Genomic DNA, 72,089 nt, shown 5'->3' on the forward strand with positions numbered 1-72,089 from the left:
TTTCTGTTTAACAGATTTTTCAACACGTTTCTAACGTTAAAACAGTATTTTTAATAACTAATTCCTAATAACCGATTTCTTTTATTTTTGCCATGATGACAGTACATAATATTTTACTAGATATTTTTCAGGATACTAGAATTCAGCTTAAAGTGACATTTAAAGGCTTAACTAGGTTAATTAGGCAAGTTAGGGTAATGAGTGTAAAAAATGCTTAAGAGGGCTAATAATATTCACCTTAAAATGCTTTAATAAAAAATTTTAAACTGCTTTTATTCTAGCTGAAATAAAACAAATAAGACTTTCTCCAGAAGAAAAAATAATTTAGGAATTACTGTGAAAATTTCCTTGCTCTGCTAAACATCATTTGGGAAATATTTGAAAAAGAAAAAAAAATCACATGAGGGCTAATAATTCTGACTTCAACTGTACAAATACAAACATTCAAATACAATAAATATTTTAAGTTGTGCATAAACAGATATATAACAGCTTTGGGGTGATTATTCGACCTGTTTTCTCTGTTTATCCACAGGTTTATTGAGTTCGGGGAGTTGAGAGGTCATCTCTATGGCATTAGTGTGGATGCAGTTAAAGATGTCTTGGCAAGTGGGAAGATCTGTGTGATTGACATTGAGCCATATGTAAGTTTCTCTTGGGAATTTATTCATCTTTAATAGTGTTTGTTTTTGTGGGTGTGTTGCCAACTTTTAGGGTTAGGAAAGTGAACTCTTCCTTTAAAATTTGCCGCATGTTGAAGAGAAAGTGTGTGTGTTTTTTAGTATAACTGATATGCTATTATAATTTGCATGAATATTTGTAGCTTTTATTGTAAATATTCTGTTTTCATTTAAGCTGTTTTGTTTTGTGCTGTTGATATTTTTATTACTCTTTAGGTTTCATTATTATAAATTCATTATTTATTTGAACGCAATTTCGTAACTTTTTGATTTAGTAGCTAATTCATTAGCAGCACATTTTAGTATGATTTTTCTCATCCTCCAATGAAGAGTAAATTAGGGGTGGTGTTCATAGCCAAACCTCCTTTCAAAAATTATATGTTTTGATATGAATGAAGTCATATTTTTTGGTCCAATTTGCTGAAAATACAAATATCACATGTAGTTTCATTTCCCCATGAGATTGGCCTGCTTTAAGAGCTTAAAGGGGACCTATTATGAAAACACAGTTTAAACACAGTTGTGTGGCAACAGTCAGTGAATATAACCAGCTTTTAATGGTAAAATATATTTATATTATTTTTTATAATCACACTTTATAAAAACAGTCTCCAGAAACTCTTTGATTGACATTCTCCCTTTGTACATGTCATCAGAGGGGAAAGCCCCGCCCATTAGGGACGATCTCTCGCTCATTAGTATAGGATGTTAGTCTCAATTTTGAATCTGCCACTATGCTGACACACAGGTATTTGTAGCTTCGCCCTCTTTTGAAAAGAGCACAATCTTATTTGTATTTAAAGCGACAGTCACCAAAATGGCACAGTTAGGATTAAAGCCTAAAAGGTGGCAGTTTCAAACAGTTATAAAACATTATTTGTGTGGTATTTTGAGCTGAAACGTCACATACATACACTAGTGACATCAGAGGCTTATTTTACATCTTGTAAAACGGGCATAATAGATTGCCTTTAAACTAAATAAAAAAGCATGTAAAATTGTCTTCATACTCATTTAATTTAAAGAATAATAGTGAATATGTTTTAATCCTCACACAAGCTTTCACAAGGTCTTAAAAAGTCTTAAATTCGCTGTTCTAGGTCTTAAATATTTTTGCACATTATTTTACTGATTTCCATGTAACGCTGCATGTAACGCTCATTAAAATTGTTGCTTGGTTTTCGTGGTGTTGTAGTTTTTCGCTTTGGATGCGCGTGACATGATTTCGGCTGGCGGAGCACACAAAATATTTTGAGACTCGAGTGAACATTTCGCGCAGCATCGCATTTGATTTGAGTGAATATGAAACATTTTGATGAGATTTTGTTTTAAACGGGTATGACTGTACAGACGTCTTGATATAGGGAGAACCAAATGACATATATATCACTGTTTTGAATTTAAAACAGTTTAGTAGTTACAAACTAAAATTAAGTAACAAATAGTGTCTTTGATGGACAAGAATATCCAGCCTGATCTCACGAGAAAATGTAAGTATTTTTACGTTTTGTCAGTTTAGTGGCTAATTCTTACGAATTCGTACAAGTTCAGTCATACAAAATTGTACGATTTTAAAAAGGAGGCATGGCACCTAACCCCACCCCTAAACCCAACCGTCATTGGGGGATGAGCAAATCGTACTAAATTGTACGAATTAGATCGTACGAATTCATACGAATTAGCCACTAAATCAAAAAGTTACGAATTGCCGTAAGATTGTGTTGGAATATCAGTTTACAATATACTGATGCCAAATTTCTAGGCTTTATTAGTGATAATGGTCAGGAATGTTGGACCATTATTGCATTTTTAGCTTATAAGTACAGGGCACAAAGTAGTCAGACAGTAATGTGTGAATTGTTGAGTGGGCAAAATTATAATAAAAAAACATCAGTATTTTTAGTAAGTGTGCTTTTTTTGTTGTTTTTATTCTTACTATAATAAAAAATATATTTGTACAGCAACCCATGTTCTGTTGCCATTAATATTTAACATTAATAGGTAAAACTGTCCGAGATATGAACAAAAGCAAGTGATGCATCAAAGTTTGATTTAAAAAATCTTAAATGGTTATAAAATACTTTATAATCATTATAATAAATTATAAAAATAAAAAAAATAATTCGTTTAAAAATCTTGAATGATATTAATGATATGACTCTCTGTTTACCTGTCTGACTTTATGGTGGGTTTCTTTTGACCGCCTCATTTCGTTATAAAGAATATCTCAATGGTGAACGCGTCAAGCATAAAAGCCTTGTCCGTTTCGTGAGGTGCGTGCACAGTCAGCAGAGGTGCGCAATGCGGCACCAGATGAAAGTATAAATCAGCCTTAAGATGTTTTTTTTCTGTAGTTCAATGGTGCACCTAACCTGCCTTTAGTACTGTTCCATTTGAATGCATTTATTTTACCACTAATTTTGTGATTTTGCATTTTCTCTTTTTGTGTATGCGTGTTTTTGATATTGTGATATAGGTCTTAAATTTAATACTTAATGGTCTTAAAAAGTTCTTAAAAAGTCTTAAATTTGACATCAACTTCATCATCAACTTTGAACATTTGATGTATTTTACCAATTTTAGCAGTTTGCTGTTCTTGTTTGTCTTTTCTTTTTCAGTAGCAGTGATGAAAATGCCTGTGTTGGCATCTTTTTGGCAAATTAATTAATGCAAAAACATTTTATTTCAATCGCGTGTGCAAGCTGCCCATACTGAGAAATATTTGCAGTTTAAAAATACGATGTTTGCGTCATTCGCATTGTAATATGGAAGGATATGGAGTCAACAAGTCTTTAAGTGAAAAGTCTGAAAATTGCCAATGAGCTTACTCTTTTACTGTTTTCAGGCACTGGAGTCAGTGAGGACCCCCGAGCTGAGGGCCTACGTCATCTTTATAAAGCCTCCTACTGTTGAGCAGATGAAGCGCACTCGGATGAACTCCAATATCATCACAAATTACTACACAAGCCGACCTTTTAGGGTAACTGTGCCTCTTTACCTTTGCCTGCTGATAAGCTAATGTTTATTACTTATGTTCTAGTAACTTTTTTTAAAAACAGTACTTGTGACATACTATTTTGATTTTATCTGATTTTGATTTCTTGTTTATTACATATAAATACTAATTTAGTAGACACTAATAGTTGTTCATCATTTCTACTTAACGGTATGTGTAGCGGCTTCCAATTGCCGCTATTGTTGGTAGAGTGAGCTAGTTTTTAACGCGTAAAGTCAGAGTCTATAGGCAAAATAGATGCAAATAAAAACGTCTTTATTTTCCAATCAACAGAATTACTTCATCACTTTTCCTTAATCTATATGCACACTTCTCTGTTACCTTAAGTTGAGTTGAGTTGAGTTGAGTTACTTCACGTCACGTTAAGTTACGGTCAAAAACTGTGTGCTTCCTACCAACGCTCTCTTCCATGCAGTGAAGCCACAGTTATATAGTCTGGTACTGACACCTTGTGGCCAATCGCCAATTTACAATGTATGGCTCCTACAGTATGGTTCAGTAGTACAATGTCATGTTTTCACATGTGTGTGTTCTTTAGATTACATATTAACACTGTCCTACCATGCCATACCATATTTCCAGGGTGTCCGCAGGGTCTTAAAATGTCCTAAATTTCAAAAACTAAATTTTAGGCTTTAAAAAGTCTATAATTTGTGCATTTAAATCATTTTAAACAGGTCTTTTAATATCCTATTGTAATGTGAATGGGACGCTGACAACGGAATAAGAAGTCAGGCAAGCAACGGTTTACAAAGTGGCAATCAGGTACATACAGAGAATCCAGAGTCGTAGTGAAACTAACAGGTGAGTGGTCAGAAGGCAGGCGGCAGGCAGGAAAAAACAATAAAACAAAGCAAGGGTCTAACATGGCAGGGCAAGGCAAGGAAAACGCATCGTAATGTTCACAATACAGCTAAACAAGACTCAGCATGAAGTGTGTGTGTGTGTGCTGTATAAATAGTTCTTGTAATCAGTCTGTAATGATCCTCCGGCTGTGTGCGTGTGCGTGTGTGTGTGTGTGTGTGTGTGTGTGTGTGTGTGTGTGTGTGTGTGTGTGTGTGTGTGTGTGTGTGTGTGTGTGTGTGTGTGTGTGTGTGCGTGCGTGTGTGTGTGCGTGTGCGTGTGTGTGCGCGCGCGCGCGTGTGTGTGTGTGCACGTGTGTGTGTGTGTGTGTGTGTGCGTGCGCAATCAGCGGAATCCAAAACAGGTGTATGTAAGCGGTGCATGATTGGATCTGTGCTCTATGGTGATCTGCGTGTTTACCAGCGGATTAGACCGCTGGTCATTGTGACACCTATGTGCATGTAAAGCTACCCAATCAGGCCAATACTCGTCAATCCATCCAAAAGTGTATGCATACAACTAGAGTGTGCTTGTTTTGACACATTATTGTACATATGTGGCTTAAAAAGTAACTAAATTAGATTTTTTTTGAGGTTTTGTCCTGTATAAGTCTGAAATTTCATTCATAGTGGTCTCGAAAAGGTCTTAAATTTGACTTGGGGTAACCTGCAGAAACTCTGATTTCTGTTGTTTCACATGCTTTCTCTCTTGAGACAGGATGAAGATTTTCTGGAGATTGAGGACGCGGGGCGCAAGATGGAGCAGCATTACTGTCAGTTCTTTGATCATGTGATTGTAAACGACGGGCTCCAGGCGGCATGTGTGCAGCTGCTGACCGCAGTGAGAAGAGCTCAGGATGAGCCGCAGTGGGTACCGACCTCATGGATCAGACCAACTGACCAGTCCTAACATCAACAGACACGATCAGAGGAGCTCAGGGATACGACATGACTGCAGATGGACATCAATATGCAAAACAAACTGTTTTTTAAATCTTTTAAAGCGACGACAATGTGTGTTTGTCTGTAGTAATGTTAGTCTTAATACAAAGGTTGTGTATTTTTTTCAGGTGTAAATCTTTTGTTTGGACATTGTGTTTGCCCTTGTGAAAAATCAAATAATAAATCCAAACCTTTATTAAGCTGTCCGAAAGAGATTTGGTCATTTTGAGCACTCTTAATCTGGTTTCAACTGTAGTTGATTTTGAGGATTTCCAGGTTAATGAGAAGAATAGAACTAATGTCACTTGAGTTTAGGGGGATTTATAGGGAACAGTATCATATCCAAACTCGTCACTTTAACATTAAAATGGTTTTAAAGGCATAGACAGTCTGAAATATAGCATCATTTTCATGGAACATATAAATATGCATAAAAAATGTTGACAGCCAAACAACACTCACCGGCCACTTTATTAGGTACACCTTACTAGTACCGTGTTGGACCCCCTTTTGCCTTCAGAACTGCCTTAATCCTTAGTGGCATAGATTCAACAAAGTACTGGAAATATTCCTCAGAGATTTTGGTCCATATTGACATGATAACTTCATGCAGTTGCTGCAGATTTGTCAGCTGCACATCCATGATGTTAATCTCTCGTTACACCACATTCCAAAGGTGCTCTATTGGATTGAGCGCTGGTGACTGTGGAGGCCATTTGAGTACAGTGAACTCATTGTCATGTTCAACAGTCTGAGATGATTCGCGCTTTATGACATGGTGTGTTATCTTGCTGGAAGTAGCCATCAGAAGATGGCTACACTGTGGTCATAAAGGGATGGACATGGTCAGCAACAATACTCAGGTAGGCTGTGGCATTTGATACAATGCTTAATTGGTACTAACTGGCCGAAAGTGTGCTAAGAAAATATTCCCCACACCATAACACCACCACCAGCAGCCTAAATCGTTGATTCAAGGCAGGGTGGATCCATGCTTTCATGTGGTTGACACCAAATTCTGACCCTACCATCTGAATGTTGCAGCAGAAATCGAGACTCATCAGACCAGGCAACGTTTTTCCAATCTTCTATTCTCCAATTTTGGTGAGCCTGTGTGAATTGTAGCCTCAGTTTCCTGTTCTTAGCTGACAGAAATGACACCCGGTGTGGTCTTCTGCTGGTGTAGCCCAGCCGCCTCAAGGTTGGACGTATTGTGCGTTCAGAGATGCTCTTCTGCAAACAGGTAACTCGGTTGTAACGAGTGGTTATTTGAGTTACTGTTGCCTTTCAGCTCCAACCAGTCAGGCCATTCTCCTCTGACCTCTGGCATCAACAAGGAATTTGCATCTACAGAACTGCTGCTCACTGGATATTTTCTCTGTAAACCCTAAAGATGATTGTGTGTGAAAATCCCAGTAGATCAGCAATACTCAGACCAGCCCGTCTGACACCAACAATTATGCCATGTTCAAAGTCACTTAAATCAACTTTCCTCCCCATTCTGATGCTTGGTTTGAACTGCAGCAGATCCTCTTGACCATGTCTACATGCCTAAATGCATTCAGTTGCTGCCATGATTGGCTGATTAAAAATTTCCAATAACAAGCAGTTTGACAGGTGTACCTAATAAAGTGGCCGGTGAGTGTATGTTGCAAGTATAGTAACATACTTTTAATTTCATGGGTGGATAATTAGTTTAAATTATACAAAACCAAGATGTTTTGATTGATATTTTGTACATTTTCAATTTTGGACGAACTATCCTTTTAAGTCTAACCATAAACCATTACATTTCTAACTTTAAAATTATTCTTGTGTGAAATTTTGAAGACGCGTTATTTATAACCTTTATGCAAAACACAGTATTACTATGACATTTCCATTGCATTTATGGGACAGTAAGTTTCCAAACTCGTCGATTAAGCCTTAAAATGGTTTTGAAGGCATAGAAAAACAGAAATATATCATCATTTTCTGTGGAACATGAAAAGATACTTTAAAAATGTTTGAAACCAAAACAAATTATATTCCACTGAAGAAAAGGGTTACATTGAGCAAGTAAATAGTAACATAAGTTTCATTTTTGGGTCTTTTTATTGGTTTAAAGGGTTTAAAAACAAGATCTTTTATTGATATTTTGTAACCACACAATTGCTGGCAAGTATTAACTTGATGGTAGCTATTTTTTCCATTACTATGGAAGTCGGCTAATGTCAACTTCCTGGTTACCAATTTCCTTTAAAAATTTCTGATTTTATGTTTAGCTGAAAATATATTCACGGTAAGAATTATTTCTTTAAGTCTTTACCATAAAAATGATAGCTATAGATCAATTTTACTTGTTTTTTGAGTTAACAACACCGCTTAAATTAAAACTACTCATATAAATTCTTTATTTTACAGTTACTTTTACAAATATATGAGACATAACATTAAAGATATATTGCAAATAAGAATAAAAAATTTGATTAAAACAACGTATGCCTCTTCAAAATTTAAAACAGGCTAACAGCATTTGCTTTTAGACGAAAACATCTTTTCAGGTTTAGCAGATGTTTTTAATTGAGATTTTCAGCAAATAAATGTTTTAATGATAATATTCTTGTGTGAAATTGTATAGGCTTGGTTATGACATTGATACAAAACACAAACGAGCATTTTGAGAACTATTTCGTTTTCTATTGCATTTATGGGATAATTGCGTTTTCAAACTCATCAATTTCAAAAATAAAAATGATAAAAAGGCACAGACAGACTGAAATATATCATCATCATCCGTGGAACTTAAAAGGTAGCCTACTTTTAAAAATGTTAGGAACTTAACAACTTTTTATGTTCCGCTAAAAACAGTTACAAATGGGCAAGTAAAAAGTAACACGTTTCATTTTCGGGTGTATTAAGAGTACAAAACCAATATGTTTTGATTGATGCCAATTTTGAAACCACAACTATTCACGTGAACCACTGACTTCCATGGTATTTCTTTTTTTTTTATTGTATCAGTTTATTTTTCTACTATATGGAAGTCGGCTAATAGTTAACATTTTCCTTTAAATTATCATATTTTAGTGTTTAGCTGAAAATATATTCATGATGAGTAAATTTTCATTTTTTGGATGAACTATATCTTTAGGTCTTGCAATAAAAGTACAAGCAATAAATACGTTTTTAGTTGTTGTTTTTTAGTTAAAAACACCACTTATATTAAAGTTACTCATAAAAGTTCGTTATTTTACAAATAACTTTTGTTACTTTTAAAATTATTTACTAAATATATTTGACATAACATTATAAACAAATATTGCAAATAAGAATAAGACTTTTTATTATTGTTTTTAACAGTATTTGCCTTTAGACCATTGCAGAAAAAGCCATTCGATATAATCCTTGTTTTTTTAGACTGATGAAAAAGCAAAGAAAACAAAAACATCTGTTCAAGTTTAGCCTAGTGAACACTTTAATCAAGTTTTTCTGCAAATAAATGTTTTAATGACAATATTATTTTCTAAAATGATGAAGAAAAGAATATTGTTATTAAAACATTTATTTGCAGAAAAACTCAATTTTTTTAGCTTGAGCTAAAACGAAAATAAAATAGATACATATACTATTATAGATTAATATTAACATTAAAACACATTAACACATTATAATTGTTTTACATAATACTGCTATAAGGCAAACTATGAACTAATGAGTTTCATTAACAAAACAAATACATTTTCAGACCCAAAGGAACGGTGTAGAAAAGCGGTGCAGACGTTTCGTCATTTTGATTAATTTGTTTAGCTTTTAATTAATTAACTAATTGATTTTGACACCTAGGAAAATTAATTAGGCTAAAACAATTTAAACAGCATTATCTCACAGCAATCTTTAAATCTTTCCAAATAGATTTAATATTTACGGATATGAGCAAATAGCCGAAATGTTTATTGAAATTAGTCTCCTTTCGTAGATATAGAGAATGTAAAATATTTCGACAGTTATCGACAGAAAACCAATGAGCAATACAGTCCTTCTATTTAGCCTACATTTTATACAGGCTACAAAACTAATTTGCAGCTTAAAAAAATTGTTTGTAGGCCTTTATTTCGTTTTTTGAACATATTTCTCCACAATAAATGTAAAATATGTATATGGCTTATAATTTTTTTTTTTAATCATGTAAGACCAAATTATAGTGTAGGCCTATTTACAGGCCTAAAGCTACTATAAATTATAGCATATTTTTAATGTAAAGATTTTAATAAAAATATTAAAATATTTAACTGTATTGTGTGTGTATTTTATATTTATATAGCTTTTCTGTTTAATTTGGCCAGAATTATTATTTTATAGCTTTAATTATTGTGCTTTTCTTTGAAGAGCTTAAATATCATGTATAATTTCTCCCACTGCGTTTCAAACAATAACACAACTCTCTGCTCTCGCGTCATATTTCGAATAGAACGTTTAGAATGTCTTGCGTTCTTAAACAGCTTCTCTGCAGATTTGCCATTCTGCTTGATTTCTCCGTCTGCTTTACATGAACTCAACAGTGTTAGTGTTTCATCCACCCGCTTTTGTGATCATGGGACAGAAGAGAAAGAGAGATTGTTTTTCTGACAGCGATTGCGTTATTGTGCACAATTCCTATCTTGGTGCACAAACAAAATCTTGCCCCAACGAGGCCATCAACTATCTCCAGCCCGTTGAGGAGAGGCGGCCATCAAAAAAGATGAGGAGCAGGTCGCCCTCTAGTTACTTCTCTGCTCAAAGTGTCACCTCTGAGGAGAGAAATGCTGAATATTTTGATTCCTTCATGGATTGCTCTGTGGAGAATCATGAAGTTCTGAGAACTGACACCAGCAGCAGCCTGAGTCTTGACGAGGCCAGCTCCAGTTCCAGCTCCTCCAGCAGAACGTCCAGCTCCAACAGCAGCTCCAGCGGGGCTTCCAGCTCCAACAGCAGCTGCAGCAGGATGTCCAACTCCAACACCAGCTCCAGCGGGACGTCCAGCTCCAACACCACCTCCAGCAGGACGTCCAACTCCAGCTCCAGCAGTCTTGAAGGTTAGCAGGTTTAACATCCTTTATCCTTTTTAAACTTTAAATGTTCTCAATAATGTTCATGCTGTGTTCCAACAACATGTGTTAATATAATATGTGTTAATTATCTACTTAAGTTTATTAGAGGCTTTTTGCTTAAATTGAGTTGTAAAGAAATGTGAAATATTCAAAATAATGGACAAATATTCTGTCAAATTCTGAATTAAAATGTCAGCTTTAATCCTCTTGTTATGTGTTCTCTAATGTTTGCTCATTTTACTTTTTGCAGATGATATTTTGGGCCGCTACAGAATTGTGAAAAAGCTCGGTGAGGGAGGATACGGCACAGTGTTTGAAGCAGTTCGTGTGATGGATGGTCTTGAGGTATTATTATTTCTAGCAAGCAAAATATTTCTCTCAGTGTCTGTTCAAGTCTGTTTATTGTGTCACATGACATTGAAAAAGTTGAATGACTGTGATGATTTGAGCTCAGAACACAGGGAAACAATTACTAATGTTTTGTTTCGTTGATCAGGTGGCAATGAAGGTGGTTTTGAAGAACAATGACCTGGATTATCTCAGCATTGTAAGCAGCTCTCTTGGTTTTTAGTTCAAGATCTGTTAATTAGAGCCAAAAATGATTTTGAACATCACTGACAGCAAATGTCTTTCTTCTACAGCCTGGTCATCCTACACCCCTTCCGTTAGAGGTTGCTCTAACGATTTTTGCCAACGAAGGTCCAAACGTTCCTCAGATAATCCAGATGTTGGAGTGGCAGGAGCGGTCCGACTCCTATATAATGATCTTGGAGCGCCCCTCACCCTGCGAAGACCTTTTTGATTTTCTGGAGCGGCACGGAGGAACCCTTGGCGAGAACATGACGCGGCACATCATGTGGCAGGTAGTGCAGGCTGCCCACATGTGCTGTCAGCGAGGGGTCCTTCATCGAGACATAAAACTAGAAAACCTGCTGATAAACAAGGAGACCCTGGAGGTGAAGCTCATTGACTTTGGCTGCGGTGACCTCCTGAAGACCTCTGCCTACACAACATTCTGTGGTATGTGTTGTCCTTCAAGTCTGCAGTTTGGGACTTTAATTCTTCAACACCATATTTTGAACAGCATCAGCTTTCTTACTGTAACTAATGAAGAAAATCTTCTTTCAGGCACCGAAGATTACTGTCCACCTGAATATAGGTCTAGTGGCAGATATTACGGTAAAGCGGCAACCGTTTGGTCACTGGGGGTTCTCCTATATGAACTGCTGTGTGGAGAACCTCCAAAACACAGTGACCTGGAATTGACCAATGAAAGGATTTGGATCAAATCTGGATTGTCAAAAGGTGAGCTGGTCATTCATTACAGCACAGAAAGCCAACTGTTAATCTAAATCACACAGAGGAATAATTCAGTCCTTTTCATCAGTTTTGGACCTCATGTTTCAGCACCATCAAATCTTATTGTTTAGATTGTGATTATTAAAGCATGTAGATGTAGTTTAGGTGATGATAATCAGACTCTTCCATCTTTCTCCACAGAGTGTTGCCAACTGGTCCAGTCCTGCCTTCAGAGGAGCCCAAAGAAGAGGATCGCTTTGGGGAAACTCAGCAGCCATAGCTGGTTCAAGGTATTCAATTCTACATTTTCTTTCTTGAGCATTTTTATACAGGATGTTTGTACAAGTGTAACATGTAGAACAACATATGTGTGTGTGTTGCTTGTTTCAGGTCACCAGATAAAAAGATGAACAAGAAGAAGAAGGGAAAACTGTATTTGCACTATTCACCAGCTCCAGAGTCCTCCATCAAGACCTTTATATCATCTGACCTTCTACATCTTCTTGTCATGAGACTCAAATAAATCATTGTTTTACAAACATCATTGTGCCTGAACTTCCTGTAATGGATTGATGAGAAAATCAGCCTGCAAGAAGCAAACCAGAGCTGATTCTCAACACTACCCCAGTTCCAGTGCTGTGTGTCAACACTGTCCTCATCTGTCGAGACTCACAGATCCTGACAAAACTGTAGCTGTCTCAGGAAAACTCGTCTCCTGATCACGAACATGCTCTATAGAGGGACCCTCAAGAGCACAGGTGTCAAATCTAGTTCCTGTAGGGCCGCAGCTCTGCACAGTTTAGTTCAAACCCTGCTTCAACACACTTACCTGTAGGTTTCACACAAGCCTGAAAGACTCAATGAGTTTGATCAGGTGTGTTTAATTATAATTAAAGCTAAACTGTGCAGAGCTGCGGCCCTCCAAGAACTGAGTTTGACATGCGCTCAAGAGCATCCTGAGCAGCTGCATCAACTAAACTACCTCCAAACACACGCACTAGGAACTGTTTACTGATAAATGTTTTGTTTCAGCTTCTGTTTCTGCTTCTGAATTGTTTAATGCTCTTTAATGTCTGTTTTGGACTGTTTGCACCAGGTTGCACTATGCACTTTTAGCATGGCCATGTAGTTTATTCTTTAACTCTTGGTTGTGTCTTGGAGGTGTTTTGTGTTGTTTATGTGTCTCCTATTGTTTTGTGTAGTTGTGTGTGGTTTTTATGTGGTACCTAGATAAAAAAGGTCTCATTTCACTGTGTACTGTTGAGATTATAATAAACAATAAAGCTCTTAGCACTTCAACTTGCTCATCTTACTGTCTGAGCCGTCATGGTTTTAAAACGGTGCCTGTTGCACGGTTATTTCAGTAAACAAAGACTAAAAACTGGTGGTCAAACAACTTTGACATTAAATGAAAATAAATCAGAATAAATGAAAAACTAAAATTAAATGAAACTAACAACAGTTACTGAAAAACAAACTGAAATACAATCATTCACTCATTTATTCATTTTCCTTCGGTTTAGTACCTTATTTATCAGGGGTTGCCACAGTAGAATGAACTGCCAACTATTCCAGCATGTTTTATGTTTTTTATGTTTTACGAAGCAGCCGCAACTCAGTACTGGGAAACACCCATTCACTCACGCATTCACACATGCACTACAACCAATTTTGTTTACTCACAGTTCACCTATAGCATATGTGTTTGGATTATGGGGGAAACGGTAGCACCCAGAGTAAACCCACGCCAACGCAGGGAGAACATGCAAACTCCACACAATCCCACAATGATGATTTTATAGGCATCAGTCAAATGCATGTTTATGTACATTAAACATCTGTTCTATCTTTTCTTTAGGCTCTCTGCCAAAAACATACAAACTAGGCATGTTTAACTGCAGATAAACATATAAACTTATCTAAAGACGTTTCTCTGAATTCTTCATAATTTCTACTTTTATAAATTCAAGTAAAAAAAATGAATAATTTGTGGTTTTGGGTTCAGTGTTTGTTAAAACAATAATTATATTATATTAGCCACAGCCTTATATATCACCCTGCAGCCCAAAACCGGTTACTCACTGACACTGAAGCTAAGCAGGGCTGAGCCTAGTCAGTACCTGGATGGGAGACCACATGGGAAAACTAGGTTGCTGTTGGAAGTGGTGTTAGTGGGGCCAGTAGGGGGCGTTCAACCTGCAGTGCGTGTGAGTCATAATGCCCCAGTAAAGTGAAGGGGACACTATACTGTCCGTGAGCGTTGTCTTTTAGTGGGTCCTGACTCTCTGTGGTCATCCAAAATCCCATGGGACTTCTTGTAAAGAGTAGGGGTGTAACCCCCCTGCTGAAAAAACTAGCTTAAACCAGCCTAGGCTGGTTGGCTGGTTTTAGCTGGTTGACCAGGCTGGTTTTAGAGGGGTTTTGGCCATTTCCAGGCTGGTTTCCAGTTATTTCCAGCCTGGTCTTAGCTGGTCAGGCTGGAAGATGACCAGCTAAAACCAGCTTGACCAGCCTAACCAGGCTGGGAGCCCAGCCAAAACCAGCTATGTCCAGCTTTACCAGGTTGGTCAAGGTGGTTTTTGGTGGTTTTAGCTGGTCATTTTCCAGCCTGACCAGCTAAGACCAGGCTGGAAATGGCTACAAACCAGCCTGGAAATGGCCAAAACCCCTCTAAAACCAGGCTGGTCAACCAGCTAAAACCAGCCAACCAGCTTAGGCTGGTTTAAGCTGGATTTTTCAGCAGGGCCCAGTGTCCTGGCCAAATTCCCTCTATTGGCACTTACCTATCATGGCCTCCCAATCATCCCCATCCACTCAATTGGCTCTATCACTGTCTCTCCACTGGTGAGCGCACTGGCGTCATTGTCCTGTGGCTGCCGACGCATGATCCAAGTGGATGCTGCACACTAATGGTGGTGCGGAGAGATCCGCCCTTTGATTGAAGCACTTTGGGTGTATGGCCATACACGATCAATGCGCTATATAAATAAAAATTACATTACATTACATTACTAAGAGGTTTGCACAAGAGTTAATGTAAATGTGCAAACGCTGTGGTTGACACTGGATGTGTTTAGTAACTCTGTAAAACTAAAATTACTAAACAAAATTGAAACGAAAAAAAACTTAATTTAACTTAATATAAAAATAGCATTAAAATAAAAACCTGTTTTAAAATGGAAAACAACAATAATATTTGGCCTGTTGTAGCCAATGTTGCCATAAACAAAGAGTTTAAAAATGTATATTTTTCTGTGACATAGGCCTGGAGGGCAAAACATTAAAATTGCTAAAACCTTTTATACTCAGGCCAAACCTGTGTACCTGCCTTTAAATGCTACAAAAGAGTGTTTGCGCTTATATACTTAGGTTTACGTTGACATTTTATGCGCGCCTCTAGTACAGTTATTACGTCAGGGAAATGAGACAAGCCCACTCGTCTCCAACATCAACAACGGACAACGTGCAAAACAAAATCTCAGGTCACAAACGACATATAAATTCGAAAATAATGTTTAATATTTAAATAAACTGATAAAACTTTTGTTATACGAATTGAAAGGATGGATCCGGAAGCAAAGGTTTGTTTCTTGCTTTAGTAAGAAGACTCGTATTCTGCGACATAACTTACTGTTAGTTTGTTCTGTAACATACTGTTGGCCCACAAATCTATAACAAAGCTAACGTTAATGTTGTATGTGTATTATATTATACATATATTGTTATGTGTAGGTTTCCACCTCAAGGAGAAGAGATCTTCCTCCAATTCCTCAAGGACAGCGGGTATGTCTGGTAACGTTATACACTCACTGGCCACTTTATTAGGTACACCTGTCCAACTTCTGCTTAACGAAAATTTCTAATCAGCCAATCACATGGCAGCAACTCAATGAATTTTGGCATGTAGACATGCTGATTTACTGGGATTTCACGCACAACCATCTCTAGGGTTTACAGAGAATGAAAAAGAGAAAATATCCAAAGAGCGGCAGTTCTGTGGGCGCAAATGCCTTGTTGATGCCAGAGGTCAGAGGAGAATGGCCAGACTGGTTAGAGCTGATAGAAAGGCAACAGTAACTCAAAGAACCACTTGGTACAATCGAGGTATGCAGAAGAGCATCTCTGAACGCACAATACGTCCAACCTTGAGGCAGATGGGCTATAGCAGCAGAAGACCACACTGGGTGCTGGGATTTCTGTCAGCTAAGAACAGCAAACTGAGGCTACAATTCACACAGGCTCACCAAAATTGGAAAATAGAAGATTGGAAAAATGTTGCCTGGATCGATTTCTGCTGCGACATTCAGATGGTAGGGTCAGAATTTGGCATCAACAACATGAAAGCATGGATCCATCCTGCCTTGTATCAATGGTTTAGGCTGCTAGTGGTGGTGTAATGGTGTGGGGGATAATTTCTTGGCACACTTTGGGCCCAGTAGTACCAATTGAGCATCGTGTCAACACCACAGCCTACCTGAGCATTGTTGCTGGCTATGTTCATGCCTTTATGACCACAGTGTACCCATTTTCTGATGGCTAATTCCAGCTGGATAACGGGCCATGTCATAAAGTGCGAATCAGGTCAGACTAATTTCTTGAACATGACAATGAGTTCACTGAACTCAAATGGCCTCCACAGTCACCAGAGCTCAATCCAATAGAGCAGTTTTGGGATGTGGTGGAACGTGAGATTCGCATCATGTATGTGCAGCCGACAAATCTGCAGCAACTGTGTGATGCTATCATGTCAATATGGACCAAAATCTCTGAGGAATATTTCCAGTAGCTTGTTGAATACATGTTATGAAGGATTAAGGCAGTTCTGAAGGAAAAAGCGAGTTCAACCCGGTACTAGTGAGGTGTACCTAATAAAGTGACCGGTGAGTGTAGCTACATATGATGGCATTGTGTGTTTGTTTGTTATTTATAATATCTTTTAGCTGTCCTAAACAATCTTTCATTTCATATTTGTGTTTACTGAATATAAGCTGTAATCAGAGCCAGGGCTTTCGCTCCCTCTGTAGTTCTGTAAATGTAAAGAACTGGGTAAAGATCAGCTCTCTGGTTAGTTTTATATTCACACATTCTATCAGTAACAACTTGTGACACGCTCCCTATATTGTTTATTATGCTACTTTGAATATTCGGTCGGAAATAGCATGCAAGTATGACTTCAAAACAGCATTAGCACTATTTGATTGACTGTACAATGTTGTCTTTGACCGCCAATAGGATTTCTCTATTAAGAATTAGCAAAGAATACTTTTCTGAAAATATATTAAGGAGAAAGTCTGAATGTGTGAATATAAAACCATCTTCACCTCAGTCTCTTTCTGTTGGTTCATGTTTATCCCCATAATGCATTTAATATCGGTATAGGATTTTTTACGCTTTGAAGAACACTGTAAAAATGCAGAGTACCACACAATTAGTTCATATTGTCCCAACACAAATAGATTAAGTTGACTTAACAAATGTAAGTGACTTGAACTTAAAACAATTGTCTCAATTTTGTCTCAATGTCTCATTTTAAATAAGTAGTTTAAACAAATAGCAAAATATTGTTTTGAGTGAATAGTTGTTCTATTAAACATAATATTTTTCAACTAAAACAATATTATATCTGATATGAAACTTCTCAGTATTAAGTCCAAATAAACAAAAAAACTTGTTTTGAGTGTTACCATGTTATTACCATGTTATTATAGTTTAACGGACGCCAGCTAGTGAAGTGCTGTGCAGGTAAACCTCACTCCGCCGACAGATGCTAGAGGCCATGGTTTTTAGCCTCCTTGTTATAGCAACCAACTCCCATGCAAAGTGTCTGGTTTGATCCCAGCTCAGAGTGGGTGGGTGGTGTAGGTCTGGTGGGTTACAATAGCACATAGCCCTTTTTTATTAATAAGTATGGAGAACTATTTTTAGTGTACAAATGCGTATGAGCTGCACCAAAAATGATTGAAAACAGTCCAGAATATTAGTTTGAAATATTTTACCAATCCAGACTGCATATTTTTTCCCTGTAAAACAGCTAAAATGTTTTTTTCCTTTCTTTCCTTTTTGTGTCTCCTTTGTGTCACAAGTTTTGAAACCGAGTAAGTTCATTTTATGTGCATAAACTGCAGTGGTTTGTTATAGGCAAGAGCAATTCCAGCATTATTGATGTGGCATTTGCTGTAAAAACTTGAAACATAAATTGCCAGAGAATATACAAGTCGAGGTCAGAATAATGAATTTTTAGCCTCTCTGTTTATTTCCCCCCATCTTCTGTTTAACGTTTAGAAGATTTTTTCAACAAATTTCTAAACAATAATTTTAATAACTCATTTCTAATAACTGATTTATTTTATCTTTGCCATGATGACTGTAAATAATATTTTTACTAGATATTTTACAAGACACTTCTATACAGCTTAAAGTGACATTTAAAGGCTTAACTAGATTAATTAGGTTAACTAGGCAGGTTAGGGTAATTAGGCAAGTTATTGTATAACGACGGTTTGCTCTGTAGACTATCAAAAAAAATATAGATTAAAGGGGCTAATAATTTTGACCTTAAAATGTTTTTTTTTTTAATTAAAAACTGCTTTTATTCTAGCCGAAACAAAGCAAATAAGACTTGCTCCAGAAGAAAAAATATTATCAGACATACTGTGAAAATTTCCTTGCTCTGTTAAACATAATTTGGGAAATATTTAAAAAAAGAAAAAAAAATTCAAAGGGTGGCTAATAATTCTGACTTCAACTGTATGTATTAAAAGTATATTGAAACATCTGGAAGGGTAGTTAACATGTAGTTAAGGAATCAGAAAAATCTCAATCATTAAACGTGTTTTATATTTTAAATGTGTGAAATAAACATTATGCATTATGGACGTGACCAATAAGTATGCAAATTTACTGTGTACAACATACTTTGTAGAAATTCTGTGAATCAAACTGCACAACCCAAGCAAAATTATTTACTTTAATTTACATTTTTGTAGGGATGCACTGATACAATATTTTTGGAACTGATCTGATCTCGATACCAAAATTCCGAGTATCGACCGATCCCGATATTGTGTCGTTTTTTTTTTGTTTTGTGTAAATACAGCATAACACAGTTTCTATAGTTCTGGTGATAAACTCAAATAATGTATCTTATTTAAAAATAACAGCCCTTAATATCAACCCTCTAAGCTCTTATAATAGGCTACCTTCATGGCTTTTGTTGGCTTATAAATGACACAGAATATAGTGCACGTGCAAGATCGGATTTGGATCGATACCAGCTGGCCTATACCCGATACAGTAACGGTATCGTACTGATATCCAATCCAAGTATCGGGATCGGTGCATCCCTAAATTTGTGCATTTATGAGGAAAAACCTTCATTGTGGATATGACATCTCTCCATTACGGATGTGAAACTGGCCTTTGTGTAAATCAAATAAAATTATTTGAAATTGTCGACAGATATTTTTGAGTGTTTTTACAGTATTGTAAAAAACAGGCCTACACAAACAACTTAGAATGGATTTTGCAAATTTGTTGAAAACTTTTCATGGCAACATTGACATCATTTGCATGAATTTGATCGCATATTCATGTTTATCAACCAGTTATCAACAGAATTGACATGTTAGAAATGGAGAAAGACTACATTCTAATAATATATAATATAATTTTTTAATAATATAATAATATCATTTCACGAACAGTAAGCAAAAAAGTATTTCTTACACCTAAACCTGGTCCATACATAGCCAGTTCCACAATGGCCATTTTTCTAATGTTTATGTCTTCTAAAAAATATAGTAAAAACATTGTGTATTTTGAGGGTCTTAAAGGGATAGTTCTTCCAAAAAAAACAAACAAAAAAAAAACTCACAATGTACTCACCCTCAAGTTCTTTCAAAAATGGATGAGTTTCCTTATAATGTTGAACACAAAAGAGGATGTTTTGAGGTAGAAATAATGAGTGCCATGGAAGTCTGGTTTCCAACATTTTTCAAAACATCTTCTTTTGTGTTCAACAGAAAAAAGACCTTTAAGAAAGTAAATGATGACAGAATTTTCAGTCTTGGGCGAGCTATATCTTTAAAACACTTGCAAAGTTCTGTTCCCAAGCTTAAAACTATTTTCAAAATGTAGTTTTTTTTATCTTTATGGGTCAAAACAAACACTATTGTAAAACGAGGGAATGGCTATGTGTTTCTGCTTTATTTCCTAAATATATTGCAATAAAAAAACAGTTCTTCTAAATTTTAATAGCGTTGCACAATTACTGTTTTTAATGCGTTTTTAATCAAATAAATGCAGCCTGTATCCAGATAAAGGCTGCGTGTTTATGTCAGAAGGTTGAATAACACTATTTGATCTCCTGAGTAGCTCCTCCTTTACATAATCCTGGTCTTGGCAGATGCCCGTCTCAGATTTAGACTTGCATTAATCCTCTCTTTAAGCACACAAAGATGTTTGTGTGTACATGGGCAAATGTCCACGTTTCTTCTATTGTCTTTCTTCTGTACTCTTGAGAGCAATGGCCAGAAGGGCAATGGTAAGCTTTATAAGTCACAATAAATAGACAGCTTGACTCAAGCGTTTTTGTATAATCTAATGTTAGCTTTTATTATTTCAGCGGGCACCTCGAGCACTGCCGTCTATGCCAAGGTAAGATCACCTTTCTTATAAGATGTTGTTTGTTGTAGTCTATATAGGATAATGAAGTGCTGACTCTTGTTTCTTTCCTCTTCCTTCAATATGTCTTCAAACACACAGTCAAGACACAGCAGGTGAGTGTTTCTCGTAAAGTGTTTATTTCTTATTGGAATGAAGTGTCGAAATATCTCATTCATGTTGTGTTTGTGTTATGAAATGTCTTTAATCCTCGTCTATTGGGTTTGTGGCTGTTTTTTGCCCCCATTGACTTCCATTATAATGACATTTTTGATTTTTGGAGTTTTTTTCCTGTTGGGAAGAGGCAAATCTTTTCATTTTTACTGTTGATCATCAGTTGGCAGCATTAAATCTTTACATAGGCATGTGCAAAAAAAGTTTCCAACCTTTATATGGAGTTCTATGGAGTAAAACAACAAACTATAGTGTGCATGCATAAATACACTTCCTATGTTTACTATGTTCTGAGAGCTGAGCTGCCTATCATTTTCTCAAACATATCAAGGTAAGATCTCAAAGGTCTCTGTCTCTCTCTGTCTCAAACACACACACACACACACACACACACACACACACACACACACACACACACACACACACACACACACACACTAATTTTAAGACAGAAACTAAGCTTTAACTGATGATCAACACTAAAAATGACAAATTTGTCCTCTTTCCAACAGGGAAAACCAGCAACAATCTAGAATGCATGTCTTCATTGCTCTCATATGGCTTTAAAATAAAAAAATGTGATTATAATGTAAGTCAATGGGGCAAAAACAGCCATGAATATAACAAAAGGGTAGTAAATTTACCCAGAGTGTGTTGTTGAATTTTCAAAGCTTTTTCCCAAAATTTGTGTCAAAATAAGATTTGCTACACATGTTAATTCCATTTGCTGAAGCACAGAGAAAGTTGTGGCCAAATTAAGACTCAAAATCACCCCAAAGTGCATGAAAACATTCTCAACAGCACATAAGGGATCTAATTTTCGTCTGCTTTTCTGGGGCTGAGTTGTGGGGGCAGCAGTCTTAGGAGAGAACCCCAAACTTCCCTCTCCCCAGACACTTTCTTCCAGCTCTTCCGGGGGGATCCCAAGGAATTCCCAGGCCAGCCGAGAAACATAGTCCCTCCAGCATGTCCTGGGTCTTCCCCGAGGCCTCCCCCCGGTGGGATATGCCTGGAACACCTCCCTAGGTAGGCGTCCAGGAGGCATCCGAAACAGATGCCTGAGCCACCTCAGCTGACTTCTCTCGATGTTGAGGAGCAGAGGCTCTACTCTGAGCTCCTCCCGGGTGACAGAGCTCCTCACTCTGTCTATAAGGGTGTGCCATGCCACCTTGCGAAAGAAACTAATTTCGGCCAATTGTGTCCGAGATCTTGTCCTTTCGGTCATGACCCAAAGCTCATAACCATAGGTGATAGTAGGAACGTAGATTGACCGGTAAATTTGCCTTTCGGCTCAGCTCCTTCTTTACCAAAACGGACTGATACATCCACCACATTACTGCTGCCGCTACTCAAATCCGCCTGTCAATCTCACATTCCATGCTTCTCTTACTCATGAACAAAACCCCAAGAAACTTGAACTCCTCCACCTAGGGTAAGGACTTTCCTTTAACCTGGAGATGGCAAACCACCTTTTTTCGGTGGAGCCCCATGGCCTCGGACTTGGAGGTGCTGATTCTCATCCCAGCCACATCACACTCTGTACATAAGAGATTGTTCACCCAAAACTAAAAATTCTGTTTAACACAAGAAGAAGATATTTTGAAGACACATCAACTGTTGATTTCCATAGTGTTTTTTTTCATACTATGAAAGTCAATGGTTACCGGTTTTCAGCTTTTTTTTCCTCCAAAATATCTTCTTTTGTGTTCAAAAGAAACTCATAAAGGTTTGAAAGCACCTCAGGAAGAGTAAATAGTGAGCTCATTTTAATTTTTGGGTAAACTATCCCTTTAAGTAAAATGTTCTTTTTTTGTTAGTTAAAATGATGTTGTATTGCATAATGAAGCTCTTCTGTTCTTCACAGAAGAAATGCCTGCTTCAAAAAGTAGGAAAAAGAAGGCCAAGAGAGATGTGGAGAGTGTGGACGAACCTGACGGTGAGAAATAAATAAATACATCCTGTAGAGATCATTTATAGTTTGAACCTAAAGAATGAGCAGTCTGTCAGATAAAGGAGAGCCTGACTCAGAGATTCAAATGAATAAATAAAGTTTACTGAAGATAGTTTGTAGTTTCATCAGCAGAAGCCAGCTTCAACACTCGCAGTCAGTTCCTAGGCCGCTCTGACTTTCAGTACATCAACACAGCAACTATATTCTCTACACAAGAGCAGAAAGGGTGTGATTCAGGTAAAAGGTTATGATTGGTTAAAGCAAAGGTAGACAATTTTAAATCTGTGCATCAATGTAGGGTTGTATCTGCAGAGTTCAGATAGAGATGGTGACAGGAGGCTTGGGTCAGATCAACAGCAGACTATTAAGAGCTGATCTCAGACCTCTAGAACTGACCTATCAGATGCATATACACACGCAAGAGACAATCTGTTATAAAAAGTAAAAAGTACAGGCTATTTTTGTACTGCAATTTACATTCATTCGATATATTATTTCAAAATGCTTAAAATGTTACTGTTGAATTTTTCACATCAGAGGATGAGAGAGCAGATATCAAGGTCCCTTTCAAAAGCATGAATAAATGGAAAAGCAATTGTAAATCACAGGTAAATTGGGTAAACAAAATTGGCTGTATTGTATAAGTGTGAGTGCGAGAGTGTATGGGTGTTTCCTAGTACTGGGTTGCGGCTGGAAGGGCATCCGCTGAGTAAAACATATGCCGGAATAGTTGGCGGTTCATTCCGCTGTGGCGACCTCTGAGAAATAAGGGACTCAACCGAAGGAAAATGAATGAATGAATGAACATTTTACAGTGTAGGGGATGTAAATAACATACATGATCAGAAATAATGGGACTTGTTGTCATGTGGGGGATGTTGTTCAATCGAAACAAATAGTCCCATCACACAAATTTATGTTTTCCCTAGTAGTTATTTGCACTAAGTTATATTGCAGTAAGTTATTTTCATTTTATCAATAAATCAATTTCTGTTGGTGGTATATCTAAGATTTCTGTAGTTTCAGGATATGGTTTATGCTTCATTATTATTTTGCTTGCCCTTAAATGGATAGTTTAAACTTCTATCATCTACGTGTTTCAAATCTTCTATTGAAGACAAAATTGAAAAATTTGGGGAAAAACAGCTGTTGACTTCCATAGTATTTTTTTTCTGCTATGGATGTCAATATTTTTCCTCCAACATTTTTTAAAAATTGCTTGCTTTATGTTTAACAGAAGAAAGATCCAAGTTTAGAACCACTTAAGTGTGAGTAAATGGTGAGGAAATGTTCATCTTTGGGTTCCCATTTGGAGCTTGTTGTTACAAAAGTGAATGCTGTAAAAAATTGGTGTACACTAAATCAGCAAATTTGTTCTGATATACAATACTTATCCAGTCATTGTTAATTGCAATTGCAAATACAATACATGGTTACTTTTTGCTGCTAGACTTCGCAAACCTTGCAAGTAGAGTGAATGAGCGATGTTTTTCTTCACAATGAGACATAAAGTCTTTTTCCAAAACTTTTACACTCTCTGCTCCTATATGGTTAAATGAACTGCCAGCCTCAACCAGAACAGCTCCATCACAGCATTCAAGAACTAGCTGAAGTCTTCAAAATAGTGCATTTCTAGCTTGTTTAACTAATCTAGCCACTATTTTAGTGCTGTGCTATATGACGTTATATATCTATGGACAAAATAGAAGTCGTTTCATATAATGCTATATGGTGTCACAAAATACATTGTTCACGGTAATACTTTTTCATAATTTACAGCGGGGAAAATAAGTATTGAACATGTTTTTTCTTGGGAATAATAGTTCTAAAGGAGCTGTTAACATTGAATTGAACCAGATTTTGGTAAAAACCCAAACAATACAAAGATAAAAATAAAACAAAACAAAAACATTAGTTATGTGCAATAACAACTGAAACGTATTTATTACTTTATATAAAAGGCTTTTTTTGGTGATGACAGCTTATAGACGCCTCTCATGTGGAGAATGAAGCCATATGAATTGCTCAGGTGTGAGTTTTCCACAGACTTCAACAGAGTGTAAAAATCTTGATGGTTCTGTGGGTCTCATCTATCAAATCTGATATTTAATTTGTATTTTCTATTGGATTCGGGTCAGGTGATTGGCTGGGCCATTCAACAGCTTGATTTTCTTTCTCTAAAAACATTTGAGCGTTTCCTTGGCTGTGTTTTGCATCATTGTCTTGCTGAAATGTCCACCCTGGTTTCATTTACATTTACATTTACATTTAGTCATTTAGCAGACGCTTTTATCCAAAGCGACTTACAAATGAGGACAAGGAAGCAATTTACACAACTATAAGAGCAGCAGTGAACAAGCGCTATAGACAAGTTTCAGGCGTGTAAAAGTCTAAGAAGCAAAACATTAGTAGAAATTTTTTTTTTTTTTTTTTTTTTTTTAGAGAGAGAGAGAGAGAGAAAGAGGGCTCAGTTAGTGGTATAGCCAGAGAGGCAATTGCAGATTAGGAGGAAAAGTGGAGACTAAACAGTTGCGTTTTTAGTCGTTTCTTGAAGACAGCAAGTGACTCGGCTGTTCTGATGTAGTTGGGGAGTTCATTCCACCAACTGGGCAGATTGAATGTGAGAGTTCGGGAAAGTGATTTCTTCCCTCTTTGGGATGGAACAACGAGGCGACGTTCATTCACAGAACGCAAGTTTCTGGAGGGCACATATATCTGCAGAAGTGAGAGCAGATACGAAGGAGCACAGCTAGAGGTCACTTTGTAAGCAAACATCAGAGCTTTGAATTTGATGCGGGCAGCAACTGGAAGCCAGTGCAAACGGGTGAGTAGCGGAGTGACATGTGCTCTTTTGGGTTCATCAAAGACCACTCGTGCAGCTGCGTTCTGAAGCAGCTGAAGAGGTTTGATAGAACTACCTGGTAGCCCGGCTAGCAGAGAGTTGCAATAGTCCAGTTTGGAGAGGACAAGAGCTTGAACAATGAGTTGAGCTGTATGTTCAGATAGGAAGGGTCGGACCTTTCTGATGTTGTAGAGTGCGAATCTGCAAGATCGGGCAGTTCTAGAAATGTGGTCAGAGAAGTTCAGTTGGTCATCAATCGTAACTCCAAGGCTTTTTACCATTTTGGATGCAGTGATGGTTGCTCCATCCATCTGGATTGAAAAGTTATGGTGAAGAGTCGGGTTGGCAGAAACTTCAAGCATTTCCGTTTTCGTGAGGTTAAGCTGGAGATGATGATCTTTCATCCAGAGTGAAATGTCTGACAGGCAGGCTGAAATGCGAGCTGGAACCGAGGGATCATCAGGGTGGAAAGAGAGGTATAGCTGGGTGTCATCAGCATAGCAGTGGTAGGAAAAACCATGTTTCTGGATGACTGTTCCTAAAGATGCCGTGTAGATAGAGAAGAGAAGTGGTCCAAGCACAGAGCCCTGAGGTACCCCAGTGTATAGATGCTGTAGGTTGGACACCTCTCCCCTCCACGACACCCTGAATGACCTGTCCGAGAGGTAGGAACTGAACCATTGAATAACAGTGCCTGTGACGCCCAGTGACTCAAGCGTAGATAGCAGGATCTGGTGGTTTACAGTGTCAAAAGCAGCTGATAAATCCAGCAAGATGAGGACAGATGATTTAGAGTCTGCTTTAGCCAGTCTGAGGTCCTCCACGACCGAGAGCAGAGCAGTCTCAGTTGAGTGGCCTTTCCTAAAGCCAGATTGCTTGTTGTCCATGAGGTTGTTTTGAGTAAGAAAGTCTAGGACTTGATTGAACACTACTTTCTCCAAAATCTTGGCCATGAATGGAAGCAGGGATACCGGTCGGTAGTTTTCAAGTAGCGTTTGATCCAGGTTGGGTTTCTTTAGCAGAGGGGTTACCCTAGCCTGCTTAAATGAAGTAGGGAATAGACCAGAGTCAAGAGATGTGTTAATTATGTGAGTCAGTGTTGGTATGACTGCAGGAGAAATGGCTTGCAGGAGATGAGAGGGAATGGGATCTAGCGGACAGGTGGTTGCATGGCTTGATAGCACGAGATTGGACACCTCAGACTCAGAGAGCTGGGAGAAAGAGGTGAGTGTGTGTGGTGTTGGTGGTGTATCTTGCGTGTTTGTTGTAGGTGCAGCAAATTGAGCACTGATTTTTGCAGTTTTGGTGCAAAAGAATGTAGCAAAGTCATCAGTAGTGAGTGTGGAGGATGCGGGTGGAGGAGGAGGGTGAAGGAGGGAGGAAAATGTTTTAAAAAGCAAGCGAGGATTGGTGGCACTGTTGACTTTCTGACGGAAGTATGTCTGCTTTGCAGAAGTAACCTCAGTCGAGAAAGAAGACAGAAGAGTTTGGTATGTTATGAGCTGTTCAGGATTTTTTGTTTTTCGCCAGCTTCTCTCAGCAGCCCGAAGTTTTGAGCGATGCTCACGGAGAACATCAGAGAGCCAGGGTGCAGGAGGACTGGCTCGGGTTGGTCTGGATGTCAGAGGGCATAGTCTGTCTAGACATGATGTTAGCGTGGAGCAGAGTGTATCAGTTGCACTGTTCGTATCAAGTGCAGAGAGTTTGGAAGATGGAGGAAGAGAGTTAGAAACAATGGTGGATAGCCTGTTGGGTGAGAGAGAGCGTAGGTTTCTGCGAAAGGCAACTAGAGTAGGAGTGTGTGGCGGCTCAGGAGTAATGTGGATGTTGAGAGAGAGAAGGAAATGATCCGATGTTTGTAGTGGAGTTACTAGTGTTTGGTCAGCGAGGCAATGTCGAGTGTAAATAAGGTCTAGTTGATTACCTGATTTGTGAGTAGCAGAGGTAGGTGCTCTTTTGAGGTCGAAAGATGCCAGCAGAGTCTGGAAGTCAGCAGCTTGAGGTCTTTCTATGTGGATGTTGAAGTCACCTAGCACCAACAAGGGAGTGTCATAATCAGAAAAAGATGAGAGAAGAACATCCAGTTCATCCAAGAAGTGACCTAATGTACCCGGTGGGCGGTAGATGACAACCACATTTATGCGAAAGGGGTGGATAATGGTGACTGCATGGAATTCAAAAGAGCTGATTTTTGGCAGGGACGGTCTCTGAGTGAATTTCCATTCTTTGGAAATCAGTAGTCCAGTCCCACCCCCTCTCCCTGTCTGACGAGGGGTGTGGGAAAGAGAGAAATTAGTAGAAAGAGCTGCATGTGTAGCAGTGTCCTCCGGTCTCAGCCAGGTTTCAGTTAGAGCCATGAGACTAAAGTCATAATGAGTGGCTATGGAGGTAATAAAATCTGCTTTGTTAACAGCAGATTGACAATTCCAGAGGCCCACAGAGAGAGAGAGTTGTGAAATAGAGGATACATGAATTGATCGAAGGTTGTGAGGGTTGCGCCTGCAGCGTACCTCCCGTGCTCTGCGAGTATTAGTAACAACAGGAATTAGTAAACACATAATAAAGTGCAAGGAAAACAATAATGAGTGCAGAGAAAAGGAAAAAAAATAAAGTAAGAAGTACTCAAGTGCTTTGTCGGTGTCTTTGCTCGGTGGAGTCGCACAGGTAGAGTCGATGGTCTTTACCCTCGTCGGTCTTAGTCGCACAGGTAGAGTCGATGGTCTTTACCCTCGTCGGTCTTAGTCGCACAGGTAGAGTCGATGGTCTTTACCCTCGTCGGTCTTCACACGAGGCGGGCTTCACACGAGGCGGGCTTCACACGAGGCGGGCTTCACACGAGGCTGCCGCGACCGCTGCCGTGGTGAGACTAGTCGCTTATATACACCCCCGAGCGCTTTGCTGATTGAGCTCAGGTGGACACGCCTCGAGAGTGAAAACACCCGAAACTGCAGCCGCGGGGGCGCGCGAAAAACCTCCGGCTCGGCACGCAAGCTCTTACAGTAAACAAAAGGAAACAGTGGCTAAAACTTGCTAGTACTAAACACAGATAGCTGAAAAACAATTTTAAATGTCCAACAACCAATACACAACCAGCTGAAACAAGTCTAACTGTTCTCTAACCAAACACTAAACACAGATAGCTGAAAATAATTTTAAATGTCCAACAACCAATACAAAACCAGCTGAAACAAGTCTAAGTGTTCTCTAACCAAACACAGCAACTGAAAAACAGGTCTAAATGTACTTACTCGGTGTTGCTCTCGATGCTAAAGTGCTTCTCCTTTTGTGTTTCATCTTAATGATTTGTGTTTCATCTTAATGATCCTGCTAATGTAGACGTTGGACGAAAGCAGTTAATATGAATTTACACTGATGAAGTGCAGAGAGTTGCTGAAGAACTACTGAGAGATTTCAGCTGCTGTCTGGGCTTTCACTGCCTTTCTACACTTCCCTTTCTTCATGTGTTTAATTTCAGTTCAGTACTTTTTCCCTGCGTCATTTCATTTCATTACACAAAGCTTAATTTGTAAACTAATTAGATTTGTTTTCTTTGCATATATGGATTTCTGTGGTTGTTACCAACATCTGGGGAAAATTTCAGGCCAACAGCACATTTAGAAATATGTTCTCTGAGAAAAATGGTGACGTGTTCAATACTTGTTTTCCTCGCTGTATTGAGCGCTGTATAACACACCATTACAGGGATGCAGACGTAAACACGAATACCAGCATTGTGAGAAATTTGCAATCTTGAAAGCACAATGTTTACATTTTGCATCTTATTTAGCGAAAGTTTTTGAAAAGCGTTTTTATATTTTCTTCATATTTTATATTTCTACATTTTTAATCGAACATTTGCCTTGACGTTTAAAATAGTAAGAAATATGATTGCATATGAGCACATTTCTGAGTATATGTGTAAAGAAATAGTCATATTTATATTGAAATTATAATTTTATATAAAGAAATAGTCATATTTATTACATATATAAACTATTAATTGTTTGATTTTACAGAAATAATACTATATCGTGATATATATATATATCATTATCATGATAATAGATAACTTAAATTGTGATATTTTTTCACATCGCCCAACTAGGACTGGGACTATAAACTATATTATATCGAATCGCGATAAAATTTGTCACTAACAATGATAAGCTCTGGACTTTTTACTTTATATTGATCCAAGAGCCAATCACACAGAAGAAATGTCCTACGATGGGAATCTAAAAGTGTGTTGACATTAGAGATGTACCGAATTTTCGGACACCGAAAATCTATTGGCTGAAAATTTGTTAATTCATTTAATGGACCCTCTAATTTTTGTGCTTTCAGTCATTGTTGGGGTACTCTTTTAAATCTGGAAGCATTAACAACTTGTATCGAAAAATATATCATTGGCGTTCAATATGGAAAACAATTTTCGAGATAGCATTTTTGCCATATCGCCCAGCCCTACACCTACCCTACACCATATACTGTGAATGTTCTTCATGTAATAAGGTGGCTGTATCACTTTTTTAGATGGTGGAATGGAAATGGGAGGCCTTGCCAGTCGCAGACAATCCGAATGTCAGGAGCCGTTGACCCCGGAACCTCTGGACAATCCGCCACAAAGAAGGAAAAAGAAGAAGAAAGCTCTAGCCATCGGTAGAAATATTGTTCATTTCTATGTCCTGTTCATGTCACCTGCCTGGACTAAAGGGTCATGATTTTATGAATGCGTATAACCCCAAAATGAATGCTGGTTTGCTCTGATTGGTCAGATGCCGAGGGAGATCAGACAGACCTGGTGTCAAATGGAGATACAGTGGATCAGAATACCGACGAAGAGGTGACACGCAAACCGAAAAAGAGGAAGTAAGTCGCTTTCTTACCTGGAAGTTGGGATGAAACTGAAGTTACAGTATCGTTCATCAGAGTGAACTGGGTTGTTAAACAAGATTAATATAATAAGCAGGATTGTCCACTGAGAATTGATTGGATGGTAGTGGTCTGCTATTGCTGGCTCATGTGTGAATGACATGTGTTGATTATGCTAAAAGCAGTGGTTCTTCAGGTGGTTTGTTAAGCCCACTCACCTCTGAAGCACACTTCATAAATTTACAATGTTGTTGTTGTTGTTTTTTAGATATGAAGTGATTGTAAGAAAGTGTGTAAAATGTGCAAATGCAGGTGGAAATTCAGTTAAAGTGTCAGAGAGATAAAAGTTTTCTACAAGTGGTTTGTCAACAAAGGTTATAATAGTTTTGGATTTTTCATTAGTTTTAGTTTCTATTTCGTTTTGACTATTTGTTTTCAAATTAAGTTAGTTAAAATTAGTTTTCAAAGGGAGAATTACTAGTTTTTATTAGTTCCTATATATTCAAATTGCTTAGTTTTAGTTTGTTTTTTTAGTGTTAGATTCATTAGTTTTAGTGTTAGATTCAAAACCATCAGAATACATTTTGTAGGCCTATAATAAAAACTCAACCAAAGATATTCAGAGGACACAAAAACAATAGTACACTACCATCTACCACTACCATCTACCCATCCTCAAATTCGAATACAACAGCCCACAAGATAGCAGTAAGAATGATATGCGTGCAAGGCTGCTTTTAAGGTTAGATACACAGTAGGGATTTTAAGTTCAAATCTATACCGCAAACCGGATATTTTGTGTCAATCCTTCCATGTTTGGACTCAACATACCAAAAATATGGAGTCAACAATTATAACTTAAGTCAGTTAAAACATCTCCATGGTCTGAAAAGTTTCTTACAATTAAGTTTTGCAACCCAACTGAAGCATGATTCACTTATTTAAATCCATTATGACTTTCTGTTATGAAACTAACCTACGTTTCGCCAGATCTTCTCATTTAGGCCCTCGGTTTACCAGCAAGCGGCAACCTCCCGCTCTCCCTCGGGAAGCCAATACGGAAGTAACTGAAACTGCAATTCATCAAAATTCTGCTAGTCCGGGCTCCATAATAGAGCAAGTCGCAATTGAGCCCACTGTTAGAATGGCCAACTTTACAGCAGAAAAAAAGGTGTTTACAGCCTGGTACAAAGAACGATTTTGGTTCCTATAGCTGTTATTACCCTTCATGACAACTGTGAGGGGGGTGAATATTTTTATAACTCATCCATTTCCTTTATATTAGGTTATAGTAAGTTTGCATAATTAAGGGCGTGGCCACTTGAGTGACAGCTAGGTCTCGCTGGTCGCCGTCACTTCACCTCAGCTGAATCCGGCAGATTAGCCACTGATCTCGGCATATTCATCGTATTTTTGTTCTGTTTTATGTGGCTTTACACAGTCAGCTGCCTTTTGGACTTATTTCTTACAATTATCAGATGATATGGGATGCTGTGTGCACTTAATTGTGCTCACAAACCATTAATGTGGCCTCGTTTGCCATGTGAGTAAAGTTATATACTTGTATACCATCTCTATAAATGTGTGTGTTTTATTTAAGATCATTTATCATTAATATTTTTCTTTAGCGCTTAAAGCACTCCAGAATGTGACAGATTGATTAGCTGTAGGCTCTAGAACAGTCATCTGAAGCGTTATCATACAGTGTTATGCCTGGATTTCATGAATAGTCTTGCATTTACTAACACAGGCTATATTTGAAGTGTTAAGAAGTAATTCGCGTTTTCCTCCTGTAGAAAAACGTCATAAGAACAATGCTTAGTGGCTCAATGTATTACAGCAATGTTTTCAAAAGTCTAAACACTTTATTGATATAGTGTACAGCCAATCACATGTGGTTAGAACACAAACAAGTCGCAGGTAATAAAGTATCAAGCGTTTCTCCCAGAGTAAAGTCTGTCTGCCAGGTCTAAGCAAAGTGCCAGCAGGCATCTGTAGCTCCGCTCACTCTCCGCCTCTTTGCCCTTGTTTGGTATCCCGCCGTGGGTGCGATGACGCGCGAACAAAATGGCGACGGTTGGCCGCGCCTACTTGTAGCTTCTTTTGCAGTGTTCAGAAACCTATGGGTGACGTCACGGATACTCCGTCCATATATTTTACAGTCTATGTTTACCAGCGCTGCAGAATGAATCAGTTGTCCAAGTTTGGTTCAGTCACATCAGTCTGTCATGCACTGTTTGTGTTCGGTTCACTTGCTAAATCACGCATGTGCAGTATTATCAATTCTCAAATCTGATCTCAGTGTACCATTCTAATAATTGAATAACTTTATTTAGGTTTTTTCGAGTCAGAGGGGGGTATCAGTCTTATAAAAAGTAAGTAGTTTGTAAATAAGAGTGCTTACTGGAGACGCGAATCGTTTCAAATGGTTCAGTTGGATTTGGTGAACTAGTTCAACCGGTTTACTTAGAAGGTTCGGTTAAAAAGAAGGATTCGTTCGCGATTAGGATCACTAATACGGAAATAAAACCCATTATTGGGCACAAATGTGCTAAATTAATATTTTTAACTGTCTGCTCGGGTCGTATTTAATGTGTCACCATGCTGCTGTCATATCCAGCCGTTGTTATTATCACGTTTATTATAGCAACAGTGAGGATGACTGGAGGGGGACCGACTACTTCTAAAAGGCTCACAGTAGGTTTATGTATTAAATAATTCACAAAGACGAAAACGAAGGACATTTTTGCTTTAATATTGTTCAGTTAGTTTTGTATGTACACAATACAGTTTCAGTTAGTTTTAGTTTGTCGTTTGAACGATACTAGCGAATCAGCTGTCTATGTGGAAATGGAAGATCATTCCACCAGCGGGGAGTGTTGAAAGAAAAGGTTTTGAAACGTGGTGAGTGATGGTTTTATGAGCAGCAGGGTTACCCTGGCCTGCTTAAAACTGTTTGTTACAAGTGGAAAGGAAAGTATTTTTATTAAAGGTTAAAAAGTCACTTGAATTGAAAAGGAATTGTAATAATTAGTGAACAGACTCATTACTAGACCATCGCAAAATCTGCACGCGCAGAAATCTGCAGATTTTTAGCCCATCATTGAGTCTGTTTACTTGTGTAAATGTGTGTACATTTATATTTATTCATTTTTTAAATTGATTTCAGTACTATTATTGACTAATATAAAATTGTTCATCTGATTTATTTGCAATACAGTTTGTTAAGTAAAATTTTCTGTCTTTAGTAGATATATTATATAAGATACCTGCTTTGTTTACCAAACAAGTGTATGTAATTGGATTTGCATTGTAAACATTATATAAAACTTAAAAAGGTATAATTTTTTATTTCCTATATTACGTTTTTAGTTACGATACTCCAAAAATCATTCCGCATTAATTTGCAGATATTTACAAAATTCTGCGCAGAAATAGCAAAAAATGTGCGCAGATTCTGTCTGGCCCCACTTATGACTTTAAACTGTTTGGAGATTTTAGATTTTGCATCTGTTTTTTATGTTGGAATTTTTTTAAAGCTCTCTAGATCTAATTAGGTGTTGAATTAACACTCTGTTTTTGATTCTCCAGGGTAAAACCTAAAGTTACAGAAACGCAGTCCAACAATGAACTGGACGTAGAGGATGACGATGTCATCACGGACCCCCAGTCACCCATTCCTCAGCATTCCTTGTTCTCGGCTCCTCAAGGACCGAGTCAGCCTGTGGGGAAGGTGTTTGTGGAGAGGAGCCGTGAGTTTCAAGACATTTGATTTGTCTATAAAGGGACAGTTCAGCCAAAATGAAAACTTGCTGTTAATTTACTCATCCTCTGGCCACTTTTTATCTTCACCAGAACATTAGAGAAGATTTTTAGCTTAAATCATTGTCCTTGGTTATTTATTAGATGCAATTCAATGGATGCTGGTACTTTGTGCATCAAAAAACAAACAAACAAACAAACATGACACTCATTCCAAATGGTAAAATAATGCAAAATGCTTAAAGTTTTTTAGCCATCAGTATTAATATGTTAGTCTTCACATAATTCGTGATCTAGTGTGCTCCAAAACAGTGACAAAATTCACATTTAGAAGATACAAGCATTCAAATCTTCAGGTTTGTCACTTCCAGCAGTTTCTCATCAAATCTTCTTACCAATCAAATGCTCTCCAGTATCTGACATGTCCAGCCCTCTTTAAGAAACTATTGGCGAATGCTGAAATCGTTTATTCACATCAAACAGTGTTCAAACCGAGGGTTCACCCAAACACGGTAACACTTTATAATAACTACACACTATAAATCATTTACAAAGCATTAGCATCTAGTGAATTCATTATTTGTTAAGCATTAATTCTACATTAATAAACGTTAGTAAGCAGTTTATAACGGCAGCTACAAATGCTCTATTCTTGACTTATAAGCACCTATATAGTGTGCTTAATAATTGTATTTTCATACTTAGTTAATGATTTATTTTTCATTACTAAATTAAGTATTGCATTATTTACAAACCAGTTGTATTTAAGAGTAGTTGAGGGTTTTTAGGATCATTCAGAATGAGTTAGTAAATGATTAATAAACTATTGAAATCAACATTTACATATCTTATTATTCAGGCATATACTAATAGTTAACTAATATGTTAATAAATGCTTTATTAACTCAACTTCATCTAGTTTTGTGACCTAATCTAAAGTGAGGACTATTTATGCTTTATAAATCCCTTATAAATGACAATTAAAGGCTCAGAATCAAATGAACAATTATCTTTGCAATCTTTTCTAAAAAGTTAAATTACTGTAAAGTTTAAACTTTGCCAAATAACAGGAGTGTCAAAATATGACATAAAACTGGATAAAACAACAACAATAATATAATAATTTAACAATATAATAAGATGCAATGTTTAAACTGTACAGTAATTTTATTTTAAATAAGGTTGCAAAGATTTATTTTTCTTTTGAAGTACAGTTTTATTTCAGTATCTTTAAATGAAAAGGAATGAATAATGTCAATTTTCCTGTTTAGAATTTACCTGAGCCTTTATTTGTCATTTATAAGGGATTTATAAAGCATAAATAGTCCTCACTTTAGATTATGTCACAAAATTGCATGAAGTTGAGTTAATAAAGCATTTATTAACATATTAGTTAACTATTAGTATATGCCTGAATAATAAGACATATAAACGTTGATTTCAATAGTTTATTAATCATTTACTAACTCGTTCTGAATGATCCTAAAAACCCTCAACTACTTTAAATACAAATGGTTTGTAAATAATGCGATACTTAATTTAGTAATGAAAAATAAATTATTAACAAAGTATGAAAGTACAAGTATTAAGCACATTATAAATATGTTTGAAAGTCAAGAATACAGCATTTGTAGCTGCAGTTGTAAACTGCTTACTAACGCTTATTAATGTAGAGTTAATGCTTAACAGATAATGAATTAACTATTTGCTAATGCTTAATAAATGATTCATAGTGTGTAGTAATTATAAAGTGTTACCAAAAAAACTCCTAATTTGATCCAGTTGAGATTTCATCATACATTGAATAAAAAATACACAATTTAAAGCACTTCAGGAAACTTTTAAATATGACAGGGAACATTTGTTGCTAATTGTTGTTTAGCTTTAGTTTGTTAAACGTTTAAAAGCACTAACAGAGTTGACATTTCCTGTCATTTTGTGCTTTATAGCTCAGATGGCACATCTAAAACAGAACTTTTATGTGTTTTCACCATATTCATTCATTTTCTATTCCAGCATATGTTTTATGCAGCAGATGCCCTTCCAGCTGCAACCCAGTACTGGGAAACACTATACACTACAGCCAATTTACTTAATCCAATTCACCTATAGCGCATGTCTTTGGACTGTGGGGGGAATTCGGAGCACCCAGAGGAAACACACACGAACACAGAAAGAACATGAAAACTCCACACAGAAATGCCAAATGACCCAGCTGGGACTCGAACCAGCGACCTTCTTGCTGTGAGGCGACAGTGCTAACCACTGAGCAACTGTGTTGCCACCTGAACATTATTTTCAACAGTATTAACTTTAATTCACACAGACTTGGCAAACGGTCTTGAGCACAAGCTGAACTATGCCTTTAAGACACAAATTTTGACACCTAAACACTGAAGTATTGTATGTGTAAGTTGTTCCAGTGACTCCTTTCTACAGGTCGAACTGATTGTTTGTTTAACTGCAGGTCGTTTTCAAGCGGCAGATCGAGTGGAGCAGTGGAAGCCCAGCGGTCCGATCGAGCAGAGCTTTATGGACATCCGCTCAATGTGGACCACCAGAGACGTCTCCATGAGAGTACACAGCGGCTTCAGGTGTCACCCCACAGCATTTCCTGACATTTGAGTTTCATTCAGATTCAGTCAGAGCTGTGCTTTTGCTTTAAAAATAGCAAATAGCAATAGTTGCAGTTGAAGTCAGAATTATTAGCCCTCCAGAATTATTAGCCCCCTGTATATTTTTGCCGTTTAATGGAAAGAAGATTTTTTCAACATTTCTAAACATAATAGTTTTAATAACTAGTTTCTAATCTTTTTTTTTTTAATCTTTGCCATGATGACAGCAAATAATGTTTCTATTTATTCTTCAAGATACTAGTATTCAGCTTCAAGTGACATTTAAAGGCTTAATTGGGTTAATTAGGCGAGTTATGGTAATTAGGCAAATCATTGTATACAATCTGTAGACAGTCGTATAAAGTAAAAAATAGTTGCTTAAGAGGGCTAATAATATTGAGATTAAAATGGCTTAAAAATATTTAAAACTGCTTTTATTCTAGCTGAAATAAAACGAATCAGACTTTCTCCAGAAGAAAAAATATTTTAGGACAAACTGTGAATAATTCCTTGCTCTGTTAAACATCATTTGGGAAATATTTAAAAAAAAGAAGAAAAAAAAATCACAGGAGGGCTAATACTATTTAGCCCTCGGGTTATTGATCACCTCCCTGACTAAGGCACTTCTCCCTCGATCACTCCGCTTAGATGGGCGGCCAGCTCTAGGAAGAGTCCTGGTGGTTCCAAACATCTACCACTTACGGATGATGGAGGCCACTGTGCTCATTGGAACTTTCAGAGCAGCAGAAATGTTTCTGTAACCTTCCCCGGCCCTGTGCCTCGAGACAATCCTGTCAAAGATCTACAGACAATTCCTTTGTCTTAATGCTTGATTTGTGCTTTGACATGCACTGTCAACCCTGGGACCTTATTTAGACAGGTGTATGCCTTCTCAAATCATGTCCAATCAACTAAATTTACCACAGGTGAACTCCAATTAAGCTGCTGAAACATCTCAAGTATGATCAGTGGAACAGAATGTACCTCGGCTCAATTTAGAGCTTCAAGGCAAAAGTTGTGAATTCTTCTGTACATGTGATTTTTCAGCTCTTTTAATTTTAAATACATTTGCAACAATTTAAAAACATCTTTTTCACATTGTCATTATGGGGTATTTTGTGTAGAATTTTAAGAAAATGAATTTAATCCATTTTGGAATCAAGCTGTAACATAAAAAATGTGGAAAAAGTGAAGCGCTATGAATATTGTAATAAATAACGGTAATGCTTTAATTGAAGTCACAAATCACAGTATTAATAAGCCATTAACTAGCTTAAACTACTAATTAGCTGCTTATTAATAGTTAGTAAAACAAAGTAAACAAATAAGTCAAAGTGGTTTTGAAAATACAATGAAAATGATTGATGAATCGTAATTTTGTTATACTTATATTCTTCCGTGCACTCCACAGGGTGATCGGTCTGTTCTCTCATGGTTTCCTGGCTGGTTATGCGGTGTGGAACATTGTAGTGGTGTATGTGTTGGCAGGGGATCAGATGAGCTCTCTGTCTAACCTGCTGCAGCAGTTTCACACACTGGCGTATCCTGCGCAGTCCCTGCTGTACCTGCTGCTCGCTCTCAGCACAGTCTCTGCCTTTGACAGGTCACATTCACATCTGATACAAACACTACAATACTGTCTTGAATCCTGCACATCAAACACAAGTGCTTGTTTTTTTGCTTACAGGGTCAATCTAGCCAAAGCCCCAGCCGCCATGAGGAGTTTACTGTCACTGAGTCCTGTAGCGCTCGCCTCTGTTTGTAAGTTGATCTTCGTCTGTGACTTTTCCTACAAAAAAAGTAATTTTATGTACTAAAAAAGCTTTTTTTTACACTTAAAATGTGTAAAACAAAGCAGTCAGTTTATTGATGTTCTGATACTATTCTTCCTCTCCCGATACCTGAGCTCAGGGTATTGGCCGATATCATGGACTTTCCTCTCAAAAAAAATTTGGATTTATGTACTTATAAAAAAAGAGCAGTCAGTTTAGGGATGTCCTGATACTCTTTTTTGTATTCCCAATACCGATTCTGATACCATGGGCTTTCCCTTCAAAAAAAACTGATTCATGTACTCAAAAAAGAGCATTCAGTTTAGGCATTAGGGTTGGACCAATAGACGATACCATCGTCAGATGGTGATAGCCATCACGATGCTGAGCCGGCATCGCGATCCTCCGCTTTGCCTCGTCGCAGCAGCAACCCGCTCGCGAAAAATACACAGTCCCCCGTTTACACTAATACGTCTTAGTTTAAAAATGGCATTTTAGAAAGAAAACGATCCACGTCTAGGCATGTGCCGGTATCACATTTTCATGCTGCGATTAATTGATTGAGCTTTTATCACGGTATACGGTATTATCACGATATTGTAATTTTACTAGAGAAACAGGTAAAAAAACACAAAAAACTTCAGTTTCGTCAACTTAGTAACTTTAATAACTTTTTAATTACCTAAAAGTACTTCAAACATTTAAATACAAATAAATATAAATAAAACAATACACAATATAAAAGTAAACTTGAGCAATTATATCAAAGTGAATGTGCAAAGGGAAACCGTCTTCGATCAGCAATCCCTCTGCATTTTTTTGGAACCCAAAATATTTCCAAACCTCTGACTTTACCCTTTTTGAAGGGGGATAAATTGTCGACAGCGTTCCTCCTTCCATCATGCTTCTTCTTCGTGTGAGGATTAGAGAGCGGTGGCAGCGGCGGCGCGCACACAGGGCTTCTACATGTGGGGATTGTTTACATCAGAGTGCGCATCAGTTCTGCGCAGCATATACGCAGTGTTTCTTCAAGCGGTTGATGGAAAATAAGCTAAGGTGCGTTCTAAGAATATAAATTCGGATCTATTATTTTTCACGGTATTTTGAAGTGCCCGCGATAACAATATCGTGCATATTCATTACCGTGATTTATCGCATTACCGAATACCGGCACAAGCCTATCCACGTCCAAACTGGCGTTTCACCTAGCATTTCTGACAAGCCACACTATGTCTGTCCTTCCACACTATACCCCTGTGCTGAAAATGCACATCACATGACCACACACACACTCTCTCTGTCATGCTGCAGCGTCTGAGTTCCAGCAGTCAGCCCAGAAAGCAGTGCATGTCAGACAGTTTATCAAAGATGTACCACTGGAAAACCTCCTCCTTGGTTCCGGTTGGTTGTGCACTTTTTTTTACCAAGTTTGTCGACGCCATTATAACGACACAGATCACTCTGCCTATTCATGCCAGAGTCCCACGGAAAATGATTGAAAGTGATTGACAGGTAAATTTGTATGTAACTTATCTAACTTATTTATTTATGATTTGTTATGGGTAAAACAAGGTAGTTGAAACTGTAGACTACAAATAATTAATTCACTATGATTTAGTAAATAATGATATGATTTAGTCATAAATAATTAATTCACCGCTGCCTATGACAACGCGATGTTTCACATTAGACATCGTACGATGCCAAATTGGTCGGCATCGCCCAACCTTAATAGGGATGTTCTGATACTCTTTTTCCGTTCCTGATTCCGATACCTGAGCTCGAACCAAACCGATGTACCGAACCGATAACTGAGCATATAACAGTTTGTAGAAAACAGTGTAGACTTCTTGCCCTGTATAAACTTACAGAATTTATCGTGTGCTTCGGATTTATCCAATAATAAAACATGAACAAATACATACAGTGAACTAAAGTAATTTTATTATCAGACATTCACTGACAGACTTTACTGAAACAAGTTCAGCCACAAATAAGACACCATAAATGGATAAAAATCGATGACTTTTACAGTATAACTGTATAAAACTGTATAAAAATTTGTGCAAAAAATAAAGAAATACAAAAAATGAATAATGAAAATAACCTCTTTGAAATTTTCAATTCAGAAACATTTTTTAAATAAAATAGTGTGTCTTCTTCTTTGCTTCTTCGCAACAAAGGACATCCTGTGTTTGCCTTCTGAGCAGCAAAGAAGAACTGGGTTTGCAGTATTAAGCAAAACTAGCAGGCATGTGTCTCATTTAGTAAGATGGTATCAGATTGGTTTATGGTTTCAAATACTCGCTGATACCGATGCCAGAATTTTTGCAGGATCAGCAAGTATTTCTGATACTAGTATCAGTATTGGAACAACCCTAAGTCAGTTGGGATAATTTTGAAAACAGAAATATTATTACAGTTATTATTACACTTTTAAATAATTTATAAAATGTATATTTTTTTAAGTTAATTTTAAGTGTGTATGCAGCCTTCAAAATTCTTAGTTTCTCTGTATTTGTTATGGGTTTGAGTAAAATGTTGTTATTTGTTTTATTCTATAAAGATCTAATAAAATTTCTTCCAAATATCAAATAGTGTTGATAGAGTCAAATAGAGTTCATATGAATTAATTGTTACTGAAAATAAGAGTTATTCCACCCCAAAATAAAAAAGAAAATTCCTCTCTCCTCCTCCTAGAACTCCTCTCTAGTTTAACAATATTATGTTGTTAAAAATGTCTGGAAACATGCAATCTTTTGTTGTTTTATGTAAAAAAAAAGTTGTTTAAATAACATAACTATACATATATATGTTTTTTACGTTTTATTTTTCAATTTTAGTTACTCTGGTCTCACACAAGATAATAAAAATTGTATTTCCTATATATTATATTATATTATATTATATTATATTATATTATATTATATTATATTATATTATATTATATTATATTATATTATATTATATTATATTATATTATATTATATTATATAAAATTATATTATATAAAATTATATTATATAAAATTATATTATATAAAATTATATTATATAAAATTATATTATTCATTCATTTTCTTTTCGGCTTAGTCTCTTTATTACTCTAGGGTCGCCACAGCAGAATTAACCCCCAAGTTATCCAGCATATGTTGTTATGCAGCGGATGTTCTTCCAGCTGCAAACTATCACTGGGAAACATCCATGCAGACTAATTCACACTCATACACTATGGACAATTTAGCTTATCCAATTCACCTATACCGCATGTCATTGGGCTGTGGGGGAAACCGAACACCCAGAAACGCCAACTGACCCAGCCGAGGCTCAAACCAGCAACCTTCTTGCTGTGAGGCGAATGTGCTACCCACTGTGCCACTGTGCTGATATTATATTATATTATATTATATTATATTATATTATATTATATTATATTATATTATATTATATTATATTATATTATATTATATTATATTATATTATATTATATTATATTATATTATATTATATTATATTATATTATATTGTATCTCCAAATCAGAAAAAGTTGTCCATCAGTCTCCAATAGAGAATGTGTGGTGCATTTTGAAGCACAAAATGCAGCAATGAAGACCTCTTTCTGTTGCCCAACTTAAGACTTGTTTGCAGGAAAGATGGGACAAAACTGAAACATTTAATTACTTGGTGTCTTCAATCCCTAAATGTCTTTTAAGTGTTGTGAAAATGAATGGCAACATTACAAAGTTTCAATTTTTTTGCAATACATGTTTATTTTGAAACAATTGAATTAAATATTGTTTGTTGTATTGTCTGCAATGGAATACAAGTCAAAGTGAATTTAGTATTCACTACTTTCTTTTTTTATCAGCGTTTTCCATACTGTCACAACTTTTCTATGATTTGGGGTTGTATTATATTATATTATATATATTATATATAATTATATTATATTATATTGTATTATGTTATATTACACATTTACTTATAAAAAAAAAATATATATATATATATATTCAGCTCAAGAGTGTCTCTGTATAGCTCTATAAGAATGATATAAGAGCTGTATGTGATGTCTCTGGTGACCTGTTTGTTCAGTTCTTTATTTATTAATTTATTTATTCATTTCTTCATTTATTTATTTATATTCCCCCTCGTTTTGTGTTAAAAATAGTTCAAAAATATCAAATCAAAAATCAGACATCTTGTATGAATTAAGAAAGCCTTAAATTGCTCAGAGACTAGGGCGGCACAATCTTGGAAAAAACTGATATTGTCATATTTTTATTTTCCGCGATAATATTGCGATGTGTGTAGCGCTGTGGCCTCACAGCAAGAATGTCACTGGTTCGAGCCTCGGCTGGGTCAGCTGGCGTTTCTGTGTGAAGTTTGTATGTTCTCCTTGTGTTCACATGGATTTCCTCCGGGTGCACTGATTTCCCCAACAAATCCGAAGATATGCACTATAGGTGGACTGGGTAAGCTAAATTGTCCGTAGTGTATGAGTGTGAATAAGTGTGTATGGATGTTTCCCAGTGATGGGTTGCAGCTGAAAGGGCATCCGCTGCTTAAAACATGCTGGATAAATTGGCGGTTCATTCCGCTGTGGTGACCCCAGAGTAACAAAGGGACTAAGCCGAAAAGAAAATGAATGAATTAATATTGTGATATGAATACAGTTTCACAAGATAGTTGGAATAGCACTATTTGACGGTTTTCTGGGGAGTCTAACAGTATTCGGGTACAGAAATTGAATAATCACAATGGAAAAAATGCTTTTCTTACTTTGCTTTGTCTCGTTTCTAGTCCAAATATCAAAAAATTCTGAGATTAAGTAAAAAATGTTGTTTTGTTTTTAACTTCAGAACAAGAGTTTTCCCTTAAAACAAGCAAAATTATTTGTCAGTAGAGTAAAATAATCCTGTCAGGGTATTAAATCTCAAAAGCTAAATGTTAGGTCTTAAAAAGTCTTAAATGCTGACATATTGTGTTGTAGGTCTTAAATCTTTTTTTCTTCATTTTCCTTTGTTTATGTATAGCTACCCAATCTGGCCTTGATCACCCACACAATCACCAATAATCCATCTCAATAAGACTTTTAACTTATTTAAAAAGCATTTAATTACTTTCCTTGCAGTAACATATGCTTAAAAGTTCTCCATTTATTTACTGCTGAGGATACTGACCTGACCTCTATTTTTTTTATTATAAAATGATTATTGTAGACTGAAGTAATTGACACCTATGTTTTGTATTCTTGGTAAGGGTTATATGGTTTGTGAATGGATATTTGGAAATAAAACATATAGTAGTGAATTTGAGTTAACGGTTGATGGGTCTGTCTTATCACCATCTCCGCAGATGCGTTAATCTTGGTGTTCTTCTGGACTCCCAGCTTAGTCTGAAGCCTTATTTTAAATATGTATCTAAAACAGCCTTTTATTATCTTCGTAATTTAGCCCGCTTACGTCCTTTCCTTTTGAGGCCTGACGCTGTAAGACTTGTCCATGCTTTTATCACGTCTCGCTTGGATATTTGCAACTCTGTTCAGAGGATTACCAGCTAATTCTCTCAAGATGTTACAATACATCCAAAATTCTGCTGCGCGTGTGTTGACACATACATCATCTCGGTCTCACATCACTCCTATACTCCAACAGCTTCACTGGCTGCCCGTCAAGTCTCTTATTGATTTTAAGACATTGATTTTAATATATAAAGCGGTTCATGGTTCTGCTCCAGGTTACATTTGTAACCTGATATCCATTTCCTCTGCCTCTCGCTGTCTACGCTGTGCCTCAAGTCCTACTCTGTTTCAGCCTCGCTGCAAACTCAGCACCATGGGAGGTAGGGCGTTCTCTTTCCGTGCCCCCAAACTGTGGAATGCTCTTCCCACTAACATTAGGAATGCTGGTTCTTTGGACGGTTTTAAGAAGCTACTTAAAACTCATCTTTTTAGGACTGTTTTTAATTTGTGATAGCTTTTATTCTTACTGTGTTTTTTACTGTTTTTTTTTTTTTTTTGTGCTACTGTGCTTTGTTGTTTTTACTTTCTTGTAAGCAATTTTGGTTTTAGAAAAGCGTGTTATAAATGAAATATATTATTATTATTATTATATATTAAAACAACATTATTATTATTATTATTATATTATTAAATGTGTTAAATTTTAATCATTTTTTGATAGGGCAAGTGAAAATCTTTTCTAACTGGGATATTCGAAAAAAATCATTAGCATCTAGTCGAGTATTAGTCTAAAATTAAATTCATAATGGTCTAAAAAAGTCTTAAATTTAACTTGCTAAAACCTGCAGAAACCCTACTTGTTCTTTTAATGAAATATAGATATTTAGACTAGAAACAAAACAAAACTTTTTTTAATGCATAAATCGTATAAATTCTGTATAAATAAAGTAATTAAATACAATTCTTTAGCTTATTCCTGGTCAACTATGATCCAGACTCAACATTGCATATCTTGCGATGTGAATATTTCAATATGCACACATTGCGATATGGATTCTGAACCGATATATTGTGCAGCCCTATCAGAGACTTTAAAAATGTAATCAATTCCGAAGCTTTGACAGTGTATTTTGAATACTTTCTTTCTCTCCTCTAGTCTACTTTTCAGCGCTTGTGTTATCATTAAGCCAGCAGATGACGAGTGATCGCATCAACCTCTACAAGTACTCCAGCTATAACACGACTCTCTGGTAAGACGTGTCTCTGTGTAGAGCAGGGATGTCAAACTCAATTCCTGGAGAGTGCTGCACAGTTTACTTCACACCCTAATTGAACACACCTGACCAAACTAATTGAGTCCTTCAGGCTTGTTTGAAACCCACCAGTAAAGCTGCGGTCACACTTGACTTTTCTTCCCATAGACTTCCATTCATACGCACGCGAATGCGTCAGACCGGAAACGCGGGTCATGCGTCAAGTTCCGCAGGTTGCTGCGGTGCAAAGTTCAAGCTTGGTGAACTCTAACCTGCTAAATCGCATCATTTGACTGCGTGAGACCAATCGAGGATCAAAACACGACCCCTCTGGGCAGAAATGTAAAACATGGAGCAATTGCTCGCTTTTTTAAATGTCTAATTAGCTTGTTTAATCCCGCCTCTTTTCGCAGTGCCGCACGACAGAATTTTGCACACACAAAGCCCAGTGTGACCGTAGCTTAAGTGTGTTGAAGCAGGGCTGGAATTAAACTGTGCAGGGCTGCGGCCCTCCAGGAATTGAGTTTGACATCCCTGCTGTAAAGCATGCTGGGTAAATGCTGGACAGAATAGTAAGAGTCGAGTTGTGTTGATGTGTGTTTTTCCTCAGGCCGCCAGGCTCAGAGCGCAGCATCCTTTACCCCTGGATCACAGTGAATCTGGTTGTCTCTCTGCTGGTCGGCCTGGCCTGGATTCTCATGTCAACAAGTCCAGACATCGACAACACTGAAGGTAAATCCTGGTGGATGTTTCACTTCAGAAAACACATATACACATACAAATGCATAGACCACAATATGAAACAATGAACACAACCTCTTTTATTGTTGATATTTGATTTATTTAGTGCTAGTTATTGTAGAAAAACAATATGTCACTGTAAAGATTAAGTCAAGGACGTGTGTGTAGATCCCAATTCTATTCTTGTACTCCTTCCCCTTGACCATTGAAACAGAGTGTGATGGGGAAGGGCTTCAAATATTACCCCTAAGAATTGGGACAGCACTACAGCACCTGCACATGTCATCATATGTCATCGCAAGCTCATACTTCATATGAGATCGGCGATGGCGACTGCTGTAGTTATTCCAGTTGCGTTATTATTTGGTATTTATCTTCAGGAAATCACTGAAGGCATATATCATGTTATCATAATAATATAATGTGGCAATAAGATCGTAACTGTACTGTGCATTTACACCGTGGCCACTTTTCTGACAGGGTATTTGAGTGACAGATGGGAAAGTATGTTGTGGGACTGCTATACAGGAGTTATTATAATGGATTAAACACTACCTGACGAAAGTCTTGTTGCTTATTCATGTTTTAGGAACAACAAATCATAACTTTGACTTTTAGTCGATCATTTGGTATCAGAAGTGGCTAATATGTAAGGCAAAGGCCTCTAGATTGTTTTAATTTAGCAAATTAAAATACATGCTAATTCATGCTAGAAAAATGCTAATTCATGCTAGAATCGTGTTATAGGCTATTTCATGATAGTATCATGTTAACGACATGTTAATTCATGGTAGAAACATGTTAACAACATGCTAATTCATGATAGTATCATGTTAACGACATGCTATTTCATGATAGTATCATGTTAACGAAATGCTAATTTATGCTAGAAACATGCTAATTCATGTTGGAATCATGTTAACAACATGCTAGTTCATGTTGGAAACATGCTAGCAACATGGTAATTCGTGTTGAAACCATGCTAACAACATGCTTATTAATGCTAGAATTAGGTTATATGCTATTTCATGATAGTATCATGTTAACGACATGCTAATTCATGCTAGAAACATGTTAACAACATGCTAATTCATGCTAGAATCGTGTAATATGCTATTTCATGAGAGTATCATGTTAACAACATGCTAATTCATGCTAGAAACATGCTAATTCATGTTGAAATTATGTTAACAACATGCTAATTCATGCTAGAAACATGTCAACAACATGCTAATTCATGCTAGAATCGTGTTATATGCTATTTCATGAGAGTATCATGTTAACAACATGCTAATTCATGCTAGAAACATGCTAACAACATGCTAGTTCATGTTGGAACCATGCTTACAAAATGCTAATTCATGCTAGAATTATGTTATTTGCTATTTCATGATAGTATCATGTTAACGACATGCTAATTCATGCTAGAAACATGCTAATTCATGTTGGAATCATGTTAACATGCTAATTCATGCTAGAAACATGCTAGCAACATGGTAATTCATTCTAAAAACAGGGTAATTCATGTTGGAACCATGCTAACAACATGCTAATTTATGCTAAAATTATGTTATATGCTATTTCATGATAGTATCATGTTAACGACACGCTAATTCATGCTGGAAACATGCTAATTCATGTTTGAATCATGTTAACAACATGCTTGTTCATGTTGGAAACATGCTAGCAACATGGTAATTCATGTTGGAACCATGCTAACAACATGCTAATTAATGCTAGAATTATGTTATATGCTATTTCATGATAGTATCATGTTAACGACATGCTAATTCATGCTAGAAACATGCTAATTCATGTTGGAAACATGCTAGCAACATGGTAATTCATGTTGGAATAATGCTAACAACATGCTAATTCATGCTAGAATTATGTTATATGCTATTTCTTGATAGTATCATGTTAACGACATGCTAATTCATGCTAGAAACATGCTAATTCATGTTGGAATCATGTTAACAACATGCTAATTCATGTTGGAAACATGCTAGCAACATGATAATTCATGTTGGAATAATGCTAACAACATGCTAATTCATGCTAGAATTATGTTATATGCTATTTCATGATAGTATCATGTTAACGACATGCTAATTCATGCTAGAAACATGCTAATTCATGTTGGAAACATGCTAGCAACATGGTAATTCATGTTGGAATAATGCTAACAACATGTTAATTCATGCTAGAATTATGTTATATGCTATTTCATGATAGTATCATGTTAACGACATGCTAATTCATGCTAGAAACATGCTAATTCATGTTGGAATCATGTTAACAACATGCTAATTCATGTTGGAAACATGCTAGCAACATGGTAATTCATGTTGGAATAATGCTAACAACATGTTAATTCATGCTAGAATTATGTTATATGCTATTTCATCATAGTATCATGTTAACGACATGTTAATTCATGCTAGAAACCTGCTAATTCATGTTGGAAACATGCTAGCAACATGGAAATTCATGTTGGAATAATGCTAACAACATGCTAATTCATGCTAGAATTATGTTATATGCTATTTCATGATAGTATCATGTTAACGACATGCTAATTCATGCTAGCAACATTTTAGTTCATGTTGGAATCATGTTAACAACATGCTAATTCATGTTGGAAACATGCTAGCAACATGGTAATTCATGTTGGAATAATGCTAACAACATGCTAATTCATGCTAGAATCATATTAGTTATATGTCGTTTCATGATAGTATTTTGTTAATGGGATGCTAATTCATGCTAGCAACATTTTAGTTCATGTTGGAATCATGTTAACAACATGCTAATTCATGTTAGAAACATGCTAGCAACATGATAATTCATGTCGGATTTATGCTAATAACATGCTAATTCATGTTGGAATGATGTTAATGCTAATTTGTGTTAGAAACGTGCTAATTCATGTTGGAACCATACTAATTCATGCTAGAATCATGTTATATGCTAATTCATGATAGTATCATGTTAATGACATGCTAAATGTTTAATTTGTGTTTAAATCATACTAACAACATGTTAATTCATGCAAGAATCATGCTAACACAATGCTAATTTGTGTTAGAAACATGCTTATTCAAGCTAGAAACATGCTAGCAACATGCTAATTCATGTTGGAATCATGTTAACAACATGCTAATTCATGTTAGAAACATGCTAGCAACATGGTCATTTATGTCGGAATCATGCTAACAACATGCTAATTCTTGCTAGAAACATGCTAGTAAAATGGTTATTTAGGCTAGAAACATGCTAGCAGCATGCTAATTCATGTTAGAATCATGCTAATTCATGCTAGAATCGTGCTAATTCATGCTAGAATCATGTTATTACCAGCCACAGACACATGGATCAACTTGTTTGGCTTGTTTCAGTCTTTAAATTGGTTACATTTTGACTGCAGGGATCTTAAACATTCTTTTAGCCAACTTGATCAAACTATATAAACTACTTCCAAAAGGCTTTCTCAAGCCACCATTAAGTCCTCAAACTTTAACATCTAGTTTTATTTGATGTTGGACGCAATTTCAACTGAAACAGGGCGGAAGTAGTCCCTCCATTTTTATTAAAAAAAAAAAAAAAAAAAAACAGGCAATAGCGTTGTGTTTTTATCACCTCTCTGCCAGTGAGAGCAGTTGAGCTCAAACACATCAGATGAAAAGCAAAGGAGAAGTGTCTTGAAGGGGGCAGGACATGTCGGATACTACAGAGCATTTAATTGGTTAGTAGGTTTGTTGAGAAAAAAAAGTATGAGGCTGTCAAAAAAACAAACAATTTTCGGATAATTTTGGAGGAGGTGATAAACTGGAAGCTTTGGATGTTTATGTCTTCTAAACCTGAATTTAGTCACTGTTTTAGCTTACAGATATCCTTAAGACTAACATATTGATACTAACATCTGAAAAACATATTTCACAGAGTCTTAGATAAATAATAAGGCTTATCAGCAGTCCAACTTAAAATGTTGTGATTGACTAATCAGAATCAAGCATTCTGGCATGAGTATTACATGTAACATGCATTTTGTTGTTTTTTCCTGTCTTTCTAGCGTTCTTAATGTCAATGGAAATGGAATGTCCAAATTCAGAAGAAAAGGGAAACATCACTGCATGATATTTTTACTGTATTTTGATACCGTGTCATTGTGTATATATTAGACATGCCAAATGCTTATTTTTTAATAAACCGATCATTGTCTGATTTATACAAGAGCTACCTTTAAAAAGGGAATTCTTTACCAATTACATCATTAAAATTTTTTTCAATTCATTTTCCTTCGGTTTAGTCCCTTTTTTCATCAGGGGTTGCCACAGCGGAATGAACGGATACCCTTCCAGCCGCAACCCAGTACTGGGAAACACCCATACACTACAGCCAATTTCATTCTGGCTTAGTTCCTTTATTAATCAGGGGTTGCCACAATGGAATGAACAACCAACTTATCCAGCATATGTTTTATGCGGATACCCTTCCAGCTGCAACCCAGTACTGGGAACCACCCATACACACTCTCACACACATACACTACTTCCACTTTCATTCTGGCTTAGTTCCTTTATTAATCAGGGGTTGCCACAATGGAATGAATCGCCAACTTATCCAGCATAGGTTTTACGCAGCGGACGCCCTTCCAGCTGCAACCCATCATTGGGAAACCCATACACTTTTTCCACACACATACTGTACTTTACGGCCAATCTAGTTTACTCAATTCACCTTTAGTGCATGTCTTTGGGCAGTGGGGGAAACCAGGGCACCCGGAGGAAACGCATGCAAACTCACACAGAAATGCCAACGGACCCAGCCGGGGCTCAAACCAGCAACCTTCTTGCTGTGAGATGACAGTGCTTACCACTGAGCCACCATGTCACCCTATTGTATCTAAATAGCATTTCTAAATGCTTTGCTTGATAAATATTTTAGTTACTCACTAATTAATAAATTACCAAATTTAACACCTCAACCCATTGACAACAAAAATTAAACTCGTATTCTTTAAAATTTGAGTCTGTTAAAATAAATGACATTTTAGACAACATTATCTTCAGAAGTTTGAGTGTAATGGCACTATTTTTCACACATATCGTAAATTGACAATTATCTAACGAATATAATTGTTTGAGCATGAATAATTGCCAGATAAATCAATCCTTTTACAATCTTTTTAAGGCTAGGGATGTGACCACAACAGAAAATAAGTGTAATGGCTGGAGGAACTCAATTCCTCAAACAGAATTGCTAGAGACAAAAACAACAAGGTCAAATCAAGAAAGTAGTATACTTATATCAAATGTAAAAAAGAAAACAGGGTATTCATTCAGAAGGGGGTAAGGCCAAAACAACAAACAAAACAGAGCAACTTCCTAAAATAAATTGCTAATCTGAAGAAGAAACAATGCATCAACAAACTATAACTCTTTACTGTTATAAACAGGAGAAGACATTCAAAACAAAAATGGCACCCATCTTCCTACTTAACCCTCAAATAGATATAAACAAACCAAACTGGCTCTCTTCTCTTTGGGTGAATTGTTAGATGTTAAGACGATCATTACTTGTAGAAGTTTGACTTCAACACAACGGAGCTACTTAAGCTAAGTCAAATAATTAAAGCTCAAGTAAACAACAAGTCTGTATGTGGAGAGGAGCTCAGCCGCTGCACCATCTAACCACCACCAACGCTGGTTTGAGTTGTAGCTCAGGTTAAATACTCTCTCTCCACTCCCAACAGCCAATCGCTGGAAAGATCCAACGATCACTACCAGGTGGACACAATTACCTGCAGGGAGAGAGAGACGGACAGAGAGAGAGAGAGAAGGAAAAACAAAACAAAGCACATTGTGCGCACCAAAGATACGTCTCAGGACGCAACACCTCCTTTAGTTGAAAAATACAATTATTTAGCAAAATATATTTGTATAACACATGGAAATAATGCAATTACTCTGTTTCTCGGAATTGATTTATACAGAACTGTTGAAATTATGTAAAGCATTAAGCAAGTATATTGTAAGCAACTGTAATTAAATTACATAAAAATGAAAAGAAAGTGGGTAGCACTGTCGCCTCAAAGCAAGAAGGTCACTAGTTCGATCCCCGTCTGGGTCTGTATGGAGTTTGCATGTTCTCCCCATGTTGGTGTGGGTTTTCTCTGTGTGCTTCGGTTTCCCCCAGGTCCAAAAACATGCGCTATAGGTGAACTGAATAAGCTAAATTGGCCGTAGTCTATGTGTGTGAATGTATGTATGGATGTTTTCCAGTACTGAGTTGCAGCTGGAAGGGCGTCCGCTGCGTAAAACATGTGCTAGCTAAGTTGGCGGTTCATTCCGCTGTGGTGACTGCTGATGAATAAAGGGAGTAAGCCGACGGAAAATGAATGAAAAGGAATCCTTTACTCTAATTTTCAGTAGAGAAGTAACTTAATTACAGTAATTAGTTATTATGTAATTAATTACACATAACACTGGGGAATTATTAATTGGATAATAGTACTAATCATTCAATTAGTACTTATTCAACATTGATATTTGTACATCTTAAAGGGCTCCTATTTTGCCCTTTTATCAAAATGAAAATAAGCCTTTGGTCTCTCCAGAATGTGTCTGTGAAGTTTCAGGTAAAATACCCATCTGATCATTTATTAGAGACTGTTTTAGGGTCAGAGGGATTTTTAGCTCTTTTCCGCCTGTGCCTTTAAATGCAAATGAGCTGACTCTCCAAAAGTAGGGTAAAGTTCAGGGATTGATATTTTGATTAATCATGATAATACAAATCAAATCACAAATTCTTTCATTTTCAAACTTGAATTTAGAGAAGAAGAAATTATTAAAAAATTCAGACAAACTTATTAACTCTTTATCTACAGTTGAATATGCCTATTAGTTTATATTATTATTGGCAGATAGTCTAAAGACAAGGTATAACAGATGTTTAATGTACATAAACGTGCGCTTGACTGATGTGTTTGTCTGTAAAATCATCATCACAGATGTTGTCCAACAGCCACAGGTCAGAATATCCATCAGAGAGAGAGTGCTTATAAAATCTGAAGATTATCATTTATTTTAGTTATTTTATTTCAGTGTGTTTCGTTTAATTTTACTTTTTATTTTATATTGATTTCTTTTTCAGTTAATGTAAAAGTTGTTTGACCACTATAGTTTCAGTCTTTGTTTACTAAAATAACCGTGCAACAGACACAGTTTTAAAACCATGACGGCTCAGACAGTAAGATGAGCAAGTTGAAGTGCAAAGAGCTTGTTTATTATCATCTCAACAGTACACAGTGAAATGAGACCATGTTTATCTAGGTACCACATAAAAACCACACACAACTACACAAAACAGTAAGAGACACATAAACAACACAAAACACCTCAGAACCAAGGGTTGAAGAGTAAACTGCCTGGCTGTGTAAAGTGCATAGTGCAACCTGGTGCAAACAGTGCAAAACAGAAATTAAAGTGCATCAAACAATTCAGAAGCAGAATCAAAACATTTATCAGTAAACAGTTCCTAGTGTGTGTGTTTGTGTTTGGAGGTAGTTCAGTTGATGCAGCTGCTCAGAATGCTCTTGAGCACATGTCAAATCCCGTTCTTGGAGGGCCGCAGCTCTGCACAGTTTAGCTTTAACCATAATTAAACACATCTGATCAAACTCATTGAGTCCTTCAGGCTTGTGTGAAACCTACAGGTAAGTGTGTTGAAGCAGGGTTGGAACTAAACTGTGCAGAGCTGCGGCCCAACAGGAACTGGATTTGACACCTGTGCTCTTGAGGGACCCTCTATAGAGCATGTTCGTGATCAGGAGACGAGTTTTCCTGAGACAGCTACAGTTTTGTCAGGATCTGTCTCGACAGATGAGGACAGTGTTGACACACAGCACTGGAACTGGGGTAGTGTTGAGAATCAGCTCTGGTTTGCTTCTTGCAGGCTGATTTTCTCATCAATCCATTACAGGAAGTTCAAGTACAATGATGTTTGTAAAACAATGATTTATTTGAGTCTCATGACAAGAAGATGTAGAAGGTCAGATGATATAAAGGTCTTGATGGAAGACTCTGGAGCTGGTCAATAGTGCAAATACAGTTTTCCCTTCTTCTTCTTGTTCATCTTTTTATCTGGTGACCTGAAACAAGGAACACACACACATATGTTGGTCTACATGTTACACTTGTAGAAACATCCTGTGTAAAAATGCTCAAGATAGAAAATGTAGAATTGAATACCTTGAACCAGCTATGGCTGCTGAGTTTCCCCAAAGCGATCCTCTTCTTTGGGCTCCTCTGAAGGCAGGACTGGACCAGTTGGCAACACTCTGTGGAGAAAGATGAAAGAGTCTGATTATTATCACCTAAACTACATCTACGTGCTTTAATAATCACAATCCAAACAATAAGATTTGATGGTGCTGAAACATGAGGTCCAAAACTGATGAAAATGACTGAATTATTCCTCTGTGTGATTTAGATTATCAGTTGGCTTTCTGTGCTGTAATGAATGACCAGCTCACCTTTTGACAATCCAGATTTGATCCAAATTCTTTCATTGGTCAATTCCAGGTCACTGTGTTTTGGAGGTTCTCCACACAGCAGTTCATATAGGAGAACCCCCAGTGACCAAACGGTTGCCGCTTTACCGTAATATCTGCCACTAGATCTGTATTCAGGTGGACAGTAATCTTCAGTTCCTGAAAGAAGATTTTCTTCATTAGTGACAGTAAGAAAGCTGATGCTGTTCAAAATATGGTGTTGAACAATTAAAGTCTCAAACTGCAGACTTAAAGGACAACACATACCACAGAATGTTGTGTAGGCAGAGGTCTTCAGGAGGTCACCACAGCCAAAGTCAATGAGCTTCACCTCCAGGGTCTCCTTGTTTATCAGCAGGTTTTCTAGTTTTATGTCTCGATGGAGGACCCCTCGCTGACAGCACATGTGGGCAGCCTGCACTACCTGCCACATGATGTGCCGCGTCATGTCCTCGCTGAGGGTTCCTCCGTGCCGCTCCAGAAAATCAAAAAGGTCTTCGCAGGGTGAGGGGCGCTCCAAGATCATTATATAGGAGTCGGGCCGCTCCTGCCACTCCAACATCTGGATTATCTGAGGAACGTTTGGACCTTCGTTGGCAAGAATCGTTAGAGCAACCTCTAACGGAAGGGGTGTAGGATGACCAGGCTGTAGAAGAAAGACATTTGCTGTCAGTGATGTTTAAAATCATTTTTGGCTCTAATTAACATATCTTGAACTAAAAACCAAGAGAGCTGCTTACAATGCTGAGATAATCCAGGTCATTGTTCTTCAAAACCACCTTCATTGCCACCTGATCAACGAAACAAAACATTAGTAATTGTTGCCCTGAGTTCTGAGCTCAAATCACCACAGTCATTCAACTTTTTCAATGCCATGTGACACAGTAAGCAGACTTGAACAGACACTGAGAGAAATATTTTGCTTGCTAGAAAAAATAATACCTCAAGACCATCCATCACACGAACTGCTTCAAACACTGTGCCGTATCCTCCCTCACCAAGCTTTTTCACAATTCTGTAGCGGCCCAAAATATCATCTGCAAAAAGTAAAATGAGCAAACATTAGAGAAGACATCACAAGAGGATTAAAGCTGACATTTTAATTCAGAATTTGACAGAATATTTGTCTATTATATATATATATATATATATATATATATATATATATATATATATATATATATATATATATATATATATATATATATATATATATAACTCAATTTAAGTAAAAGGATTCTAATAAACTTTAAGTAGATAATTAACACATATTATAATGTTATTAGCGCAGCATGAACATTATTAAGAGAACATTTAAAGGTCAAATTACTGTCGATGTCTTGATCTGGACCTTGGACCTGCTGACCACCAAGGCTGCTGCTGGAGCTGGACGGGCTGCTGGAAGAGGAGCTGGATGTCTTGCTGGAGCTGGAACTGGAGCTGGCCTCGTCAAGACTCAGGCCGCTGCTGCTGGTGTCAGTTCTCAGAACTTCATGATTCTCCACAGAGCAATCCATGAAGGAATCATAATATTCAGTATTTCTCTCCTCAGAGGTGACACTTTGAGCAGAGAAGTAACTAGAGGGCGACCTGCTCCTCATCTTTTTTGATGGCCGCCTCTCTTCAACGGGCTGAAGAACCTCGTTGGGGCAGGATTTTGTTTGTGCACCAAGATGGGTATTGTGCACAATAACGCAATCGCTGTCAGAAAAACAATCTCTCTTTCTCTTCTGTCCCATGATCACAAAAGCGGGTGGATGAAACACTAACACTGTTGAGTTCATGTAAAGCAGACGGAGAAATCAAGCAGAATGGCAAATCTGTACAGAGAAGCTGTTTAAGAACGCAAGACATTCTAAACGTTCTATTCGAAATATGACGCGAGAGCAGAGGGTTGTGTTATTACAAATATTTTGTAAAAGTCTTTAGATATATACAGGTATTTAACCGCAGTAGCTACATTATTATATATTTTTATTTTACTGCATAGCCTAGTTTTTTTTTATTATACTTAGATATATGCCATATAAACTTATATAATTTTTTATTTGTGGAAAAATATATTCAAAGAACGAAATTGAGGCCTACAGACATTTTTTTGTGTTATTTGTACGTAATTCAAGCCATTCAATACTAATTGGGACTGTTTTGTCCATTGGTTTTCTGTCGATATTGTCGAAATATTTTAGAAAGGCTCCTAATACGTTAAAAGACACGTTTCGATTGTTTTTCGATTTGGTCATATCTGTAAATGTCAAAAATTTTGGAAACATGTTACGTTTATTATGTGATAATGCATGTTAAAATGTTTTTAATCGTTTTCTCCATGTGTCTATTGTATTTAAAATTAATAAATGAAGCGAATGGATCAATCGAAGGGACGAAACGTGTTTATTTTTTGTTAATGACAAACAGAACTCTTTAGTTCATACCGGGATGCTTTACTTAAGTTACAATTCGATTTAATACGTTAGAAAAAATATATAAACATTTCATTACATCAATGTACAGCATAAAAAACATTTAATCAAAATGCTTATTTTTGTTTTGTATCCATGTTATAAACTAGCTTATGATAACTCTTCTAAATTTCACACCAGAATATTATCATTTAAAACATTTATTCGCAGAAAATCTCAACAAAAAAGTCCGTTTTAAAAAATGTTTTCGTTTTATTTTTCTTTCAGTCTGAAAACAAGGAATATTTTATATCGACCGGCATTTACTTCAAATAAATGGCCTAAATAAATACTGTTAGTCTGGTTGAAAGACACATTAAAAGTAGCAAATGAACATTAATCAAAAACATTTAATTATTCAATTTTTAAGTGGTTGTATTTGTAGATTATTTATTTAGGCTGAATTTAAACAAACAAATTAAGTTGAAGATTACTAAATTTAATTAGATTAAAGTAATTAATAATTAATTAATTGCTTAAATTCAACCCATATTAAATGATTGCAACAATTTTGCAGAAATCATGTTTTTTTGTGTACACCATAAAAATACCTCGTCTTAAAATCAAAAATAGTTTTTATTCTTGTTTGCAATTAATGTCATATATATATATATATATATATATATATATATATATATATATATATATATATATATATATATATATATATATATATAGTGTGTGTGTGTATTTAGATAACAATAAAAATAACAGAAGAAAAACTTAATTAATTTTAATAGTGCTGTTACCTCAAAACAACAACACATTGATTTATTGCTACAAATACTTAAAGAGATGGTTTATACAAAAAATTAACATTTACTCACCGTGAATATATTTTCATTAAACATGTACACAAAAATCAGGGTAACTATTTATATAATAACTTATATTTGATTGTAACTTTGAGACATGGGGGCTCAGCGATTAGAACTGTCGCCTTACAGCAAGAACGTTGCTGTTTCGAGTCCCGTCTCAATTGGCATTTCTGTGTGGAGTTTGCATGTTCTCCCCGTGTTCGTGTGGGTTTTCTCCAGGTGCTCCGGTTTCCCCCACAGTCCAAAGACTTGTGGTATAGGTGAATTGAATGAACTAAATTGGCAGTAGTGTGTGTGTGGGTGTTTCCCAGTACTGGGTTGCAGCTGGAAGGGCATCCATTGTGGAAAATATATGCTGGATAAGCTGGCGGTTCATTTCGCTGTGCAACTCCTGATGAAAAAAAAGAGACTAAGCCAAAGGCAAATGAATAAATGATTGTGAATCTGATTATAAAATGCAATGTGCACCTTTTGTAAAGCTGCTTTGAAACAAGAATTATTGTAAAAAGCACTATACAAATAAACTTGAATTGGCAGCTGAATACAAAAATCTGACATTTTTAAGGAAATTGACAGTCGTCGACTTCCATATTAAAAAACATACAATGCAAGTCAACGGTTGCCATATATTGTATAATTACAAAATATCAATTAAACTACACATACATACATAATATAACAATAACACACCCAAAAATGAAACTTATATACTATTTACTTGTCCTCATGTCATTCTTTTCTTCAGAACAAAAATGTTGTTAACATTTTTTAAAGTTTCTTTTTATTACCACAGATAAAGAAGGAGAAATCACATACCAGACCATTAAAACAGGAGTTAATGATGACATATTTCAGCGGCCTGCGCCTTTAAATTAAACTCAAGCAAGACTAGTTATGTTCTTATTAACATGGAAATCCTCAAAATCAACCATGACACAGAAGAGGCAGATGATTGAGTGGTTTTATTATGTTCAGACTGGAACAGGTTGAGGTGCAGGTCTGAGTCGATGTGTTAAAACAGCGATGGTAAACCCACAGAGAGCAAACACAGTGAGAGCTCCTGCTGCCCACAATCCAGAATCCAACATCTGCCAAACTACTGGACAGATACGGTTTTAGGTCATTTGAAATGGGTCATTCACTGCATGTGTGTTTTTTTTAAATGATAATAATTCAAAGTACTCTTTCATACCTTGCTCATGTACGACAAGATGGTCAGAAACTGGTAAACTGGATACCAGCATGAGCTCTCCACTCGAAACAACAAACTCCTCCTTAGAAAGCTTTAACTCTTCTGAAATAACTCTTTCTAATGGACAGAAAAAAGAAAGTCCACATATACAGTTTAAGTCAGAATTATTAGCCTCCTGAATTATTAGCCCCCCTGTTTATTTTTTCCCTGTTTTCTGTTTAACGGAGAGAAGATTTTAATCAACATTTCTAATAACTGATTTATTTTACCGGTTTTTTACCAGTTTTGAAACAGAACGCTGAGAGGACACTCAGCCTTGGGTAAGAAAACAGATTATACTTTAAGTGTGTGCGCTCTATTTGATTGTGGATCCGTTTCACAGGTCTGGAGTCAGCTCTAAACAGTCTAGTGGATGTCTGACGTTTATAGCCTAAGATATTGTTCAGAATTGTACGCACGCACCCACGTGGAAATTTTCCTAGTCTATCTGTGTTTTAACCAATCAGGTTAGAACACCTATATGTACGAGGCAGTTAATGACGTTGTGTGTGAGTACAATTGTTATTGATTTGTGATTGTAAGCGGAGAGGCCTAGGAACTGATTGCGAGTATTGAAGCTGGCTTCTGCTGATGAAACTGCAAAATATCGTCAGTAAACTTTATCTTTTTGAATCTCTGACTCCGGCTCTTCTTCATGGGACAGACTGCTCATTCTTTGGGTTCAAACTGTAAATAATCCCTACAACTACCACCACAGATTTTTGGTCATTTTATTTAAATATAGATTCCTGTAAAATGTAATCTACAATTATTTTAGTTACACTTTACAATAAGGTTGTATTAGGTAATATTAATGCATTAACACGAATAAACTAAATTATTAGGAGTATTTGTCTAAGTTAATGGTAATTTCAGGGGCGTAGCAACCGGGGGGGACTGGGGGGGGGGGATACATCCCCCTCACTTTTAGAGACAGACCATTTAGAAACAGGTGATTAATAATTATATCAATGTATGATCTCATACAGCTGTCCCCCCCACTTTTAAAATGTCCGCTACTCCCCTGTTGTTAGTTATCTAATCTGTTATCTGTAATGTTATCTCCCTTAATTAATGTTAACAAGCATGAATTTGATTAATGCATTAGTAAATGATAAACTATGATTAATAAATACTCTACAAGTATTGTTCATTATTAGTTCATGTTAGTAAATGCATAACTAATGAAACCTTATTGTAAAGTCTGAGAATTATTTTTAATATTAATTAATTTTCTATAATAAACACACACAAATATACATGTAATACTGATTATTATTATTATTATTATTATTATTATTATTATTATTATTATTATTATTATTATTATGGAGCACAGTCTCACACTCACTTGTCGTGTGGTCACAGATGGGCTCACATGACTCCGTTTCAGATGGATGGCAAACAGATGTAATGCAGTGAATGAAGATCTGTTCAAGATATACAAAAGCACAATGCATATACAGTTGAAGTCAGAATTATTAGCCCCCCTTTATATTTTTTTTTCTCTTTTTTTAAATATTTCCCAAATAATGTTCAACAGAGCAAGGAAATTTTTACAGTATGTCTGATAATATTTTTTCTTCTGGAGAAAGTCTTCCTTGTTTTCATTTCGGCAGTTTTTAATTTTTAAAAGCCATTTTAATGTCAAAATTATTAGCCCCTTTGAACAATTTTTCCCTCCGATAGTCTACAGAACGAGCCATCGTTATACAGTAACTTGCTCAATAACCCTAACCTGCCTCGTTAACCTAATTAAGCCTTTAAATGTCACTTTAAGCTGTATAGAAGTGTCTTGAAAAATATTTAGTCAAATATTCTGTACTGTCATTATGGCAAAGATAAAATAAATCAGTTATTAGATATGAGTTATTAAAGCTATTATGTTTAGAAACATGTTGAAAAAAAAAATCTCTCCGTTAAACAGAAATTGTGGAAAAAAAATAAACAGGGGGCTAATAATTCAGGGGGGCTATTAATTCTGACTTCAACTGTATACATGTACAAAACATATACAATAAGGGAACTGAATGCTGAGGAGAACACAAGGAGGACGAATCACTTCATACCCGTTCCTGCAGAGATGACTGATCTACAGCCGGGAACACATTCACAATAAAACGCCTGTAATGAGATGGAAACTGCAGCCCTGAAGAGCCCACAGAAAGCATGGTGGTCCGCTGATGGTCATCATTATGTGGACAGCTATAGGGAGAGAGAAAGACAAACTGGCAAACCATAAAGCAGTGATTGATTCATTTAGAATTCTCAGGCAATTAAGAAATTTAGTGAAAGAAGACGACAACCCATTTACCCGTTATCCAGGAGGTCCCACTGTGGCGGGGTCAGAGCTTCAGGATCAGATGTGGTCCAGCAGTGCTCCAGGTGCAGAGTGATACTGGGGTCAGTAGTGTTCAGCATGCGCACCTCCACATACACAGGCTCTCTCAGTGCTTTAGTAACAGGGTAGTCCGTGTCAGAGTAGTATGAAGCGTACATGTCCTCTGAAATGCATTAAAAAGCAGTTACTTAATTAACTGCAGCTCACTGTAATGCCTTTAACACACACCTGGTAGTGAATGAATATCAAAATTAATTGAAAAAACAAAACATAAACAAATGAGATCTCTTTATATGATTTGCATGCTTTAAGATGTGCGTGTCTGTGCTTTGTTGACACTCACACACACACACACACACACACACACACACACACACACACAGCTTATTTTTGTGCCTCTTGTACAAACAATTGACAAAATTTGTTGCCCAGAAATTGTCCCAGGTTTAACAGAACAATTTTAAAATGCATTTATAATAAAATAATTAGTTTCGTCTTTGCCCTGATGACAGTACATGAAATTTTACAAGCTTAAAGGGCAATTTTAAGACTTATCCACCCTGAGAAGAAAAAAAAATTCTTATGTTTAACAAAAACAAACAAAAAAAACAACAAAAAAAAATGATGATTTGGTAAAATGATTGTAACTTGTAAAAATTAACTTTGATAGTATTTGTTTTTTATTTTTTGGAGGTCTACGGTTACTCGTTTCCAGCATTTTACCAAATATCTTCTTTTGTATTTAACAGAACAACAACAAAACAAAAACAAAAAAAGAAACCGGTTAAGTACAAATGAAGGGTGAGTAATAGATGATCATTTAAATTTTGGGGTGAACTATTACTTCATTAGGTTAACACGATAGGATGGGTTACTTATGCAAGTTGTTGGACAACAGCGGTCAAATCAAATCAAAAATCTAAAAGGTGCTAAAAATATTGGCCTTTTTAGTGGATTTTTTTATTTTATTCCTGCTAAAATAAAAAAATAAGACTTTTTCCAGAAAAATAAAAAAAAGTGTAATATAAAATTAATGAACATTTAATGCTCTGTTAAACATCAGTTCAGAAATTTTTGATTTACATTACAGAATTATAACTTCATAGTGATATTCAGGAAGAAATTTCTTGATGCAATGAATAAATTAAATAAATAAATCATATAACATGGGTCCATAAAAAAAAAAAAAATCATCACAGATCAGCTGTCAGTGACATCTTAAAGTCTGTGACTCCAAGTGAACCCGAAGTTGCGGGGACTTATTTCGGTATGCTTATGTACTTCCAATTGAATATTGAGTAGGGGGTGTGGCCTTCTTTTTGCACTTCCCTCATATTAAACTAACGGTAAGAGGGGTGCAGTTAAGAATATAGTGCCTGAAGCTGTCAAAGAGAAAAGACCACTACTGCAAACATGGAAGCTAATTTTTTTTCAGTACATTAATTAAACAGTAAAACAATGAATTGTTCACCTAAAATAACAATGTGCGTTTGTTCTAGAAAAATTCATTTATTCATTTTCCTTCGACTTAGTTCCTTATTTCTCAGGGGTTACCAAAACAGAATGAACCGCCAACTATTCTAGCATGTTTTACACAGCAGATGCCCTTCCAGCCATAACCCAGTACTGGGAAACACCCATACCCACTCGTACACTATGGCCAATTTAGTTCATCCAATTCACCAATACTGCATGTCTTTGAACTGTGGAGGAAACCAGAGCACCCGGAGGAACCCCACTCCATCAAGGGGAGAACATGCAAACTCCAGACAGAAATGCCACCTTTGTAGTCCCAGCCTGGACTCGAAACAGCGACCTTCTTGCTGTGAGGTGACAGTGCTAACCACATAGCCACCGTGCTGCTGTTCTAGCAAAATAAACATTTAAATTTCACACAAACTAAGGTTGTGCTTACCATCAGAGCATCCTTTAGAAGTACACTGTCCATTAGCGAGTCTGAGCTCCACTTGGAGTGAATTCTGCTGAGAGACATGAGGAGCAGGAGGAGGAGGAGGAGAAAGAGTCTTCATCTCCATCACTACAGCTTCAACTGCTGTCCCTGAAAACCTGCACTGGAACTTCAGCCTTCAACACAAACACAGGAGGTAATGCGGCCCCTTTTAAATCAACCCTGACCACAAAAACAGACCACCAAGATGAACGCAAAGTGAACAGGACTCATTATAAAAATTGTTACTACGATTATATATATATATATATATATATATATATATATATATATATAGAAAGAGAGAGAGAGAGAGAGAGAGAGAGAGAGAGAGAGAGAGAGAGAGAGAGAGAGAGAGAGAGAGAGAGAGAGAGAGAGAGAGAGAGAGAGAGAGAGAGAGAGAGAGAGAGAGAGAGAGAGAGAGAGAGAGAGAGAGAGAGAGAGAGAGAGAGAGAGAGAGAGAGAGAGAGAGAGAGAGAGAGAGAGAGAGAGAGAGAGAGAGAGAGAGAGAGAGAAGTGTAATAATTTTTCATGGTTTTCATGTTGTGCTGCTGACTCTAAATGGCAATACAATGTACTGACAATATTAAATGAATATCCTGAGCTGATATGGAGGACATTGGTGAACAAAGTTGTTTTTAAAGGTGTTTTTTTTTGGTGCACAAAACTGTTCTTGGAGCTTCGTATGCCTACAGTTGAACCACTGAAGTCACATGAAATGTTTTGACAATGCTTTTGGTTTCTTTTCTGGAATTTTGAGCGTTGTTATTTATGGAGGATGAGAGAGCTTTAATCAGAGTTTCTTTAACCTAAAATATCTTAGTCTTCCAAAGATGAATGAAGGTCTCAGGAGATTGGAACAACATGAGGGTGAGAAATGGACAACAGAAATGTCGTTGGGTGAACTAACCCTTTAAATTTATTTAATGTGCCGCACATTTGTGTGTTGCATGCATTGGTTGCTTAACCAAATCTAACCAATCACATGGGGTCTTGGTATCTTTATACCCACCTTCTTAGTATATGCTATAGGCTAGAGCAGCCCAAAGGAACCTATGGAGGTCCTCAGAGCCGAACTGAAAATAAAATAATAATGGTGGGGATAGAGACAAGCAAGAAAAAAAACAACGGTTAAAAAATTACAGGTTTCCATTCATTCAATCATTCATTCATTAATTTTCCTTCAGCTTAGTCCCTTTATTCATCAGGGTTTGCCAAAGCAGAATGAATCACCAACTTATCCAGCATATGTTTTCCGCAGCGTATGCTCTTACAGATGCAAACTATCACTGGGAAACATCCATACACACGCTACGGCAAATTTCGCTTACCCAATTCACCTATAGCGCATGTCTTTGGACTGCGAGGGAAACTTGAGCACCTCCAGGAAACCCACACAAACATTCCACACAGAAATGCCAACTGAACCAGCGACCTTCCTGTGAGGCGACAGCACTACCCACTGCACCACCGTGTCACAACAGGTTTTCAGTCACTCAATGTTTTAAGGTCTAAATGCTTGCACCTTGACATTATTTCCTTAAAGCCTGAATTAGATTTAAAGGGACAGTTCACCTTAAAAGAATAATTCTGTCATCATTTATTCATCCTCCGCTTACTCCAAACCTGTTGTACAGCCATTATAGTATTTTTAGTCCTCTACCACACTTAAAAATGTTTTTGCTGCTAGTTCAAACTACTTATTTAAAATGAGTGGAAACAACAATTATTTTTGAGACAACTTAATTGTTTTCGGTTCAATCCACTTAAATTTGTAAAATTGATTAGGGTAAATTAATTGATTTGTGTTGGGACAACAAAGGAATTGTGTGGAACCCAGTATTTTGTTTTAACGCCAATGGCTGTTTTTTTTCCCCTCAACATTCTTTACTTGTCTTGTTTTGATGAAATTCATAAATGTTTTGAACTACTTGAGTTTTAGTACATTAAAAGTTTGGTTGAATGATCCCTTTAATTAGAAACAATTACTTGTTTATTTCAGTATGACCATTGATTAATTATTTTTTCAAAAAGGAACAAAAATGGACAAAAGGGGACCATCAAAGGGACAAAAAAAAATTCTCCAGGGAAATGATAATCGCAAGAAATATAAATCACAATACTCAACAAAATCAAATATTTTCCCAGTATCGTGCAGCCTGAACTCACTCATAAACACGGTCTCTCATAATTGATCCGCGAGGTTCCAGACCCACTTCATACACAGAGGACATCTTGTTCTCATAAATAACAAATCCTCTTTCTTCCTAAAAGAAAAAAAGAGCAAATAACAGACCAGAAAACAGTGATGCAACTAATAAAATAAAATAAATAAATAATAATTAAAAAAAAATGAGTCTCCCACCTTCATCGTGGTTCCGCAGGTGCTCACAGCAAACTGATAGATGGCGAAGCTGGCAGTGCTGCTGACCGGAGCGCAGTGAGCAGGGTCGTCTTCCAGCATGTGGATGGACTCTAAACTGATGCCTGGCATGGTGGCATCTCGAGCAACCACCAATACAAACTGCCCATCCCTTGTGCACTGCAGAGTAACTGAGACAAACAGGAGAAAATGCACTTTGAATGTACAGCAACTAGACTTTGTAGAGAAATTGGAAGTGATCACCAGCAGTTTGTGTCTTCCAGAAACTTGCAATTCTAAAAATGAACTACATTATGTGGTGACATCACAGAGGCACATTATCTTCGGAAAGTCTCGACTAAACTCGATGAGAGTAGAAAAGGCTTAGATGCATATTTTATCCAATAATAGAAGTACTTTCTATTCTATTTTTCTATGCATTTATTTATTTTAGAAGTTACAGTGATAGATTAACGGCAACACACAATCGGTTGCTGATTTATAAAATAAATACTGATTTAATTTTAGATATGTATATTTATCAAAAAATAAGGCATTGATTAAGCCAGTGGAGTTATATCGATTACATTTATAATGGATGGATGTGCTTTCTGGAGCTTTGAAAACTGGGGCACCTTTCACTACCATTATAAATCTGGAAAGAGTCACAATATTAAAAGTAAAACTGATTGTGTTTGCCTGAAATGAAGCATATAGACTTAAGATTGCTTGAAGAAGAATAAAATATATTCTATATATATTATTTTTTTAACTTATCAATATTTAAAAATGGAAACCATGAAAAGTTTGGCATAATAAATGTCTTGACCACCACAAACTGATGATTTATTTTGATTATATGATTTCTGAAAGATCACATCCCACTCAGCACTGATGGTCTGCTGAAAATTAGGCACTGCCGTCACCTAAATAATTAATGTTTTTATGCATTGTATACTATTTTCACAACATTTCTTCACAATACCATTTGTACTTAGTGTAAAAACACTCTAGGGAACATCAGAGAATTATTCTTAAAATATTGGGAGTAAAATAATGAATGCTCATAATTGCAAACAATTTAAGTAATATTGCAGTGTCTATTATTTTTGGACAATTTTATGCAATATATGAGAAAGATAAGACAAATTATGAAAACACTACAAAATGAACATGTTCTCTGAATTTACTATTTATACGCTGGTTGAATTAAAAAATATATATATACATTTTAACTTATTCATCAAACTCTTAAAAAATTTCTTCCAAGTTTCAAATAAAAATGTAAAATAAGCAGATAAATGATAATATTCTCAGTTGGAGCATTTATTTCCAGAAAAATCATAACTGGTCAAATTAATGAAAAGATCAAATGATCAAGAAATCAATACAGTTGTCATTTTCAACAAATTAATACTTCAAATAACTTTTTTGAGCTTTAAAAGGATTAAGAAGAGGGGGAAATTAATGAATAAATAAATGACAACGTGGGAATATGGGAATAAACTGTAGTGAGTGGATAGGAGAATACAAATAATACTTATAAAATAAAAATGAAAAAATAAAAAACAAGAAAGAAAACACAAATAAACAATTAAATTACTTTTAAATATACTTTATCTGCTTATTTTTCAGTGGTCTCTTAATTTGGATCTATGGATTATTATATAATTAACCCTCTTAATTATAAACAAGCTCATGTGGTAAACTTCTATGCAACATATTCAGGTTTTGATGCAAAATAAAAGCATAAATATAATAAAGATGGATCGATTAGTCTTTATTATTAGCCTGCATTCTTAATTATAAACAAACTCATGTGATAAAATAAAAATAAACTACAATGCGACATATTCAAGTTGTGATGAATAATAAAAGCATAAATATTGGATGGAAGGATATATTGATGGATAAATGGGAAAAGGAATAAAAAGCAGGAGTTACAGCTTAATGCTACAGAAGAGTGTGTGTAGGCTATCTTGCAGGAACTCACCTGCTTTCCCATAATAACAGCCCTGATCTCCATAGCAGCAGCTGATGTCTTCACACTCGGCCGGAGAGATGTCCGGCTCTCCGCACTCAATGCGCTCAAACTGCGGCACCACACAGCGCTGAGAGCCGGTGGAGCTCAGAGGGCTCTCCGGTGAAAACATCTCCCGCTGGAGGTTAAACATCTCCTGTTTCTCCCTCCGGGGAAACTCCTTCAGAACCGGCGAGAATGGCAAACCACCACCGGCGTGATACTGAGGCATTTCCCGCGGAAACTGTGGATCATGAGCATTGATCAAATATACACTATTAATAATTAATGCTGCAATCACAAACATTGTTGCGGTGTACTTTAGCTTAGTAACTTACGTGCTTTTTTTTGCTTCTGTGTCACAATTTTAAGCGTTCATAATGAGCCTAATTTTAATTAGCCCCGCCTTCTTTTAAAGAAACTCACGTGGTAAAAGAAAACTAAACTTTTAGAGAAGGTTCTAAATGAATGAATATAAAACTATATCAAATGAATAGGTTGTGGATAAATTTGGAGAAAACTTATAAAAATATTTGATGAAAATGTTCTTTGGTAAGTAATTTTCAACCATCTTGCCAACTTACTAACGTGCAAGTTACACACTATCTTACGCCCCATCTTGCAGTCTACAGACAGATACAGTTTTTTATGCGACATATTCAGGTTGTGATGCAAAGTTAAAAGCATAAAATATAATTAAAGTTGATCTGTAATGTATTTTTATTAATTTAGATTTATTAATTGGTAATTCAAATCGATGAGGTATATAAAAAGCATTAGGATAAATAATTACACTTTAATCTATGTGATAAAATATTTATTTAAGAATAGGGAGGTTTTCTGATGTCTTAACCCTTTTTTAAATAATCAGGAACAACAAATAACTCAAAACAGCCCTCTATCTGCGATTGATTGTTTTAGCCTTGTTTACAGGATGTGTAGTCGAGTACCTATCTAGAGGGGCGCAGGTTTCTGATGGTTATTGTAGACGTGGATCGCCAGCTCGTAGTTCACTGAACTATATACATATGTTCAGGAATAATCTTGGACTTTTCTAAAAAGCAAAAATGCTAGATTTTGCCATTTTTGCAGTGACATTTGTCATCATTCTGATTGGTGCCGTCCTGTATTTATATCCGGTAAAACTCGAGATGCTATGTTTTGCGAACTGTTGTGTAGTTTGTTATGACTGTGTTTTGTATGAAAACTAATGTCTGAACTGGTATTGAAGGTCATACTGCTATATTTTAAAATACATGTATTAACTGTACATTTTCTTTTTGAAATGTCAGTCATCTAGACGAGCCTCTGGTGTACCTGGACTAAACCCAACAGAAGAGAAGTAAATACACTGAGATAGTCTTTTCCTTACAGTCTGTTGTCAGTTAATCCAGTAAATATATATTTTAATTTGTCTAGAGATGGGAATCTTCAAGACATAGTGAACAAAGGAAGTCTCCATGAGTTTCTGGTGGGTCTTCATGACGAGTTTGGGTCTGTGGCATCTTTCTGGTTTGGGGCAAGACCAGTGGTCAGCCTGGGTGCTGTGGACCAACTGCGACAACACATCAACCCTAACTGGACCAGTGAGTAGCTGCAGTGAGAGAGAGAAACGTTTTGAGGAGAAGTGGCTCCGAGTGAATTTATTTGATCATAAAATTGTGTATGATGATTTTAGTTGTTTAATTGATCATATGCACTATTGTTCAAACATTTTTTTGTGTGTGTTCTAGGAAGATTCTTATGCACATCAAGGCTGCATTTACAGTTAAAGTCGGAATTATTAGCCCCCCTGTTTATTTTTTCCCCCAATTTCTGTTTAACGGAGAGATTTTTTTCAACATATTTCTAAACATTATAGTTTTAATAACTCATTTCTAATAACTGATTTATTTTACCTTTGCCATGATGACAGTAAATAATATTTTACTAGATATTTTTCAAGACACTTCTATACAGCTTAAAGTGATGTTTAAATGCTTAACTAGTTTAATTAGGTTAACTAGGCAGGTTAGGGTAATTAGGCAAGTTATTGTATAACGATGGTTTGTTCTGTAGACTATCGAAAAGAAATATAGCTTAAAGGGGCCAATAATATTAACTTTAAAATGGTTTTTAAAAAATTAAAAGCTGCTTTTATTCTAGCCAAAATTTTCTCCAGAAGAAAAAATATTATCAGACATACTGTGAAAAATTCCTTGCTCTGTTAAACATAACTTGGGAATTATTTAAAAAAGAAAAAAAATCCAGAGGGAGCTAATAATTCTGATTTCTGCTGTAAGTGATTAAATATACATTCAAACAATAATTTCAGTTTAAAACAAAGCATTTCTTTTAAAATTTACTTTAAAATGTAATTTTGTGCACTGTCATTACTCAAGTCACATTATTTTTAATCCAATAAATCGATTAGGTCCCAAGTATGCATTTCTTATTATTATCAATGTTAAAAACTGTTTAATATTTTTGGTAAAACCATGGCATACAGCAGGTTTTTAGATGGAAATCATTTGTAACACTGTAAATGTCACTTTTGATTGTTTAAAAAGAATAGTTCACCCAAAAATGAAAATTCTGTTATCATTTATTCACCATTCTCTTGTCCAAAACTTTTTTGAGTTTCTATATCTTTTGAGCAAAAAGGAAAATACTGAAAGCACACTAAGTGCATTTTCTCCCCAAATATGATACTTAAGTGGAGATCTTGCCTTACCTAAGAGAATAAATGAAAGATGTTGCATTTAACTCCTTAAACACATCTCTTATAACCATTTAGTGTGGACATATAATGATCAGAAGCAGCTTTACAGAAAATAATAGATAAAAAAAATGGTTAGAAAAATCACTAACGAAGAAATTTGGAAACATTGCAAATGATGGAAGAAGAATTCAACATGGCTTAATCAAGTTTGGATGCATATTTGTTGCATAAGTAGTTAAAATGCGCAGCTATAAATCTATTACTTCTGTACTAAAAGGAAATAGGTCCATCGACTGCTGTTTATTACAACAAGTTATATGATTAAATATTCAAGTAAAAAAAATTTTTTATTTTTTTTTATTTCCCTTATTTCAGTTCTTATATGTCCTCTACTTGCAAACACGTAAACAAACAATTGTGATCGGTTCATGAGATCGGCCAAATTAGCGAGTACCGATTGAGTCATGAAATGTGATTATCAGCCGATACTGATCTCTGGCCGATCGATCAGAGCATCCCTAAAAATAAATATATACATACATGTTGTTAAAATTATATTTAAGTACTTCCAATGCATATGGTTATGCATGCTTAATCTAACACGGATTTGTATTCTCTTCACAGCGGATTCATTTGAGACTATGCTTAAGTCGTTGCTTGGCTATCAGTCTGGTTCAGGAGTTGGACTGACCGAGTCCATGATGAGAAAAAAAGTGTACGAGGGAGCTATCAATAAAACCCTGGAGAACAACTTCCCTCTGTTGCTTCAGGTCTGTTTATAAATCACTTCTATAGGATTTTGTTGTTAGCAGCATTCTTCTAACCCAAATATATCGGCCTTAAAGTGATAGTTCACTCAAAAAATACTCACTTTTTACTCATTTAAAAGAATAGTTTATTTAAAATGTAAATTCTGTCATTTACTCACCCTCAAGTGGTTCTTTTAAACCTTTAAAAATTCTTTTTTCAGCTGAACCTAAAATTAGATATTTGGAAGAAAGCTGGAAGCCGTTAACCATTGACATGTTTAGTAACAATAACGAACACCATGGAAATCAATGGTTGCAGGTTTTCAGCTTTCTTCAAAATTTCTTCTTTTGTGTTCAACAGAAGAAAGAAACTCATAAAGGTTTGGAACCACAAGAGGGTGAGGAAATGATGACAGAGATTAAATTTTAAATGAACTAAGCTAAAATTTTAAGCTAAATTTTATTATAAACAATACAATATACAGAACATAAAAACCAAGAAACATCTAAAAATATACCAGTCTGGGTCAGGAGTTGGACTGACCGAGTCCATGATGAGAAACAAACTGTATGAGGGAGCTATCAATCAATAAAACCCTGGAAAACAACTTCACTCTGTTGCTTCAGGTTTGTTTATAAATCACTTCTATTGAATTTCATTATTAGCATCAAGCACATTCTTTCCATTGCAGTAGTTTAAGTCAAAGATGTCTATCTTAAAGGGATAGTTCACTCAAAAAAAACCAACTCCTCACATTTTACTCACCCTCAAGTGGTTCCAAACCTTTATGAGTTTCTTTTTTTTAGCTTAACCTAAAATGAGATATTTTGAAGAAAGCTGGAAACTGGTCATAATTGACACCTATATTGGGAAAACAAACACTATAGAAGTCTATAGTTACAGGTTTGTGCCTTTCTTGAAAATTTGTTATTTTGTGTTTAACAGAAAAAA

General features: G+C 36.3%; 6 protein-coding genes across 6 annotated transcripts in view; 4 read left to right on the forward strand and 2 right to left on the reverse strand.

Annotated features, from left to right (window-relative positions):
• The window catches only part of mpp4b (MAGUK p55 scaffold protein 4b), a 23,298-nt gene extending 17,694 nt beyond the window's left edge, over window positions 1-5,604 (forward strand). Inside the window, exons 19-21 of the mRNA XM_056458972.1 lie at window positions 536-644; window positions 3,526-3,660; window positions 5,257-5,604. Of these exons, the coding sequence (XP_056314947.1) occupies window positions 536-644; window positions 3,526-3,660; window positions 5,257-5,448 (436 nt within the window). The 3' untranslated portion in view covers window positions 5,449-5,604. The remainder of the gene's footprint in view (window positions 1-535; window positions 645-3,525; window positions 3,661-5,256) is intronic.
• Window positions 5,605-10,008: 4,404 nt separating this feature from the next.
• Window positions 10,009-12,250, forward strand: LOC130230358 (serine/threonine-protein kinase pim-1-like). Its single transcript, XM_056459327.1, is given in 7 exon segments — window positions 10,009-10,576; window positions 10,800-10,894; window positions 11,046-11,096; window positions 11,191-11,569; window positions 11,678-11,854; window positions 12,050-12,195; window positions 12,239-12,250. Coding segments are annotated over 7 exon segments (1,428 nt in total).
• A 3,027-nt stretch (window positions 12,251-15,277) lies between these two features.
• Window positions 15,278-50,247, forward strand: tmem237b (transmembrane protein 237b). The gene is made up of 14 exons (XM_056459542.1): window positions 15,278-15,429; window positions 15,581-15,631; window positions 20,472-20,503; window positions 20,612-20,625; window positions 22,548-22,619; window positions 30,010-30,135; window positions 30,252-30,345; window positions 33,940-34,100; window positions 36,578-36,704; window positions 38,137-38,328; window positions 38,413-38,486; window positions 45,117-45,210; window positions 45,824-45,945; window positions 50,027-50,247. Exons 1-14 carry the CDS (start codon window positions 15,412-15,414, stop codon window positions 50,089-50,091), a joined length of 1,242 nt encoding a protein of 413 aa, XP_056315517.1. The 5' UTR covers window positions 15,278-15,411; the 3' UTR covers window positions 50,092-50,247.
• A 3,847-nt stretch (window positions 50,248-54,094) lies between these two features.
• On the reverse strand, window positions 54,095-56,292 carry LOC130230361 (serine/threonine-protein kinase pim-1-like). Its single transcript, XM_056459329.1, has 7 exons — window positions 55,839-56,292; window positions 55,451-55,545; window positions 55,249-55,299; window positions 54,776-55,154; window positions 54,491-54,667; window positions 54,150-54,295; window positions 54,095-54,106 (listed from the first exon to the last, which is right to left on the reverse strand). The coding sequence occupies exons 1-7, from the start codon at window positions 56,290-56,292 to the stop codon at window positions 54,095-54,097; spliced, it is 1,314 nt and encodes a 437-aa protein (XP_056315304.1).
• A 2,380-nt stretch (window positions 56,293-58,672) lies between these two features.
• zp2l2 (zona pellucida glycoprotein 2, like 2) lies at window positions 58,673-67,994 on the reverse strand. The gene is made up of 9 exons (XM_056458973.1): window positions 67,661-67,994; window positions 65,671-65,858; window positions 65,475-65,572; window positions 63,273-63,442; window positions 61,331-61,520; window positions 61,086-61,221; window positions 60,368-60,446; window positions 58,978-59,094; window positions 58,673-58,884 (listed from the first exon to the last, which is right to left on the reverse strand). The coding sequence occupies exons 1-9, from the start codon at window positions 67,992-67,994 to the stop codon at window positions 58,757-58,759; spliced, it is 1,440 nt and encodes a 479-aa protein (XP_056314948.1). The 3' UTR covers window positions 58,673-58,756.
• A 630-nt stretch (window positions 67,995-68,624) lies between these two features.
• LOC130230035 (cytochrome P450 20A1) overlaps window positions 68,625-72,089 on the forward strand; it is a 14,651-nt gene continuing 11,186 nt past the window's right edge. The window contains exons 1-4 of the mRNA XM_056458974.1: window positions 68,625-68,826; window positions 68,980-69,029; window positions 69,107-69,273; window positions 71,013-71,158. Coding sequence (XP_056314949.1) covers window positions 68,755-68,826; window positions 68,980-69,029; window positions 69,107-69,273; window positions 71,013-71,158 — 435 coding nt within the window. The 5' untranslated portion in view covers window positions 68,625-68,754. The remainder of the gene's footprint in view (window positions 68,827-68,979; window positions 69,030-69,106; window positions 69,274-71,012; window positions 71,159-72,089) is intronic.

The sequence above is a fragment of the Danio aesculapii genome, chromosome 6, assembly GCF_903798145.1.
Source record: "Danio aesculapii chromosome 6, fDanAes4.1, whole genome shotgun sequence".
Classification (NCBI taxonomy): domain Eukaryota; kingdom Metazoa; phylum Chordata; class Actinopteri; order Cypriniformes; family Danionidae; genus Danio; species Danio aesculapii.

Coding starts and splice junctions, on each gene's coding strand:
- tmem237b (XM_056459542.1), top strand. Junction 15,632..20,471: donor CAATTCCTCAAGGACAGCGG/GTATGTCTGGTA, acceptor TTATTATTTCAG/CGGGCACCTCGAGCACTGCC. Junction 22,620..30,009: donor GAGTGTGGACGAACCTGACG/GTGAGAAATAAA, acceptor TCACTTTTTTAG/ATGGTGGAATGGAAATGGGA.
- LOC130230361 (XM_056459329.1), bottom strand. CDS start 56,292: ATGAACTCAACAGTGTTAGTGTTTCATCCACCCGCTTTTGTGATCATG. Junction 55,546..55,838: donor TCCAGATCAAGACATCGACA/GTAATTTGACCT, acceptor TACTTTTTGCAG/ATGATATTTTGGGCCGCTAC. Junction 54,296..54,490: donor CAAATCTGGATTGTCAAAAG/GTGAGCTGGTCA, acceptor CTTTCTCCACAG/AGTGTTGCCAACTGGTCCAG.
- zp2l2 (XM_056458973.1), bottom strand. CDS start 67,994: ATGTTTGTGATTGCAGCATTAATTATTAATAGTGTATATTTGATCAAT. Junction 63,443..65,474: donor ATGAGAGACCGTGTTTATGA/GTGAGTTCAGGC, acceptor TTTGTGTTGAAG/GCTGAAGTTCCAGTGCAGGT. Junction 60,447..61,085: donor AGTCATCTCTGCAGGAACGG/GTATGAAGTGAT, acceptor TATCTTGAACAG/ATCTTCATTCACTGCATTAC.